The 62,618-nt window shown below is 42.2% G+C and overlaps 1 protein-coding gene across 2 annotated transcripts; it reads left to right on the top strand.

Moving 5' to 3' along the window:
• Window positions 1–8,740: 8,740 nt before the first annotated feature.
• On the top strand, window positions 8,741–60,472 carry DHTKD1 (dehydrogenase E1 and transketolase domain containing 1). Of its 2 annotated transcripts, XM_030836949.2 has the most exons (17): window positions 8,741–8,979; window positions 23,802–23,957; window positions 25,561–25,772; window positions 26,541–26,735; window positions 30,886–31,155; window positions 35,771–35,942; window positions 37,147–37,345; window positions 39,476–39,788; window positions 40,839–40,923; window positions 41,621–41,760; window positions 47,270–47,420; window positions 47,801–47,907; window positions 53,249–53,413; window positions 56,514–56,596; window positions 56,942–57,111; window positions 58,769–58,854; window positions 59,671–60,472. In XM_030836949.2, the coding sequence occupies exons 1-17, from the start codon at window positions 8,823–8,825 to the stop codon at window positions 59,773–59,775; spliced, it is 2,766 nt and encodes a 921-aa protein (XP_030692809.1). In that variant the 5' UTR covers window positions 8,741–8,822; the 3' UTR covers window positions 59,776–60,472. The 2 variants fall into 2 exon arrangements, with proteins under 2 accessions (XP_030692809.1, XP_030692811.1); XM_030836951.2 differs by lacking the exons at window positions 58,769–58,854; window positions 59,671–60,472 and having other exon boundaries at window positions 56,514–56,643; window positions 56,942–57,081.
• The last annotated feature ends 2,146 nt before the right edge of the window (window positions 60,473–62,618 follow it).

The raw sequence follows: 62,618 nt of genomic DNA, 5'->3' as shown, positions 1-62,618 counted from the left end.
CATCCGGATTGTGTACAAGTTTAGCAGTTATGAACAAAGCTGCTATAAACATCCACGTGCTGGTGTTTGAGTAGGCCTAAAGTTTCAACTCATTTGGGAAAATACCAAGGTGTATGATTTCTGGATCATATGTAAGAGTATCTTTAGTTTTGTAAGAAACTTCCAAACTGACTTTCAAAGTGGTTGTACCATCTTGCGTCCCCACCAACAATGTATGAGAGTTCCTGATGCTCCAAATCCTTGTCAGCATTTGGTATTGTCAGTATTTTACGTTTTGGCCATTCTTATAGGTGTGTAGTGGTGTCTCATTTTTTTTTCTTACTATATCACTGGTTTGTTATAAAAGGATATAACTCAGGAACAGCCAGATGGAAGAGATGCCTAGGGCAGGGTACCGTAAAGGACCAGGAGCTTCCGTGATCTCCATCTTCCCCCACATCTCCATGTGGTCACCAACTTCTCATTGTTGTTTTAATTTGTATTTCTCAAATGACATATGATATGGAGTATTTTTTCATGTGTTTATTTGCCATCTGTATATCTTCTTTGGTGAGGTAACTGTTAGGGTCTTTGGCCCATTTTACAAATCAGGTTGTTTGTTTTCTTATTGTTAAGTTTAAGAGTTCTTTGTATATTTTGGATACCAATCCTTTATCAGATACGTCTCTTTTTTTGAAAGACAAATGCCATATGATATCACTTATATGTGGAATCTAAAATGTGACACAAATGAATTTATTTACAAAACAGAAAAAGACTCACAGACAAAGAGAACAGACTTGTGGTTGCCAAGGGGGAGGGGTGGGGGAGGGATGGATTGGGAGTTTGAGATTAGCAGATGCAAACTATTATATACAGAATGGGTAAACAACAAGGTCTTACTGTCCAGCACAGGGAATTATATTCAATATCTTGTGATAAACTATAATGGAAAAGAATGTGAAAAAGAATATATATATATATATATGTATAACTGAATCACTTTGCTGTATGGTAGAAATTAACACAACATTGTAAATCAACTATACTTCAATAAAATAAATTTAAAAAAAGGTATGTCTCTTTTTTAAGACTTTATATTTTTAGAGCAGTTTAAGGTTCACAGCAAAATTGAGGGGAAGGTACAGAATTTCCTAATGTACTCCATGGCCCTACACGTGCACAGCAGCCTCCCCCATTATCAACATCCCCCACCTGAGTTAGACATTTGCTATGGCTGATGAGCCTACATTGACACATCATAATCACCCGAAGTCCATAGTTTACATTAAAGCTAACCTGTGGTGCTGTACATTCTGTGGGTTTGAACAGATGTATAATGACATTTATCCATCATTATGGTCAGATACATCTTTTGCAAATATTTCCTTCCATCTGTGTCTTGTCTTCTCATTCTCTGGACAGTGTCATGCATCCAATTTTGAAAGTGTTACTATGTATCAATCACTGTTTTGGAAATAAAGTAGAAAAATGAATAAAGCACTATTTCTGGCCTCAAGAAAGACAGGCAGAAACTGATAATGACAAAATTGCATGAAAGCCCCACTATTATTCTAGGCCATTTCATTGTCCATGTAGAAGACTCTATCCTGTATCCTAACCTCATTGGACCTTAACTTTAGCTCTGACAATTTTAACTTCCACCTCACTTCAGCATTATATATAACTCTATCTTCTCAATCACTTTCTTACTCTAATAATAATAATAATAATAATAGTGGTAGCTACCACTTATTGATCATCTACTATGTTCTAGTCATGGACTTTATGTGTTTTACACAAATACTTAAATATTTTACAGGTAAGTATATGGATTAAGAGTTAAAGGAATCTGCCTAAGGCTTATGTAGTAAAGGGGATCAGGGCATGCCACCCCAAATATGCCACTTTGGCATATTAATTATTTTAAGCTGAAGGGAATTGAGAAACAAATTTCCCTTTGTAAAGATGACATAGAGTTCCATTTGTAAAGATGACATAAACTTCCCGACTCCCATACCAGTAAGAGGAGAATGATTCTTACCACCAGAGAGGAATTGAATCTGGTACAAACCGTACCAAATATCCCTTATCTACCACACTTTTCGTAGTCACCCTTCACAACGTACCATTCCTAGGAGCACAAATCCCTTTTCCTTTGCCTAGTCACTTCTCCATAATATATCGCTCTTTGTTAAAATGGTATATGAGGCCCCAAGTCTAGTCACTCCTCTGGGTTTTCATTCTTTTCTGTGAAGCCCCCATGTACAAAAAGTATTAACACCAATAAGGAAATATATGCCTTTTCTCATGTTATTATATCTTTTCTCAGTTTAATTCACAGTCCCCCAGAAGCAGATCATGAGTAGATAGAGAATAAGTTTTCTCCTCTCCTACAGTAGTAAGTGGCAGGGCCTGGATTCAAATCCAGATCTCTCTGGCCCAGAGCTCGTATTTTTTTCTGCTAGGCCACACTGTTCTTTATCCTTTGACAAGACATTCTGGCAGGAAAGCATTATACAATTTTATACTGGCACCCAAGCCTAAGGGTGAGTTATTGTCCGCAGTTTAAGAACTGATGAGTAGAAATTGAAGATTGTAATTTAAAATATGTTATTTTAGGGGCTTCCCTGGTGGAGCAGTGGTTAAGAATCCGTCTGCCAATGCAAGGGACATGGGTTCGAGCCCTGGTCCGGGAAGATCCCACATGCCGTGGAACAACTAAGCCCCTGTGCCACAACTACTGAGCCTGCACTCTAGAGCCCACAAACCACAACTACTGAGCCCACGCTCCTAGAACCTGTGGTCCGCAACAGAGAAGCCACCGCAATGAGAATCCCGCGCACCGCAACTAGAGAAAGCCCGTGAGCAGCAACAAAGACCCAACGCAGCCAAAAATAAATAAATAAATATTTAAAAATAAATAAAATAAAATGTTATTTTATTATAAGCTCTGTTAAGAATGAATATTTTAGAAGGACAGGTCTCTAAAATGAATAGTGTTCTTTATAATACAACAAGTGTCATAGCAATAAGGAAGAGAATGGATAGTATTAAACCTTAGGCCTGAAAAATTGGTTAGTATTAATCTCAGGCCTAACAAACAGGATTTAGGTCCTATCTCTGCTGCTTATTAGTTGTGTGTGCCTGGGGTCTGTCTGACCTCAACTCTGCAAAATAAAGATACTATCCACTTTAAAGAGTTTTCGGAGTTCTAGACACATGTGTTTAATTATGTGCCAGATACCTGTACTCAGGAGTCTCATAAACATCCAATGTCCAAAACGGAATTAATCCTGCCTCACAGGCTTCTGCTTGTCCAGTGCACCTTTATCCGTTAATGGCACCACCAACCATACAGTGGCTCAACTCAGAATCCAGGAGGTCTTCATCTCCCCACCTCCCCTTAGTTTTCATATCCAATCCCTTTATCCTATATTCTTCTTCTTTCATTAATTCATGTACTCAACATTTTTTACTCAGTACCTACTATTAAATTACTGGGTGTTCAACAGTAAATTAGGTGCTGGGGATAGAACAACGCTGTAGACAGACAAAATCCCACACTCTAGTCATTTACAATTTAGTGGGAGGGCCACCCACAAAGGAGTCATATCATACGTTTAAGTTACACAAATTTAATCAATTATTTAATTACGTTTGAGAGGGTAGAGAAAGAGTCATTGAAATACGCTAAGTGGGCAAAAATTTAGATAACTATAATTATGACATATCTGGTACTCAGGAAACACTTAACAAAATTGTACTAATATAATAAGGAAATTTGTGGAGTACTATGAGGGCATAGAGTAGAACTAAATAAGCCAAGGAGGCCAGGAACACTTTCTTTTTTTTTCAGGAAGTAATTCCAAGCCCAGTGGAGAAGGAGGGTAGGAATCATCCAGGTATATGTGTTGTTGTGGGACGGGAGGAAGAAGAGTCTTCCTGGAAGAGAGCATAGCTTGTGTGAAAATCCTCAAGTAGGAAAAGTATGGATGTTTGAGGAACTGAAAATAGTATCGCTGGTGCACATTGAGAACCACAGGAAGTGTGGATCTAATTAAGGGTGGAAGAAGAGGCAGGCAGACACACCATAGCAGACTAGGGGTTGCAAACACAAGTGGCTATAGGTCCCAGCAAGCAGACCACATAAAGGTAAGAGTGATGGTGTCTGAAAACTGGCACCCATACGCCCCATCTAGAGAGGCCAGCCACCGCTCAGCTCATGCTGATCCCTATGGAGGACAGTGGGTGCAGTGTGGCCAAATCTTTCCGCTTTCTAAGAAAAACCACGAATCTGGACTTGAATATGCAATCTTCCACGTTTTTAATAAAAGCATCCAATTAAAAAAAATTAAGACACTCTGATGGCAAACAAAGCATATATCAGCCATTTATTTATTTTATTTTTGGCGGTGCCACACAGCTTGTGTGATCTTATTTCCCCAACCAGGGACTGAATCCTCTCCCTCGGCGGTGAAAGCACCGAGTCCTGACCACTGCACCGACAAGGAATTCCCCATATCATCAGTTTAGATGGGACTTGTGGGTCACCAGTTTGCAAAATGATCATATTTTAATATATCATGGAGTTTAGTATATCATGAGTTCATAATGACACACAAGAGGGAAAATGTCGGGTAAGCAGTATTCCACATATGTGGATCCTGGGTCCAGAAGAGAGATTATGATGGTGATTTGTATTTGGTGTCATTTCTTTTTTATTGCTAATTAAAGTCCTGAGTGTGAATGAGACTACAAAGGAAAAAGGGTTTGTGTGTGAAAGTCTGGCACATTGAAGTTTCTGGCTGGAAAATGGGAAGATGAGAGTTTTAAAAAATGAGTCTAGGGATTTCTCTGGTGGTCCAGTGGGTAAGACTCCATGCTCCCAATGCAGGGGGCCCAGGTTCGATCCCTGGTCCGGGGAACTAGATACCACATGCCGTCATAACTAAAAGATCCTGCAGGCCGCAACTAAGACCCAGCGCAGCCAAAATATGTACATAAATATTTCTAAAATAAATAAATGAATAAAAAATGAGTCAAGGTTTGTGATCTATAAAGAACTCTTTAGTCGTAATAAGACATTCAGACTTTATCCAAAGAAGAACAGAGGACTTCTCTGGTGGCACAGTGGTTAAGAATCCACCTGCCAATGCAGGGAACAAGGGTTCAATCCCTGGTCTGGGAAGATCTCACATGCCGTGGAGCAACTAAGCTCCTGAGCCACAACTACTGAGCCTGTGCTCTAGAGCCCATGAGCCACAATTACTGAGCCCATGCTCCACAACAAGAGAAGCCACCACAATGAGAAGCCCACACAACAACAACAAAGAGTAGCCCCTGCTCGCGGCAACTAGAGAAAGTCCACGCACAGCAACAAAGACCCAACACAGCCAAAAATAAATAAATAAATATATTTAAAAAAAAAAAAGAAACAAAGAAGAACAGAGAGTCATGAAAAGGTTTCAGGCAATAGTGATGTGAATCTGTTATTAATTTATAAAAATAACTCTGACTCAGTGTGAGAGGAGCACAGCAAAGCAAGGAAAGACCCAAGACAAGAAGACAATTTAGGAAGCTACTGTGGAACTCCTGGAGAGGGGTGCTGATGGCCCAGACAGGCAACAGGTGGAGAGTGAACATATTTGAGAACGATTTTGCATGTATTTAAGATCCAGAGCTGGGATCTGTATCATCTTTATTCCCAGTTGCTTCCAACTTTTGTGCAAATTTCCCTGCTGATTTGAATCCATGCATTAGGGATGTGCCACACCTTCTGCCCCTTCTCTGCATCATCTGTCAACTTCCTAGTCACTTCTCTTAATTCACTGAAAACTTTAACCTACGACTAGGAGTCTTCCTCTACTCCGAGTCCTGCCATTTCCACGGAGATATTAATGTCCTTATGGCAACTCGTCTAAAAACCTGTTGTCCCAGTTCCTTGATCTTCTCACCTCTGATGACACTCTTCCCCACCTCCACTTTAGCCAACAAGCTGGTCATTATCAAAATTTACATCACTGCTACAATGATCACTTCAAACATTCTGTTTTCTGTCTACAACCTTCTGTTCCAGATGTGATTCTCAAGCACCCCCAGTTTACCTAGTCTTCAACCTCATTGGAACTGCCAACCCACTGGCACCTTTCTTTTGTCAACAGCCCATTCTTATACTTGATAGCATTTTTAAAATGGTAGCCTAGAGCCCATGTTTTATTATTTCAATCGTCCACTAACCAATATCTTAAATGTCTTTGCCTCTTGACCTTTCTATCACATCTGCCTGGAAAAACTTCAGCCCTGAATGAATCCAGTTATCATCCTTCTGAATTTCTCAGTACCAAGGCAGGAGAAAAATTACAAAACAGCAGAAACTGGTATCTCTGTATATTCATGGCCACCAACCTCAACCGGGTGAACTTCAAAACTTTAAAGATACGGGCTTCCCTCGTGGCGCAGTGGTTGAGAGTCTGCCGGTGCAGGGGACGTGGGTTCGTGTCCCGGTCCGGGAAGATCCCACGTGCCGGGGAGCAGGCTGGGCCCGTGAGCCATGGCCGCTGAGCCTGCGCGTCCGGAGCCTGTGCTCTGCAACGGGAGAGGCCACAACAGTGAGAGGCCCGTGTACCACAAAAAACAAACAAACAAACAAACAAAAAATATATATATATCTTAGGAATTGTTCCAATTCAAGGCATAATGAGCTGCTTCATTCTTTTTTATGACTCTATAGTAGTCTGTTGTAAGGAAGTAGTATAACTTATTTAATCTCTTATTTTTTGATATTTAGGATACTCACAATCTTTTAAAATTTAAGTTATAGACAATACAACAGTGAATATTCTTGTACACACATAATTGTGTTCGAGTGTGTGTATGAAAGTTTATCTTAGACTTTCAAATTCCTAGAAGCGGAATCACTGGGTTAAATGAAATGTGCATTTCTAATTTTGTAAGATATTGACAGTTTTCCCTCTATAGAGTTTGTACCATTTTACATTTCCACTAGCAATATATGAGTGCCTATTTCTCATATATTTACCAAAACAGAAAACTTTTGAAACATTATGAACTTTGCCAATCCACATCGAGAATTCTTATCCAAGGTCCACAGGCCCCAAGAAATTTATTCCAGAGACTTCCCTGGCAGTCCAGTGGTTAGGACTCTGTGCTTCCACTGCAGGGGGCACGGGTTGGATCCCTGGTAGGGGAACTAAGATCCTGCATGTCGCGCGGCCAAAAAAAAGAAAGAAAAGGAAAGAAACTGATTCCAATTTTTGCCTTCCACTCAAAGTCCCAACTTCAAATGTCAGTCAGTGAGACCACCAGTTCACCTACATGAGAATCCCCACTCCAACTATGCACGCTTTTACCCCTGGTACATTCAGTCCCCTGATCCAATCAACTTTTCAACATAAGCCTCCCTTCAACTTCTCCAGCCTGGACTGCATGGCTCAGTGCTATGAATTCTTCCTTGCCCCATCTCTCCATCATACCTGCCTGGCAAAAATCCATCCTTAGTTAAATACAACTCCTGCCTACCCTGCACCTGCAAAAGGAGCTGAACATATCTGGAGAAAAACTCACAATCACTCTGTCTTGTCTGAGTCAAGTCCGTAACCACAAGCCTCAGTGGGCTCTTGGCAACCCCCAAATCATGACATTTCTGGGTCTGTTCACTTTCCCATCCCACTGCTTCATACCTTTTTATCCCTTTCAGTCCTCCCATGTCTTTTCACTCCCACTTTCTGCTGTTCATCTTGCTTAATATTTCACCAAAAAAAGTTGAAGCAGAAAAGAACTTCATCATCGTTCCATGATTAAATCTATCAGCCTACCGAAACAGATAACGCTTATGCTCTGCCTTTCCTCCCTTTTATATTCTATGAAGTGCCCTTGCTCCTGTCCAAGGCTAACCTTGTCACTGTGGGAGATTGGAGATTCCCTTCTCTGGGATATAAAGGGACACTGATCTCGTAATTACTTCCTTCTTTTTTATTGAAAGCTCTTTTAATCACGCAGTTATCCTGTATCTACCTTTCCACTCCCATCTCTCAATACACACCCAATTCGCCGGCCTCTTGGAATCACTTGCAACGCCTTGCAGCCTCTCCCAGGCTTCTGTGCTCATGCTTGCCCCTCTCCTTGGTGTGCCCCTCACCTTGCACATTTACCTTACTCCACATGAAATCTTCCACGTCCACTTTCTCTTCACTCCTATTCTATCGCTTTCGTACAGGCTCCTTCTCCCCTATTTTATTCTTTCTCCCTCAGTGTTTCTTACAAAAATGCAAATGGAGGGGGGATGTTGATTTTCTGGTTACTTCCTATGACCTTTCCTTCAAACCAAGTCCCTTGGTTTGAGTCCCAGCCACTTTTCATGCACCCTGTCCCTAATTTTTCCTTTCTGTAGGAGACTGCGTCGTGTGTGTGAGGATGTGCTCTGGGGCTTCCAGGAGAGTGGTGGTGGGTGATCACTCCTGGTGGGAGACCGCAGCATATATAGGTATATCAAGGTTTATACCAGAAAGCCGGTAACGCTCTACTCAACACTCCCCATTTTCCCAAATCCAGGGCTACCCTCAGCCTCTAGGACCGCGCGAGTCCCAGCGGATCCCGGGGCGCGGCTTCGCTTTGAAGGCCGCTGATCTAGATTGGCTCCGAGGGCCGGTCCTGGCCATTCAGGACTGGGGGCGTTGTCTCGAAGGCGGGGCTTCCCCTCGCCTACCCCCCCTCCCTCCTCTCGCCTCCCACGCGGTGGGTTCCAGGAGCTACCTCCCTGTGAACGCGACCCCTAGATCTCCCGCAGAAGTCTCTGGGCCCGGGGGGGGGCCTGGCGGGACATGGCCTTGGCCACTGTGGCAGCAACAAGACTGGGCCTCGGCCGGGCCCCTCCGCTCCTCCTCCGGCGCGGCTACCAGACAGAGAGGGGTGTCTACGGCTACCCGCCGAGGAAGCCCGAGAGCCGGGAGCCCCAGGGCGGCCTGGCGCGCCCCCCAGGTCAGGGGTTGGGCCCGGGCGGTGGGCGTGGGGCCTGGGGAGGCAGGGGGCCTTCCTGCCTGGCCTGGGGTGGGGTGCTTTTGATAGTTGGGGCTTCTAGGGGCCTCAGTGTGCGAGTAGGAGGGTGGGGAGGAACGTGAGGCGAGGGAGCAGAGGCGGACAGGCGTGCCTACAGTCAGGGTCGGGGTCACAGAATGGTTTTGTGAGCTCTTGTCTTTTCCATTCCTTGGTCGTAAAACGTATAAGAACTTAGCTCTTTGCGGAGTCGGGGCTGCAGGAAAAGAAAAGTTCTAAGATATCCCAGCTCCTGGAGATCACCCAAGGATACATTTCCAGGTCCGTCTCCAAAGCTGGTGTGAGCCGGGATGTGTGGGGATCGCGACTGTGGCAGGGTGAAGAGGGCAGTTAGTAGATGGTCTTGGACCACAGCATGATATTTATTATCCATTTGTCTCCTCTGTGTAGCCTCTTTAATTTCAGAGTTTAGAACTCTTTGCTGAATTTAGAAACGTGTTACTCAGGTTTTAATGTATTACGAGACACGAATATCAGTTTTTGGAAGCTCTGTTGCATTCTCATATGCTAGAGACTAATTTTGAGCATTTGGTTTATGCTCCAAAGTTATTGTATCTTTATTCATCTTCACAGAATAGAAGATGAACACAGATCGATTATTAGAGGAAGGTCATTTGGCATCTTTGATCCAGCTATTGGATTAACAATTAGGAGCCCCTTCATCGTCTAAGCACCTGACCTTTGAGCAGTACATCACACACTGGAACCTCAATATTTTGCTTTTGATCCCAGGGAACATTTAGAATAAAACTGATTCTCCTTCTTGAGTCTAGCGGGTTTCTTTAGGGACAGGATTTTGGCCAGCTAGATTGCTAATCCCTTGAAAGTAAGACTATAGGTATCTTATTTCACTTGGCAAATTGAATGCCCAGAATTTTACGTGCCAACCGTCCTCAAACTGAAGCGCGCATTCAGATCACTCTGCATGATGTTAAAATGCTAGCTTCCAGGCCAGCCTCCCTCTCCCCTCCCCCAAACCCCACCCTAGTTCTCATTCAGTGGCCTGAGATGAGGTTCAGGAATTTGTATTTTTATGTCACTCTAAGTGATTCTCTAGCAGGATGTCCGTGGCCACCGTGGCCAAACACTGTTATAGTCATAAGGGATGTATGTGTAAGATGTATTTGACAATCTCTTCTTCAATTAAGAACTTACTAGTGTGTGCTCAGTGTGCAATTATTGTGATCTTATTTGAGGTTTTCCCTCACTGCTGGGTCTCTGTTTGATTCCTATTAACAGCCTGGCAGTCGAGAATTAATCTTTGCTGGGAAAAGTCTGGGCTGGTGGTTCTCAATGGCAAGACTGTATCCAAATCATCCAGGGAGCTTTGGGCTGGTGTGGTTTGAAAAAATATCTCTGGAGTTGATTTTATCTGTATATAATCTTCTCTCTTCCCTCATCACCAACTTGTGCCTCCCCACCCCTCCTAGCAATGAACTTGCTGTATTGTGGGATCCTTGGTGAACTTTGAAAGTTCAGTATTGAGTTAGAACTGCAGGCTAAGGGTACAATATTGTGTTGTACTGAGAGGATAGAGTAAAATCAATACTGAGAAATAGTTGTTTGTTGCAGTTATGGGATCTGACTTAAGGAATTTTTTCCTTATATCTTTTTTTAATACTCTGAATAAAACTTAAAGGCAAGTGGGCCGTTTTGTAACTTTCTCCAAAATTATCATTCCATGTAGATCTGTGACAGTTCTTTCTGTTTAAGAACTTATCACGTCATTTTGTAAAAACTCTTTTTATAGATACTACTCCTACTAGGCTGTGTGGGAGAATGGGGAAGGAGATTACATATAGCTCACGTCCAAAGAGCTTGGTCACACTTCTATACATACCTGCAAGGGAGACTGGAAACCATAGTCTTTACTCAGGGTGGCTACCTTCCAATTAAAAATTATTTTGAGAGAGAAGAGGAAAATAGATGTTGGAAAATAATTAGTAATTACCACGCTCGGCCCCTTTGGCCATTCAAATATCCTAAGCTTTTCTTCCCACACATAGAATGTACTCACCTCCTCCCTCCTCCATTAAATTCCTTAATTCAGCTCAAAGTCCATTTTCTCTGGAGAATGTGCAGTCCTCTCCAGCAGGTGTGGCTGTGGCTCCTTGGAGTCTGGAATTTTATGAACTGCCATCCATCCTGAATATATACACATTCGATGTACAAAGGAAACTCCCATCCACAAAAGGAAAGAATGAGGAATTTATAGCAGCCACTGGTTCAGACCAGTTATCAAGTCCTGTTGGGTAGGAATGGTAAAGCCCCTTTATGTGGCTTAGTGGTAAATTCACTAGATTATCTGGCCCCTCAACTCTGCCCCTGTCCCTTCCCCTGGTCTTGCCTTATGGGTTCTTCTTCTTCTTCTTTTTTTTTTTTTAAATTTGCCCATTTTAAGGATGTAGTTTTTTTGTGTTTTTTTTTTTAGATGTTGGGGGTAGGAGTTTATTTATTTACTTTTTGGCTGTGTTGGGTCTTCGTTTCTGTGTAAGGGCTTTCTCTAGTTGCGGCAAGCGGGGGCCACTCCTCATCGCGGTGTGCGGGCCTCCCACCATCACGGCCCCTCCCGTCGCGGAGCACAGGCTCCAGACCCGCAGGCTCAGCAGTTGTGGCTCACGGGCCCAGCCACTCCACGGCACGTGGGATCCTCCCAGACCAGGGCCCGAACCCGTTTCCCCTGCATTAGCAGGCAGACTCTCAACCACTGCGCCACCAGGGAAGCCCACGGGTTCTTCTTTAACCTGTATCTTCTGAGGGCATTGGGGAGTGTGCCCTCCTTGGGGGCTGCACACCTTTCATGGTCCACTTTATTTTGATAAAGTTAGGAGCCTGAGAGTTACTTTAGGTAGTCATCAATTACAGATTTTTTTTTTCTGGCCAGAGTTGGGATTTCTTTGGCAGTTCAGTTTTTAATTTTATTTATTTTTATTTCTTATTTTTTAAATTAGTTTTTATTGGAGTGTAGTTGATGTACAATGTTGTGTTACTTTCTGCTGTACAGCAAAGTGCATCAGTTATACATATACACATATCCGCTCTTTTTTAGATTCTTTTCCCATATAGGTCACTACAGAGTATTGAGTAGAGTTCCCTGTGCTGTACAGCAGGTTCTTATTAGTGATCTATTTTATATATAGTAGTGTATATATGTCAATCCCAATCTCCCAATTTATCCTCCCCTGCCCCATTTCCCCCTTGGTAACCCTAGGTTTGTTTTCTACATCTGTGACTCTATTTCTGTTTTGTAAGTAACCTCATTTGTACCATTTTTTGAGATTTGGAGTTGGGATTTCTTTGGCAGTTCAGGTTTTTAAAATATTTATTTATTTATTTTTGGTTGCATTGGGTCTTCATTGCTGCACGCGGACTTTCTCTAGTTGCGGTGAGCGGGGGCTACCCTTTGTTGTGGTACGTGGTCTTCTCATTGCGGTGGCTTCTCTTGTTGTGGAGCACGGGCTCTAGGTGCATGGGCTTCAGTAGTTGTGGCTCACGGGCTCTAGAGCGCAGGCTCAGTAGTTGTGGCGCACGGGCTTAGTTGCTCCACGGCATGTGGGATCTTCCTGGACCAGGGCTTGAACCAGTGTCCCCTGCATTGGCAGGCGGATTCTTAACCACTGTGCCACCAGGGAAACCCGGCAGTTCAGTTTCTTAAATAAAATTCCTAGGACTGCAGTCTTTTTGCTTTTTGCTTTTTGGCTTTTTGCTTCTAGTCATTCCATGAGCAAGTTGCCCACAGTCAAAGAGCTCATCCGGGCCTAGTTTTTAAGCCTGCAAACCCTGGTCTTTTATTTACTGCTTCTACGCACTCGACTCCCTAAATTTAATGGTGTTTATTTTGAGACCATCTCAACTAATATGCTGTAGTGGGAAGGCAAAACCCTTTGTGTGATATTGAAGGCTCAGCTGGCTTTCATCATCTAACAGATAATGCTTACTAGAAGGTACTTAAAAAGGGGTTTCATCTTTTCTCCTATATCCGGCCAAGACAGCCTCTTCAGAACTACCTTAACTAATTGCTTCTACTCTTCCAACCTTGGCTGGGTCTGCCCTCTAGGTACTGAGGCCACAGATGGAGAAAACCTCCCAGTAGTGGAGTGAATTTCCCTCCATCTCTTCTTAATGATGAACTAGCTCCTCCTTGACCTCACCTTTCTTCTGGGGCTTTCCTGAAGATGACAAGAAACGATGAACACAGACTACTGAGCTACAGGCTCCATGGGCACGCAGCCTGCCTTTCAAGATACCGCAAGTGACAGTTTTACCGAATGTCAGATAACATAACACTGCTTCAGCTTTCTAGTCTGAAATACCTGGGTCCTCAGTACCCACCACCTGACTACTAAGCCAGTGTCATATACATTTTAGGTTCTGTTATGGCAGCAACCCACCTCCAGTAGCAAATTCAGTATTGGATAGGATGTGTTCAGGGGCTGTGCCAGAGACCTGGAATAACAGTGGGTTGAATAAAGTAAGTAGAAGTCTGAGCTGGTATGACAGCTCTGCTCTGCAAAGCTGTAGGGGTTCAAGTTTCTTCTATGTTGTTTCTTTGCCACCCTGTGGGTGTTGCTTTCAACTCTGGTCAAGGATAGTTCACCACTATAGCCACATACTGGCCAGCAAGAGGGAGGAAAAGGGGGAGGGGAAGAGAACACCATCTCTTTAAGGGTAAGACCCAGAAGTTGAAACATCACTTCTACTATCCTCTCATTGGCCAGAACATAGTCATATGGCCACCCTGGCTGCAGGGAAGGCTGGAAAGGGTATCCTTATTCTGGGTGGTCATATACTCAACTATCTGTTACCATAAAAGAGAAGGGAAAATGGATGTTGGGAGTTATAATAGTCTCTGCTACAGATGTACTTTAAAAATCTGGGGCAAGCAACTTTTTCACCTTGTACTTCCTGTCACATTTTGAGCACTCTGTTTCTCAAAGCCTTGCTTTCTTCATATTTTCACTAACTAGGATCCTAGTCTAGGTGTTTAATTCTGGCCTGCTACCAAAAAAAAAAGTTGAATTCAAGGGTTCTTAACCTGGGCTCATGGATCCCTATGAGAAGGTTTCAGGGGGTCTGTGTACTTTGCACAACTCTGTGTGTGTGTCTGTTTGTAGGCCGAGGGCCCGTAGCTTTCATCACATTCTCAAAGAGATCCATGACTTCAAAGAGGTAAAACTGCTAGCCTAGCTGGTATTATAATTTATAGCCTAGTTCCCTTCCAGCTTAGTCCAGTCTTTCTAAAACGTTCGTTTAACTGAGTCACTTTCTTACTCAGGTCTCCAAAGGCTCTACTTTGCCTCTCAAAATAAAATGCAGGTTCTTTAGGTTGCTACTCAATGCCCTTCATGTTTCTTGACCTGTTCTAATTCTTTCTTACCTCTTTCCACATAAATTCCCCCACTTTCCAAATCTCTTCTTCACTTTGTGCCTTTCCACTTCTTACTCTCCACAGTCCAGCTCCATTCCCAAGTTCTCCGTGACATCTTTCCAGACAACTCCAGGCTATCCTAATCTGAATTCCCTTAACTCTCAGTATGGGGCCCAACCCCTTGGACTGTATTAAACTTTTTCTAATTGTGTGCAGTTTTGTGCGGGGATCATCTTCTCATTTACATTGTAAGATCCTGCCTAGTAAAGACCTTGTCTTATATTCCTTTCAGCTCTACACTTAATTAAATACTTATTAAATGATTGATTCCTACTAAGAAGTGGAAATAGGGTTCTGTATATGCAATTTCTTTGTGACATTTAATACATTTGAATTTTGCACGTACAACCGTAACACCAAGAACTAAGAAACACTTTATATATAGGGTAATATACTGTATTACCATGTTCTAGAAGAAGGAATAACTTTTTTTTTTGCTGATGAAGACAATTAAGATTCATTGGGTTTTTCCTTAAATTCTGTTTAACTTGTGCTTATGGTCTGTTCTATTAATTATAGGAGGCTGATGAGGCCAAGGACACAGTTTAATTGGCTTTAGTCTTTCTTTTTTTCGGCCTTGCTGTGCAGCATGCAGGATCTTAGTTCCCCGACCAAGGATCAAACCCATGCCCCCTGCATTGGGAGGTGCCCCCTGCATTGGGAGCACAGAGTCTGAAGCACTGGACTGCCAGCTAAGTCCCAGCTTTAGTCTTTTTCATAATGCCTACCAGTTGTCCTAAAAGGTACCATCTTTGTTGAGAGGAATGACTGAGTTAGTGGGTTGGATCATGTACATTAACTTTTGGTACTGGCAAAATGAATCAAAGGACAAACCCTACTGAAAATGGACACAAGGCATCCTCCCACATCCAAGGTGACACAGAGAAATGGGAGGAGGTGTGATCAAAGTTATGGTGCCTCCCTCCTCCTCTTTGACCTTCATCAGCCTTCTTTCTTAATATGTTTATCTTGGCCAAATATCAATGCCTGCATAGGATGACTACTTCATTTACTAAGATTTTCACTGTAGTAAGACTTTGGAGAGATATTGGATTTGCTTGTAGTAACCTTTTTGGGTGGCAGCGGTTTCACTAGTTAAAATTTGACCTGTGATGAGTGTCCTTTGTAGCTGACTATTAGTAAAACAGCTTGTACTTTAACCTCTGTATACCTCAACTTCCAAGTAAACTTGAATTTATTTATCAACAATCCTAATTTAAAATGGAGGTGGGTTTCCATATACATTTTAGAAGTATTTGTTCTAATTCTGTGAAAAAAGCCATTGGTATTTTGATAGGAATTGCACTGAATCTGTAGATTGTCTTGGGAAGTATGGTCATTTTAACAATATTAATTCTTCCAGTCCAAGGCCATGGTATATCTTTCCATCTGTTTGTGTCATCTTCCATTTCTTTCATCAGTGTCTTATACTTTTCCGAGTATATGTCTTTTACCTCCTTAGGTAGATTTATTCCTAGGTATTTTATTCTTTTTGGTATGACACTAAATGGGGTTGTTTCCTTAATTGCTCTTTCTGATAGTTCGTTGTTAGTATATAGAAGGGCAACAGCTTAGGACCAGTGATTCATAGGCATAAATTTCATTATGAAGGATTTGGGTTATTAAAAAATGGCAGAATTTAGAGACCATTAGGAGATGAGAGCTGTAAGATTCCAAACAGCGTTTAGTGGTTACTGATCTTGGAGATCAGCTTTAGTAGTTGAAGTGAGGTTGCAGGTATGTTGCATATTAGAAATAATAGGAGCCTTGGGAATTCCCTGGCAGTCCAGTTGTTAGGACTCGGCACTTTCACTGCTGGGGCCTGGGTTTTGTCCCGGGTCGGGGAACTAAGATCTCACAAGCAGCGTGACGCGGACCAAAAAAAAAAAAAAAAGAAGAGAAAAGAAATAATAGGAGCCTTTACTGGAGGTATAGGAAAAACAGTTCGGGAAAATCTTATTGCATTAGAGATTTTCAAAAATATTTAGATGATTTTTTAAATGTTTCAATGACTTCTAGTTGTCTCATCCTGTTGGCTGTAGGCCCTGGACTTTCCTTTTCACTTTTTGTTATGGTATAGTAGGTAAAACACTGGATTAAAATCAAGCACACCTGAGTACAAATAGTTCAAATTCCAGCTTCTTCATTACCAGTGTCGCCTTCTGCAAGTCACTTAACGTGTTTGGGCCTCAGTTAACTCTTCTGCAGATAAGGGTGCCTATTTCAGGGCTGTTACAGGATTAGATAAAATGACGTATCTGAAAAATGTAACACAATGTGCAGCACAAGTTAGTACTCAATAAATGGTCACTACCATTTATTATCAATCTGTGACTGTTGCTCACCTATTTCGGCAATGATTTAAGAAAGGAATCTCAAAAAAAAAGGGAAGGACCAGAACAAGGTTTCTATTTAAAGTTTGGTTTTTTGCAAGAAAGAACTATCTGGCAAAATAAATTTAGCTTATAAAGATATCAGGTTTGAGATGGGAAGAGAAGATAGGATGTAAAATGAACTCAGCTGTGCAGCCTAGGTATGAGTTTGTTGTACAGAATTCATAATAATAGTATTCTGGTACCAAGTCTTGCCTTTTGATATGGTTATCTATGAACTTCCTAAGTTGAAGCTGGTGGAAGCTGTCTCACTTCTTTTTTTCTATAAATTTCTGTTGTTTATTTATGTATTTGGCTGCATTGGGTCTTCGTTGCTGTGCGCGGGCTTTCTCTAGTTGCGGTGTGTGGGCTTCTCATTGCAGTGGTTTCTCTTGTTGCGGAGCACGGGCTCTAGGGCGTGCAGGCTTCAGTAGCTGTGGTGTGCAGGCTCAGTAGTTGTGGCTCGTGGGCTCTAGAGCGCAGGCGCAGTAATTGGGGAGCACAGGCTTAGTTGTTCCTCGGCATGTGGGATCTTCCAGGACCAGGGATCGAACCCGTGTCCCCTGCATTGGCAGGCGGATTCTTAACCACTGTGCCACCAGGGAAGTCCCCGTCTCATTTTAATAGGGCCTAAGAGGGGACTTCCCTGGCGGTCCAGTAGTTAAGACTCCACGCTTCCATTGAAAGGGACGTGGTTTCGATCCCTGGTCAGGGAACTAAGATCCCACATGCCGCAAGGTGTGGCCAAAAAAAAAAAAAAAAAAATAGGGCCTATGGGACTCCAATTATGGAGTTCTCTTTCTTGGAGTCTTCAGTATTTTTATAGATAGCCAATGTTCCCGCTTGCTCTAAGCATATGCTGACTTGAATGCAAAGAGACTGTGGATTGGATCTAGATATTTTGGGGGGAGGCTGTTTATGACCAGATGATGAAAGAGAACTGTATTGACTTCCAGTTGAAGTACTAAGTTTAGTTTAGGTTATCTGTCAGTGTACTTTATGTTGGTTAATATGAACACATTTCTTTCTGAAAATAAAATGCTATTCAGTACTATCCAGTGCCCCCACTGTGTTTGCTTACAGCAGAGAATAAAGTGAAGTAGATATCCCTATCATAATGTTTTTTATTTGTTTGTTTGTTTTGGGTGCACGGCACGTGGGACCTTAGTTCCCTGACCAGGGATTGAACCCGCACCCCCTACATTGTAAGCACAGAGTCTTAACCACTGGACCACCAGGGAAGTCCCTCATAATGTTTTTTTACTCTTGTTTTAGCTAAGGTTCTTTTGGTCACAGCAGCAGAAACCAACTCTGGCTATCTTAAGCAAAGAGGGGACTTTATTTGAAGGGTACAAGGGTATCTTCTAGAGCTGAAAAACGTTTCAAGTAATCAAGAAGGGAGTGAATCAAAGCTAACTCTGGGAATATTGGCAGAGGCTGTGTGTGGCCCGATAAGGCACAGCTGTTAAGGTACTTAGCTCCTGTGTCACCCATAATGTGTGTTGGGTGTTCACAAGACCACCCCACATTTAGAGATTCTCCAGAAGGGACTCATGGCACTCAGTCTATAGTTGTACTCATGGCTAAGGTTTATGGCAGTGATGTGATAAGGACACACAGCTGGACCATAATGGAAAAGGCACAGGAAGAGTCTGGAGTACCTTTGTGCAGGCTTCCTTCTGCGTTCTCCCATGAGGCATCACACGGAATGCACTCCTCTTCAAGAAACACAGCAACATGTGTGCAATGTTCCTGCGCAGGGAATCCTATTAGAGTCTCAGCACCCAGGGTTTTGTTTTCTTTTTTCTTTTTAACATCTTTATTGGGGTATAATTGCTTTTCAATGGTGTGTTAGTTTCTGCTTTATAACAAAGTGAATCAGTTATACATATACATATGTTCCCATATCTCCTCCCTCTGCGTCTCCCTCCCTCCCTCCCACCCTCCCTATCCCACCCGTCCAGGTGGTCACAAAGCACCGAGCCGATATCCCTGCAGGGTTTTTATTGGGAGAGGTTCGTATAAGCACCCTCTGCATGTGCCAAAATCCCAGACTCCCAGAAGGAAAGCAGGTGTTCAGCCTAAACTACCTTGTTCTCCCAAACAGTCGAGGCACAGTGGATCACCCTTACCAATTAGGGACAGGTGAGGCCATTCCTGAAATTCAAATTCCCAGGCAGCAACCAAGAGCATAAACCTTGCAAGCAGGCTTTTCTAAGGATAGCAGTCTCACGCTCACTCTTCTCATATCTCTTAATTCCAAGTCTCAAATTCTGGGAAGATTGAATCTGACCCACCTTGACTCAGGTGTCTTTGGAATCCATTGACTCTTTGGGAGGCAAAGTGGAGCAATAGAGACATGGCCCTGGAACCCACCCTCTGGGATGGGAAGGTACAGTTCTCAGAAGAGAAGGACTCAAAGTGATCAGGAGGGATCCACTGCAGCCCTCATACGGCATGTTTGAGGGCTCTGGAAACCTTTGATCGGGAGGGTTCTGTGATGCCATTACAATACAGTGAATTTCAGGACTTCATTCATTCAAGTAATAACAAATATCTCTTGAACATCTACTATGTGCCATTCTCCTGAGCCAGAAGCACGCCTCCAGTATTTTCCATTTTATTTGGAAGAAGAGCGTATATATCTGCTACTGTGGTTTGCCCTATTCTCTCTGGCTTCTTAGGAATTTAAACATCCAATTAAATTCCTCTGAACTTTCACAGATATCGTGAGCACTGAGTCATTTGGTCAGTATTATGCCTCAGGTGAAGGGATTCATTTTTCTCTTACAGTAATCCTTTGATTTATACAGTAACAGGGAGTTTTTTTGTGAAGAAGATATGTATTCTATTGCTGTGATCCAATCCATTTAAATCTTTTAATTTCATTATTTGCTACCAAAGTAATCCAGCTGAAGCAATTTTATCCAATGCATTTGACACTGAAACTTGGTCAGTTAATTTAACAAAAAATCATTAAATCAAGGATTATCATAATGAAATGAGAGACACTTTACGTATTTTAACTCAAGTATGTTTATTTTTGGTTTTGTATATGCAAATCTTTAAAGTGAAGAGCACTTATGAAAGCAATCTGAGTGCGGAATCTCCTAGATTTTTATAATGTCTCCCCTAATGTTTACTTTTCCCCATAGCAACAGCCTTAGGAACAAATATAATTTATTCTTACAAGCATATAGTCAACTGGTGAGGGCAGTGGAGAGAATCTGATCATCAGAAGCTTTCAGGGTGTATTTAAGTCAGTTAAATGGATACAATTTAAAGAGCTCTGGGAATTTCCTGGAGGTCCAGAGATTAGGACTCAAGTGCTTTCACTGCCTTGGGCCTGGGTTTGATTCCTGGTCGGGGAACTAAGATCCCATAAGCCTCATGGTGTGGCCAAAATAAATAAAGAGCTCTACTGGACATGTTCATTACAGAAAACTTAGAAACTATGGTAAGCAAGAAAATTTTTTTTTTTTTTGGCTGCGTTGGGTCTGCATTGCTGTGCGTGGACTTTCTCTCTAGCTGCGGCGAGCTGGGGCTACTCTTTGTTGTGGTGCACGGGCTTCTCCTTGTGGTGGCTTCTCTTGCTGCGGAGTATGGGCTCTAGGCTCAAGGGCTTCAGTAGTTGTGGCTTGAGGGCTCTAGAGCACAGGCTCAGTAGTTGTGGCGCACGGGCTTAGTTGCTCCACGGCATGTGGGATCTTCCCGGACCAGGGCTCGAACCCATGTCCCCTGCATTGGCAGGCGGATTCTTAACCACTGCGCCACCAGGGAAGTCCCAAAATTAAGAACTTTGTTTGTTTGTTTGTTTGTTGTTGTTGTTTTTGCGGTATGCGGGCCTCTCACTGCTGTGGGATCCTCCTGGACCGGGGCACGAACCCGTGTCCCCTGTATTGGCAGGCAGACTCTCAACCACTGCGCCACCAGGGAAGCCCCAAAATTAGGAATTTTGACATAGGATCATCACTAAGTTTTTGGTCTATTTCCTTTATATATGTGGAATATATACATGCAAGTGCAGAGACATATATGAAGTATATAGATACTAATATGCTAGATATACTATATAATGAAATATATATTATACACCAATTTTAACAAAAATCAGGCTTATGCTATATATAGTGTCTTTTAGTCTTTTTCCATCTAAACAAACTGATGCTTTTCCAGTAAGCATTCTCCTACAGCATTATCTTGTGATGACTTTTGGCCAGTGGGGATTAGTTATCAACACTGTGGCATGTCCCTAAGAGGACTGGGGGTTTGTAGGGAGTTAGAGGACTAACTACAGGGGAATGTCAGTGAGGAATGAGGAGGCATTGACTCCACCTTCAGTACCGGAGGGACGTGTGTGTGGGTGATGAGTAACTTCACCTTCCACTGGTGTCCTCAGGGGAAAGCAGATTCCCGTGATGACAGGAGTATAAGCAATTGTTTAGGGAAGAGGTGAAGAGGGTAGGGAGACCTGTTAAGCATGGAACAGAATTCCAGAGGTCATAATGGAAGGATCTGGGAGACAGAAAGGGAAGAGATGTGGGACTGGGTCTGGTGGAAGATACCAGAGCAGTGAAATGAGGGTCTGAGAGAAAACAGATGGTCAGGATGGATGGAGGATGTGCCCCAAGGTGGGAGGGGAATAGTCCTCTCTCTCTGGCTCTTTCAGAATAGTAGGTGCCACATGTTTTTCAGGGTGAGCAGCATCCTTTTGTGCCAACTCCCCCGTCAGTGTTCTAGAGTATCATTAAAAACTGGCTTTTCAGTTAGCAATTTCAGTTAGAAATTGAAGCAGTGATCCCTGAGCTGATGTGGTTCAGTAAAGAGAATGTTTTCAAAAGAGGGCTAGTAGAAGACTTCCCTGGTGGTCCAGCGGTTAAGACTCCGTGCTTCCAATGCAGGGTGCGTAGGTTCAATCCCTGGTCAGGGAACTAAGATCCCACGTGCTGTGTGGCATGGCCAAAAGTTTAAAAAAAATAAAAATAAAGCATTAAAAAAAAGAGGGCTAGTAGATTGTGGTGAGAATGGTGATGATAACCCTATATATTTACCACTGGACTTACCCCACTAAGGATGTAGTTTTGCAGATGATATTGGAAGTCGTGGATGAGATCACCTAGAGAGAAAGTAGATTGAGAAGAAGACCCTGGGCAGACCTGGGGAGAACCAATATTTTAGAGGTGGACAAAGAGGAGGATCCCCTAACCCACTTCTCGCCCAGCAAAAGTGATTGAGGTTGAGTAGCCAGCGAGTTAGGAGGAAACCCAGGATCTTGCAATGCCAGAGAGCCCAGGGAAGCAACTGTTTTTAAGGAGGAGAGGCCAACAGGGACAATGCTTTAGACAGATATATCTGTCTGTATTTTAGCCAGAAATATGAAGGTGTCCTACTTCATAACCAGAATAGAGACTATAGCAAAATTATATATGACTCCTCCAGCTTGAAATCTGTTCATTTACTGGGATTGTTTGATGAGTTTATTAGACATAGTGTGGATCCTCTTAACTGCCGGATTTGTGCCAACAGATCCTACATATTCGTATGAATATTGAATGCATGTTCAACACACCTCAGTTCTTTCCTCTAAGCCTGTGACAAGAGATACACTGCAGAACCCTGAATACAAACCCCAGCACATAAACATGTAGCTCTGAAATCATTGTGTGGCAACACATGTTCATAAAATGGTCAGTAAGTATTTCAAAATATGCTAACAATTTTCTTTGGGTTCTGAAAATAAAAATGCAAATTTTTGTAATGTTCAGAAAATGTGTGCCCTTCATGGTGGACTTGCTCATCTTCAGAGATTTGTGCTTGATTTGTATAAGACCACCTTGATGAACTGAAGGTTAATCGATTGTGGGCTTGAAGGATTTTCTTCCAAATTTTAGAAGGGCTTTCCTGTGGGAAAGGGAAGAAAAGCAGCTTCTGGCTCAATATAAAATCATCTAAGATAGAATTGGATTCATTGAAAGATAATGATTCCCCCTTGAGTAGAGACTGGGGAATTACTCATTTAAGGCTGTACAAACGGGATTTAAAAATTTTTTTCATTATGTGAGTAACAAGATAATTTCTAAGGTCTTTTCCTACTGTACAATTTCATGAGTGTATGTACCTGGGGTCTTTAAGAAATAAGGAAGGCTGGGACTTCCCTGGTAGTGCAGTGGTTAAGAATCCGCCTGCCAGTATAGGGGACACGGGTTCTAGCCCTGGTCTGGGAAGTTCCCGCATGCCGCAGAGCAACTAAGCCCGTGCGCCACAACTACTGAGCCTGCGCCTTAGAACATGTGAGCCACAACTACTGAGCCCACCTGCCACAACTACTGAAGACTGCGCACCTAGAGCCCATGCTCTGCAACAAGAGAAGCCACTGCAATGAGAAGCCCACGCAGCCCAACGAAGAGTAGCCCCCACTCCCCGCAACTAGAGAAAACCCGCGCACAGCAACGCAGACCCAACACAGCCAAAAGTAAAATAAATAAATTTATAAAAAAAGAAATAAAATAAGGAAGGAAATGTAACATTGATTTTGTAGTTCAAATTGTCTGTATTTCTAATGTACGATATAAAAAATCTCAAATAATAATTAAGAGGACTATAATTATCCATAATCTCAGCATTTTAACAGTTATTTTCAATTTGGGGTGTTTCCTTTTAATATCTATCCTCGTGCATAATTAGTTTCACAAATGTGCACTTATAGTTCTGTTTCCTTTCTGTATTTTTCAGTGACTTTCGCTCTCAGGAGATAAATTTAAGGAAATAAGTGTGTTTTCCTGGAGTCTGTTAGTCTTTAATCCTGAAAACCACTGGCAGCTGTGGTGGGTAGGAGCCGTGTGTTTAAAACTGTCCAAGGCCACAGAGGCTTCTTTGAAAAACTGATTTTGCAGCTTGTGGGCATTTCCTAAACTATATTGTTCTGTTGTTTTTTCCCCCTGAATTAGTGGATCATGGCCTTGCCAGGTTGGTGACGGTGTATTGTGAGCATGGCCATAAAGCTGCCAAAATCAACCCCCTCTTCACTGGCCAAGCCCTGCAGGAGAACGTGCCTGAAATCCAAGCCCTCGTGCAGACGCTGCAGGGACCCTTTAATACCGCAGGTAAAGCCCATCAACAATGGACTATCCACGTGACAGTTAACTGCCAGTGAGGTGGGGCTCCTTTCTCTGTTCTTGAAGGACCCACATGCCCGCTGGAGCTGAGGCTTCCACGGGTGTGAGGAGACAGTGAGGGGGCACATTCGAACACTGTCTGGGAGGAGCAGTGTTGGGGTTCTAGAAGGGTCTTCTGATAGGGCCTGTTTCTTCTCTATTCAAATCATATGTACAATGGCCAGAGGGTACATGAAAAGGTGCTCAGCATCACTAAGCATCAGGGAAATGCAAATCAAAACCACAATGAGGGGCTTCCCTGGTGGCGCAGTGGTTGAGAGTCTGCCTGCCAATGCAGGGGACACGGGTTCGTGCCCCGGTCTGGGAAGATCCCACGTGCCGCAGAGCAGCTGGGCCCGTGAGCCATGGCCGCTGAGCCTGCGCGTCCGGAGCCTGTGCTCCATAACAGGAGAGGCCACAACAGTGAAAGGCACACGTACCGCAAAAAAAAAAAAAAACCACAATGAGCTATCACCTCACACCTGTTACAATGGCTATTGTCAAAAAAACCCCCAAAGATGGATAAACAACACAGTCCTACTGTCAAGCACAGGAAACTATATTTAATATCCTGTGATAAACCATAATGGAAAAGAAAATGAAGAAAAATGTATATATATATGTATAACTGAATCACTTTGCTGTACAGCAGAAATGAACACAACATTGTAAATCAACTATACCTCAATTAAAAAAAAAAAAAACCCAAAGATACAAGTGTTGGCGAGGATGTAGAGAAAAGGGAACTCTTGTGCACTGTTGGTAGGAATGTAAGTTGGTGCAGCCACTATGGAAAACAGTATGGAGGATCCTCAAAAAATTAAAAATAGAACTACCATATGATCCAGCAATTCCATGTCTGGGTATAAATCTAAAGGAATCGAAATCACTATCTTAAAGAGATATCTGCACTCCCATGATCATCACAGCTGTGCTCAATCAGTATCAAAGATCTAACGTTTATTGTAAGCAACTATACACGATATAAAGAAAATGTTGGTTTGTTAAATTCATATTGTAGGCTTAGGCAAATGACTGATAAGTGATTTGGTGCTGGGCCAATCACGTACTACAAACCTTTCTTTTCTCTGGCTGAGATTCAGGGAGATTTCCTTTTACCTTAGAATATTGCATTGCTATCAATATTAATTCACATTAAGACCAACTGTGCAATGATAGGCATTGCTTTATAGATATTAATAAGACTTGAACGTTTTGGTAGATAGATGTTTCAGATAAAGGTATACATATGATTTGTAGCTATAAAGCAGATGAAAGGTAGGTTCACAATTTAGTTCAAAATGACTATAGAATCAAAATTTGGCATAATGCATCATGGCTCTGTTCGAGAGATGGAAGCTTTTTATTCCCTCTCCTTTTAGTACCTGTATGGCCTTTGATCATATTTTTAGTTTTGCCTTTAGAAAAATCTAGATAACCCAAGTTACTTGGAATGAAATGCTCTGAATTCAAATAAGGATCTTGGTATGTTCTATAATTAGTTACATGGTTGATTATTCTTTAAAACGATCCCTTTGATTCCATTTCGTAGGATTACTGAACATGGGGAAGGAGGAGGCCTCTCTTGAGGAAGTGGTAGCCTATCTCAACCAGATCTACTGTGGGCAGATTTCTATTGAAACCTCCCAACTTCAGAGCCAGGAGGAGAAAGAATGGTTTGCCAAGCGGTTTGAGGAACTGAAAAAGGAGACATTTACCACAGAAGAGCGAAAACATCTGTCAAAACTAATGCTAGAATCTCAGGTATAAAAGTAGCAGCTAATATCAAAGAAACAGGTCGATTCATTTTCTACAAAGACATATAAATATTGAAGAGAGGGAGTTAAGACATGAACTCTCTGAATGTAGCCCCATTTACCCCATGGCCTCAACACAAGGGGCAGGGTAGCACATACCACTTTATTCTAAGTAGAAGAAAGTAGATCACCAAACAACAGAACTATTGGTGCTTCTCAGAGTCAATATGTTTTATGTATTTGTCTATTCCCTCTATAGAAGCCTGCAAAATCCTTAAGATCTTATTTCTCTTTTTCTTACCTGAAGTGATAGAAAAAAAGGAACTGTATGTGGAAGAGGCTCTCAATACAGATTAATGGGATTGAATGTCTGTCAGGGCTGTGATCAGGACTCGGGCATATCAAGATGACAAGAAACCTGTTCCCAGTAATGTGGGTGGTTGGCTAATTTGCAGCCCAGATGAAATGCTATTGTAGAGCCCTGTACTGAAACTCAAGTCATGGGAAGGGCCCGGCATTCTGAGGGGATTCCTGCTGGGGTGAGTTCTTCTACCTACCACTCAGGTTGTTTTCTCTGCATCCCTGCTGCTGTCTGGTGTCCTCGGCAGGGCTTTCCTGCCTGGCTCTGGGTGACTTCTGTGCATCTCTGCGGTCGGTAGTGAAGGAACCCTGTTGCAGCTGCTTGACGTAGTGTGGGGTCTTCTTAAACGTGTTTGACTTTGACCCAAGTAGTTAGCTGTCCTGTAACTGATGCGTCTGACGTGGTGTTCCATAGGAGCTTGACCACTTTTTGGCCACCAAGTTTGCCACGGTGAAGCGATACGGAGGCGAAGGAGCTGAAAGCATGATGGGCTTTTTCTATGAGCTGCTGAAAACGGCGGCCTACAGCGGGGTAACCGATGTCATTATTGGGATGCCACATAGAGGGAGGCTGAACTTATTGACAGGCCTTCTGCAGTTCCCTCCAGAGGTAAAAGACATTCTATGTTTTCCGCTATTCATGTACAATTGACTGTAAAAGAATAAAACCAATGGTAATAACTGCTTTTAGAAAACCAGCCAAGCATATGAGCCATTTGTCCAGGAGACAGCTTAGTTAATTTGTTTTTTGATCTGAATTTTATTTTATTTGTTTATTTTTATACAGCAGGTTCTTATCAGTTATCTATTTTATACATATTAGTGTATATATGTCAATCCCAGTATTTCAATTCATTCCCCCACGCCCGATGCCACTTTCCCCCCTTGGTGTCCATACGTTTGTTCTCTACATCTGTGTCTCTATTTCTGCCTTGCAAACTGGTTCATCTGTACTGTTTTTCTAGATTCCACATATATGTGTTAATATATAATATTTGTTTTTCTCTTTCTGACTTACTTTAGCTTAGTTAATTGATGAAACCTGTTGCTGTTGGATGGCCCTCTTCTTTTTCCTTTTGTTTGTTTATTCTTTTGGCCGTGCCACGTGGAATGTGGGATCTTAGGTCCCCAACCAGGGATCGAACCCGCGTCCCCTGCTGTGGAAGCACGGAGTCTCAACCACTGGACCACCAGTGAAGTCCCTGGACCTGGCATTTAGGTTGATTTTCTGTATCAACTTACAGAGATTCTTCACTCAGGGAAGTTAAAAGTTAGTTTGGGGCTTCCCTGGTGGCGCAGTGGTTGAGAGTCCGCCTGCCGATGCAGGGGACACGGGTTCATGCCCCGGTCCGGGAAAATCCCACATGCCGCGGAGCGGCTGGGCCCGTGAGCCATGGCCGCTGGGCCTGTGCGTCCGGAGCCTGTGCTCCGCAACGGGAGAGGCCACAGCAGTAAGAGTCCCATGTACCAAAAAAGAAAAGAAAGTTAGTTTGTTTCCTACGGATGATGCAAACAGATAAATTCTGTTTTTCGAAGCATGCTTTCCCTATTTCATAAAAATCATTCAAACAAACACAAAGATCTGTACAATTTGATACAATTTTACCTTACAAAAAAGTCATTTTTACCTTCCACTTATTTGCAGTTTCTAGTTAATAGATTGTATGAAACTAGTAACACATTGTTATCTCAAGAGACCCCTCTAAGTGAGTGGTTTTATGGGTTATTGGATCTTGGTGTTCCTGTTCTGTCCAACTCAGCTGCTCTGTAAGTCTCGAAAGACTTGAGGGTCAGGATGGAAGATTCGATGTCAGGGAGCATCAGAGGGACTCAATGTCTGATAAGGTTGTAGCCATTACGCGTGGATAAACCTCATTACTGTTCTTGGCCCGGAGATTAAAAATAATTATAAATGTTAAAGGACCTTTCAAAGTTAGATGGAGTTAATGGAGCCTATGGAAGGATGTGTTATCCTTGAGAATATTAGAAGAAACACATGGGAACCCTAGTACGCTGTTGGTGGGAATGTAAATTGGTGCAGCCACTGTGGAAAACAGTATGGAGGATCCTCAAAAAACTAGAAATAGAACCACCATATGACCCAGAAATTCCATTTTTGGGTATATATCTGAAGAACATGAAAACACTAATTTGAAAAGATATATGCACCTCAATGTTCATAGCAGTATTATTTACAATAGCCAAGATACAGAAGCAGCCTAAGTGTCCATCAACAGATGAATGGATAAAGAAAATGTGATACACACACACACACACACACACACACACACACACACACACAGGAATACTACTCAGCCATAAAAAAGAATGAAAATTTGCCATTTGAAACAACATGGATGGACTTGCAGGGTATTGTGCTTAGTGAAATAAGCCACACAAAGATAAATACTGTATGTTGTCACTTATATGTGGAATCTCAAAAATAAAACAAACTAATGACTATAACAAAAAAGAAACAGACTCACTAAGAGAACAAACTAGTGGTTACCAGTGGGGAGAGGGAAGGGCGGTATAGCAGTAGGGGATGGAGAGATACAAACTACTTTGTAAAAAATAAATAAGCTACAAGGATATATTGTACAACACAGAGAATATAGCCAATATTTTATAATAACTATAAACAGTATAATCTCTAAAAATTTTGAATCACTACGTTGTACACCTGAAATTTATATAATATTGTAAATCAACTATACCTCAATTCTAAAAAAATTTTTTTAATGAAAAAAATATATGTGATGTTATGTCTAGGGGCCAAGCTTTACCTTTAATATTCATACCTCAGTGTTTCTGATGCTAAGAGACTGGTAACCAGCTTTGAAAAGACACCTTAGTAAAGGTAGAATATGACAGAATAAAGTAATGGACAGATGGAGACATGTGCTTAGATACCTGCAGAAATTTTCTCTCTCTTTCTTTTTTTTTTTGGCCTGCTCCATGCGGCTTGCGGCTTGTGGGATCTTAGTTCCCTGGCCAGGGATGGAATCTGCGCCCTCGGCAGTGAAAGCGCAGAGTCCTAACCACTGGACGGCCAGGGAATTCCCCTGCAGAAGTTCTTAAACCAAAAATTGCATTCCTAAAATATCCCAGACAAGACAGTTACTGAAAGACACAGAAGTGATTATCAATGATCATATTTGCGAGAAACACACCCATCCCTATACTGTGTGAGTTTGTATGCTCCTATTTGCAGATAGGGAAATAAGAAGCTTTTGTGAACTGGAGAAGCTTTTGGGTCATTCAAACCATTTGGCCAGTAGAGAATAGCATGCTGTTTTTGGTAAATACCTTGGTTTGAGACCCAGATTTTTAGCCGAGGACCTTTAAACCATCTAGTTAATTTCTCTTGCTCATTCTTTTTTTTTTTTTTTTAAATCTCAAACTCCTAATTTATCCCTCCCCTTCCCCTTCGGTAACCATAAGATTGTTTTCTATGTCTGTGAGTCTGTTTCTGTTTTGTAAATAAGTTCATTTGTATCATTTCTTTTTCCTATTCTTTTTTTATTTTTGGCCGTGCCGCGTGGCTTGCAGGATCTTAGTTCACAGGGACTGAACCTGGGCCCTTGGCAGTGAAAGAGCAGAGTCCTAATGACTGGACTGCCAGGGAATTCCTGTATCATTTTTTTAGATTCCACACATAAATGATATCGTATGATATTTGTCTTTTTCTGTCTGACTTATTTCACTTAGTATGATAATCTCTAGGTCCATCCATGTTGCTGCAAATGGCATTATTTTGTTCTTTTTTATGACTGAGTAATATTCCAGTGTGTGTGTGTGCACACACACCATATGTTCTTTATCCATTCATCTGTCAATGGACGCTTAGGTTGCTTCTGTATATTGGCTATTGTAAATAGGGCTGCGATGAACGTTGGGGTGCATGTACCTTTTCGAATTAGAGTTTTCTCTGGATATATGGCAACTCTAGCAACTCTGTTTTTAGTTTTTTAGCTTGTTCATTTTTAAAATGGGTAGTAACATCTATGTCATAGAAGACTGTGAAGATGAGGTGACAGAATGTATGCAGAGAAGTCCTTTGAGAATTGGACAATATAGTTTTTAAGATGCCACTTGCACTAAGCAGTGTATGTTATCCCCTGACTAAATGGGATTAACTTCTTATTTGCCTCTCTACCTTTAACAAGAATAATACAGATTCTTTTGGAAAATACATAATAACAGGTGCATTTAAGAAAAAATATTTTGCTTATTGCAAGGCAGAAGTATCTTACCATCTGCATCAGGCTAGACTCTTCTGAAAGTGTTGGAACTTCATATGACTGAACATCTCCAAATAGTTCTGTGCATTCGAGCAGTTACAAGTGTGTGCTTATCTTTATTTATTTAATTTTTGGCTGTGTTGGGTCTTCATTGCTGCCTATGGGCTTTCTCTAGCTGCGGCGAGTGGGGGTTATTCTTCATTGTGGTGTGTGGGCTTCTCATTGCAGTGGCTTCTCTTGTTGCGGAGCACGGGCTCTAGGTGCATGGGCTTCAGTAGTTGTGGCACACAGGCTCAGTAATTGTGGCTTACGGGCTCTAGAGTGCAGGCTCAGTAGTTGTGACACACAGGCTTAGTTGCTCTGTGGCATGTGGGATCTTCCCGGACCAGGGCTCGAACCCGTGTGCCCTGCATTGGCAGGAGGATTCTTAACCACTGTGCCACCAGGGAAGTCCCTATTGTGTGATTTAAATGAACCACCTCTTACCATTTTTTCTTGTACGTTTATTCGGCATAGCTGATGTTCCGTAAAATGCGAGGCTTAAGTGAATTTCCGGAAAATGTCTCAGCCGCTGGCGATGTCCTGTCTCACCTGACGTCCTCGGTTGACCTGGACTTTGGCGCGCACCATCCCCTCCACGTGACAATGCTGCCGAACCCCTCACACCTGGAAGCCGTTAACCCTGTGGCTGTTGGGAAGACTCGTGGGAGACAGCAGTCCAGGCGGGATGGGGACTACTCTCCAGACGGTTCGGCTCAGCCTGGGGACAAGGTCATTTGCTTACAGGTACTAGTAGCTTCAGGAAGTGAGGCCTGAGGTTGGAAAGACCAGGAAGTAAGAATGTCCAGGATGGTAGTTACGACAGGAGATGGCAGATGTTCCAGATGAAATTGAGATGAACTTTTGGGAAAAGAAGATTTTTGGGGTTCTTTAAAAAATTAATAGCAGATGTGAGGTGGTGTAGTCTCAAGGCAACTGACTTTTATTTTTGACTGATGTTTTAAAAAATTCTTCAATTAATTTTTTTATTGGAGTATAGTTGATTTACAGTGTTGTGTTAGTTTCAGGTGTACAGCAAAGTGAGTCAGTTATACATATACATATATCCACTCTTTTTAGATTCTATTCCCATATAGGTCATTACAATATAGTAGGCTCTTATTAGTTAACTATTTTATGTATAGTAGTGTGTATATGTCAATCCCAATCTCCCAATTTATCCCTCCCCGCTCAAGGCAACTGATGGAGGTCTTCACTGTGTTTTTCCTTTCTTGAGTTATGAATTAATTAAGGGGATATAGACCGGCATACCTGCTACTGTTAAGAGGACAGATGTCATTACTTCTCTGAAATTATAACTCTCTTGGAAACGACGTGGTATCCGTCTGTCTAACAAGACTGCAAGAGTCTGGATTTATTTTATTTGCTTGTTTGTTTGTTTTCCAATGAAGGTCTTTGGCATTAAGGCAAACAATACAAATTATATAATGTATTGCTTCCTCTGCCCCCCACTTTTTGGTAGCCCAACAGGTATACTTTAGAGGTTTAGATTGTGGGTCACATTTTTCTTCTGCAAGTATTCATTTAAATATGAACGTTTAGGGACTTCCTTGGTGGTCCAGTGGTTAAGACTCTGCACTTCCACTGCAAGCCGCGAGGGTTTGGTCCCTGGTCGGGGAACTAAGATCCCACATACCACGCCACAAAAGTAAAAACATAAATATGAACCTTTAACTACTGGATAACTACTAATTAATCCTGGATATCAGTAACTGAGTCTTCAACCCCAAAGGAAATTAAGTAAATCTACAAGGCAGTAGAATATTTGGCTACATATACAAATAACCACATTATCTTACTGTTAATTTTCCATGGGCCAGAAACTTGTAGTAAATAAATCGGGGGTAAGCAGGATTGGATTTGATTATGTTATAGTATTTCTAAATAGAAATCTTCAAATCATTAGCCAGACATTCTCTTCACCTTTCACTTGAATTCATGAGACTAAAATATTTCAGTCACTCACATTTCCCCAGTACATTGAGCTGATCTTAAGGCTGATTCCTGAAGGAAGAGGTGAAAGTGCCATTTTCTTTGAAGTGAAAAGAAACCGCCCTCTTCTCTCTACTTTGTGTTCCCAAGACATTTTGCCCTGCTGTGTCTGCCTGGGTCTTGCCTCACTCAAGTTCAAAATTCTAATTTATTGTGGGAACTTGAAATTCGGAGTCTATAAAATCATGGTGGGTGAGACTCCGGATACTACTTTTGCCGTCTGTCTTCTGTTCATCTTGGTCCTGAATGTGGTGGAAGTGGATCGTCACATGTGATCCTCTGTGTGTGTCCAAGCCCCCTGCTGTGTTTGGCTGAGCAGTTTCCACCGCCCACAGCATTCCTTGGGGCTTATGGACCCGACTCCTGCAGAGCTTTATGGGCATCATGGAGTGTTTTCTCTTCTAAGACAGGAAATAAAATTAGCAGATGACACATGGCTTTAGTGCCAAGAACCCTAAGACTATGATAAAATGACGCAAGTTATGAACAGATGTTATGTTCTCAGCAATGCCTCTCCTGTAAACGCTTTTGTAAAGGAGTGGAAGAGACACCCAGCTCTCTTCCTTGCTTTACTGGTCTCCTTTTACATCATTACTCCACAGGAAGTCCCATCAGCAAGGAGGCCAAAGGGTGTGGAGTGTTCAGATGCTAGGAACCCCTTGACCCTGTGTGGACTGCCGTGCAGCTGAGGGTTGGACTTGACAGTGTAGCCCGGTGTAGAAAAGACAAGGATTCTGGAACCAAGAAGCACTGAGTTCAGATCCTGGCTTTGCTGCCTTCTAGCTTGGCGTGCTTGGTTCTGTTCCTCAGGTTCTCTGAATCTCAGAGGTCAATGGGAGTAGGTTACATTCCTTATAGTGTTCTGAGGATTAAATGAGAACATAGTAAGTTCGTTAACCCAGGCGAAAGGCTTGGAGGGGTGGGGAAATAAGTCCAAAAAATGGAGGCATCAGGACTTTCCTGGCAGTCCAGTGGTTAAGACTCCACGCTTCCAATGCAGGGGGCACAGGTTCCATCCCTGGTTTGGGAAATAAGATCCCGTGTGCCATGCAGCGTGGCCAAAAAAAAATGGAGGCATCACAGAAGGTCTAGTCCTTGGCACGTGAAATACGTACTCTTTCTGAACCTTGGTTTTCTCATCTGTGAAAAGAACAGTGGCGATTCCCTTACCTGGCCCCTACACCTGATTGTTGAATGGATCAATGGAGATAATGTACATAGCGTTGTGGAGGTGACGTAAGGGTATGTTATCACTACGTCTGGATATTCCAAAACGCCAGTCATCCCTGTAGGCCCTAGCAATGGGAAGGTGTGGGCTGGAGATTTCGCTAAGCAAAACAGTGCTTCCTTTCTTAGCCAAAATGTTTTACCTATATACAAATTACTCTTTTAGGACGTCTTCACTGTCATTAAAAAAATCTGCTTCCAAGGATTCCTTCTTTTTATTTATTTATTTATTTATTTTTGGCTGTGTTGCGTCTTTGTTGCCGCACGCGGACTTTCTCTAGTTGTGGTGAGCGGGGGCTACTCTTCGTTGCGGTGCACGGGCTTCTCATTGTGGTGGCTTCTCTTGCTGCGGAGCAGGGGCTCTAGGCACTCGGGCTTCAGTAGTTGTGGCTCGAGGGCTCTAGAGCTCAAGCTCAGTAGCTGTGGTGCACAGGCTTAGTTGCTCCGCGGCATGTGGGATCTTCCCGGACCAGGGCTCGAACCCGTGTCCCCCCCTGCATTGGCAGGTGGATTCTTAACCGCTGCGCCACCAGGGAAGCCCAAGGATTCTTTCTTCATTCATATTTAGGTCTTTTATTTCTGCTATTATTAGAGCCACAATGGTTACCATATCAGGTCATTTTAATTAATTAATTAATTAATTAATTTGGCCGCGCTGTGCAGCCTTCAGGATCTTAGTTCCCCGGTCAGGGATTGAACCCGGGCCATAGCAGTGAAAGCGCCGAGTCCTAACCACTGGACCACCAGGGAATTCCCCATATCAGATCATTCTATTCTCTAGCTGAGCATTTTGGCTGTTTATGATAGTAGCCTTTTATTTAATAGCTTTTTAATTAAAATGCATTTGTCATATAACATCATGTAAATTTAAGGTGTACAACATATACCTTATTGATATAACAGCCTTTTATACAGCATGAAGTCAGTGGAGCTCATACTTTCTCCTAAGGTCTGCAATTCCCTCATTATTTACTTTCAAGTTTTCTAAAAAAAATTTACCCCCTTTTCTACCACTTTCCGTTTACCAGTTTTTTTGTTTCTTTGTTTTTTGCGGTACGCGGGCCTCTCACTGTTGTGGCACGTGGGCCTTTCACTGTTGTGGCCTCTCCCGTTGCGGAGCACAGGCTCCGGATGCGCAGGCTCAGCGGCCATGGCTCACGGGCCCAGCCGCTCTGTGGCGTGTGGGATCTTCCCAGACCGGGGCACAGACCCGTGTCCCCTGCATCGGCAGGTGGACTGTCAACCACTGTGCCACCAGGGAAGCCCATACCAGTTGTTTTTCTTAATTAATTTTTTATTGAAGTATAGTTGATTTACAATGTTGTGTTAATTTCTGCTGTAAGCAAAGTGATTCACTTATACACATATGTATACATTCTTTTAAAAATGCTTTTCCATATGGTTTATCACAGGATATTGAATATAGTTCCCTGTGCTATACAGTAGGACCTTGTTGTCAGGTTTTGTGCTATTATGATCTAGCAGACTTCACAAGTTCTGGAAGAATAGCACATTTCAGAGATTCTCTTACAATAGTATTTTGCTCTTTCCCCAAAGCCTCCTTTCACTTGTGTATGATATACTTACACCCCCATGCTCCTGTCTTTGCTGTCACATCATTCTCATTTATGTTCACAGTGGTGGCTAATACACCCAGTGGGAATGAGGTGATGTGAGCTACACGCAGTCTCGTTTTGGGGGGGAAATGATTGGGGAAGAGTGAGAGTTCGAAGCTGTGCATTGGTCTTAGTGTCTTGCAGGCTGTTTTCATGATTGCTTTACTAGAGTTGATTTTCCTTCTACACCTCCAATCACCCTTCTGTGGTGCTGCTGTGAACACTAGCATGTTGATGGGGATGTGAGAAGTGATGGGTGTAGGTGATGATGTGGGGCGGAAGGAATAGGTCAACTGGTGGTGGCTGCAGGAGGAAAAGGGCTGATTTAGCATCTTTGAAAGCTGCTTGAGATCAGCCTAACCATTCTAGGAAATCCTATAACTGGCAGATTTTTAGGAGGGCAGGGGAGCAGTGAGAGCATGGTTGTTTTTATTCCTGTTACTATTGAAAACCTAAATTTCTCCATCCCTTACGTTCATTTTCTTTTCTTCTCCCCCATGATCTAGGTTCACGGTGATGCTTCTTTCTGTGGTCAAGGAATTGTTCCTGAAACATTTACACTCTCTAATATCCCGCATTTCAGAATTGGTGGGAGTGTCCATTTGATTGTCAATAACCAGCTGGGTTACACCACTCCTGCAGAAAGAGGAAGGTCTTCCTTATACTGTAGTGACATTGGTATGTAACACAGGGAAGAGTTGATGCTCTGGAGTCCGACAAGGAATTCCTGGAGAAACTTCTAGTTCACTCAGAACAGTGAGCCTCACTGCTGGTCCCATTTTAAATTTTGGATCAGATATGGCCAGTGGTCACCAACAGTGTTGTTAATATTCCTTTTAAAGTCTGAGTGTGATCTTAAAATCCAAGGAAATAAAACAAGAGTAGAATTTAGAGGGTGCAATCTCAAAATGCTGAAGTATCTAGTTGAATGATCTGCTGGAATCCAGAGATAACACAATTAGTACAGCTAGAGCAATTGTCTTTAGGATAATCAGATTTGGAGTACCCAAGATCACAGTCAAAGAGGATATGTTCAACCGGTAAACTTGGCCAAGTGGTCTGGTTGGAAATCAGATGTGAAGAAGCAAAGTCAGCTTGTTTTAACCTGTGGAAACTAGTAGTATTCAAAGAAACACAGGGCTTTTTATTATTCATTCCCTATTTCACAGAATTTCCAGAACTGTTAGATGGTAAGAACTGCTCTGTTTTTATATCCAGAGCCTGGCCTGGATGCCTTTTGGGGCTACCTATATGAATTTTTTGTAATTAGTTAGGTAGAGATTTGAAAATTCATTCTCAATCTTCTCTTTGGAGAAAATCAATTTTTTTCTTGGATACATCCTTTAATGACCCTTTTATCTCAGGAAGAAAGATAATAGTCATGATGATAATAACAAATAAGTATCAGTTATGATGTACCAGGCTCTGTTAAGCACTTTATATGCATTAACTCATTGCCTCTTTAGGACATCACTAAGAGGTAAGAGCTATTATCCCAGTGTTACAGACAAGGAGACTGAGATTCATAACTTTACCAGGATCACACAGAGCTGGGACTTGAACTCATGCTTGTCACCTGGCCTCTAAAGTGCAGGTTCTTTTTTTTTTTTTTTCATAAAGTGCGGGTTCTTTTTGTTTTTTTGGCCTCACCGTGTGGCTTACAGGATCTCAGTTCCCTGGCCTGGGATTGAACCCAGGCCACGGAAGTGAAAGCCCAGAATCCTAACCATTAGGCCACCAGGGAACTCCCAAAGTGCAGTTTCTTAACACCCAAGCCAAACTACCCCTAAGGACAAGGGCTGTCTCCCCATGCGGGCAACAGGACTTGGGGGTAGGTTCATGGGTTGACTAGCCGGTCTCATCTCCAGCTCCTCTGCCTCAGGGAAGCTTGTGGGCTGCGCCATCATCCACGTCAATGGAGACAGCCCAGAGGAAGTGGTCCGGGCCACGCGACTGGCATTTGAATACCAGCGCCAATTCCGGAAGGATGTGATTGTTGACTTGTTGTGCTACAGGCAGTGGGGCCACAACGAACTGGACGAGCCCTTCTTCACCAACCCGGTCATGTACCAGATCATCAGGTACAAGGATGAACCGTCATGCGATGTGCCCTTTCCCCCACAGTGCTCACATTATTATTTGTGTTAGACACTCTCCGGTAGGGTGACCAGCTTTCCCAGTGTGTCTGGGACATGAAACTTTCAATGCTCAAACTGGGACAGACCTGGGCACACTGGGATGGTCATCCTATGGGTCGCAGGAAAGCGCCCCATGTTCTTCCAACTCTACATATTTCCTCAATGAATAGACAAAGGGCAACTTCACCCCCTCACTTAGCAGAGGGAGGACTGAACAGAAGACGTAGGCAGAACCTTGCCCGAAGCTGCTCAGTGCGACATTGACAGGAGCAGAAACAGAACCTCCGCGATTCACTTCTGCGAACTATAGACGTGGACCTGCTTTGTGCCTTGGCAAGAGGTTACGTGATGGATTTTAACGAAGTTCTGAACTACACTGTCCAAAGTGGAAGCCTCGAGCCATAAATGGCTGTTGGACACTTGAAATGTGCCAACTCCTGAAGGAGATGTGCTGGGAGTGTAAGATATACACCAGATTTCAAAGACTTAGTGTGAAAAAAAGAGTGTAAATGATCTTGATAATAATTTTTATATTGATTAGGTATTGAAGGGACAATATTTTGGGTATATTGAGTTAAATCAATATATGATTAAAATGAATTCCACCTCTTGCACCTTTTCTAATGTGACCACAGGGAAATTTTAAATTACACATTGTTTGCGTTACATTTCTGTGGGACAGTGCCGAGTCAGAAGGTTCACGTGATGGCGAGGAGTGTGTTCCTTCGGAATTTCCTATTTATGTATTTATTTATTTGGCTGCACCGGGTCTTGATTGTGGCACGCAGGATCTAGTTCCTGGACCAGGGATCGAACCTGGGCCCCCTGCATTGGGAACACGGAGTCTTAGCCACTGGACCACCAGGGAAGTACCAGGATTTCCTTTTCAGATGCTAGGAAGTAAAGTAGATCCCTCTTTCCTGCTTTATTTCCTCATAGACATAAATTAAAGCAGAGGAATAAACTTGGTGATATTTTATGGGCCTTTCTGGTCGTGGGTAGCAGACTGCCCTTGGAAGAACAAATCTGGTTTCTCCATTTAGCTTTGAACTTAGCACCTGAATGACTTGATGTGACTCAGGACCCTGCTTTTAAAAATATATCCTGTCTACCTCTCACTTTTTTCAGGATTAAATATAATGATCAATGTGACCAGACTTGCAAGTTTAACGTATTAAGCGAATGCAGGGTAGCATCATCGTTATTTCTATTGTTGTAAAACCCGGATGCTGAATAGTTACAGGCTTCTTCAAGCAACCTGAAACAGATGTCGGCAACTTATAGGTCCAATCCTTTTTGAAATAAAGGGATGCAGAACAGGTAGACAATATAAGTCAGCCTTGTAAATAACTGTCCAGAATTAACAGTTTGTAAGAAAACTCTACTACTCATTACTTCTGCCTGACTGTAGACAAAAGCTTATAAAGGTAAATTTGTGGGCTTCCCTGGTGGCGCAGTGGTTAAGAATCCACGTGCCAGTGCAGGAGACACGGGTTCGAGCCCTGGTCCAGGAAGATCACACACGCAGTGGAGCAACTAAGTCCGTGTGCCACAACTACTGAGCCTGTGCTCTAGAGCCACAACTACTGAAGCCCGTGTGCCACAACTACTCAAGCCCATGCTCCTAGAGCCCGTGCTCCGCAACAAGAGAAGCCACCAGGATGAGAAGCCCACGCTCCGCAACGAAGAGTAGCCCCTGCTCACTGCAACTAGAGAAAGCCCACAGGCAGCAATGAAGACCCAACACAGCCAAAAACAAATAAATAAATAAATTTAAAAAAAGAAAAAAGATAAGTTTGTTTTCACTTGCTTGCCTGAAAGAGGTGGATACTCACCACTGCCTTTAAAAAACAAATTTATTGGAGTAAAAGTCACATGACATAAAATGGACCTTTTATTTTTTGGCTACACCACAGGGTGCGTGAGATCTTAGCTCCCCGACCAGGGATTGAACCCGTGCCCCCTGCAGTGGAAGTGTGGAGTCTTAACCACTGGACCGCCAGGGAATTCCTGTATCTGTCTCTTTGATTTTTACAAATCATACTGATTTTTGTTTCCCTTTTCCTTGGACAGAGCCCGGAAGAGCATCCCCGACACGTATGCAGAGTACCTTGTGGCCAATGGACTCATGACCCAGGAGGAGGTGTCGGAAATCAAAACCTCCTACTACGCGAAGTTAAATGGCCATTTAACTAACATGGCGCACTACAGCCCCCCTGCCACGAACCTGCAGGCCCACTGGCAGGGCCTGGTTCAGCCAGAAGCTTGCATCACCACCTGGAACACAGGTGTGCCCCTTGACCTCCTGCGGTTTATTGGCAGGAAGTCTGTGGAGGTGCCGGAGGAGCTCCAAATACACAGTCACCTTCTGAAGATGCACGTGCAGGTAGGGAGCCCGGGAATCTCTGGGTATTGTTTGTCCATCTCTCACAGCAAGGAATTGCTGTTGGTCTGGTCTTGTTCCTTGGCTAATGCACTCGGCAAGTATTTATTGTGAACCACTCCTAGCGGTGTTTTGGTACTGCTCGTCAATTAACTCAAATTTTGTCTACTTTTTTTTTTTCTTTCTTTTTTTTTTTAACCTACTTCTATTTTTCCTCCACTTATTCTTTCAGTCATTCATTAATACATTATATGTACAGGTACTGCGTGCACATTATTAGAAACACAGCCGTACAGGAATGCCCTTTGTGGTTTTTCTGAGCAGTGAGCAGAAGACACTTCCATTTTGAGGAAGGTGGTCGGGGTTTGGCTTAAATAAAATAAATAAAAATCAGCACACACACTCCCGAAAGGCAACCATTTACACCCTTAAGCATGTCGAGGTTTTACATGTTGTCTCATGTTAAGGATGGATTGACAAACTGTCATGGTTTGCCTGTGGTTTCCTAGAACGTGGGACTTTCAGCACTAAAAGCAGGAGGAGAGCAAGGAGATACAGGTCTTCATCATTCTTGAACTTGGATGAAGACACGATGAACTCTGGATTATTTTTAAAACACTAACTTCGTTTATAAGTTTCTATTATAGGTATAGAGACTATTAAAACAATCTGTGTACTCACCATCAGGCTGAAGACGTAGAATATTACCAATACCGTTCCTCTCTCCCCTCCCTGATAGAATATTACCAATACCGTTCCTCTCTCCCCTCCCTGATAGAATATTACCAATACCGTTCCTCTCTCCCCTCCCTGACCTCTCCTCCTCCCATCCATCTGCCCGGTTAACTGCTCACCAGAGTGCCGGTTTGTTTCGCCTGCTTTCATATGTCATGTACTTGCTGTCATACTCCGATGTTTCCTTCTGCACTATCTGTCATATTTAATGTTATGTTTTTGATTCTTAACCATTGTTGCCTTACATTTTTTGAACTCAATGTGAAAAAGGATGGGAACTCTTAAAATTTTCTTTTCCCCTCCCATTCAATTTTACAGTCCAGAGTGGAGAAAGTGATGGATGGAACAAAGTTAGACTGGGCCACAGCAGAAGCTCTTGCCCTAGGCTCATTACTTGCTGAAGGTAAGACGTTTCTGTGTAGCTGCACAGAGGGTACGGGGTGCTTTATATAACATTTCTTAGATGTGACGCCTGCAGTTTTGAGTTACAACTACCTTGTATTGTTTTTATTGACTAGAGAGGTTCTCAAACGTGTTAACGTTTCTTACCTGAAAACATTATTTAATCTTGGTATGTCATGTTGACAATCTTCATCAGCGAACAGACTATGGAAACAAAGGACTCAGTGCTGGATGTATTGGAAAGACATTTTCCTTTAAAAATTGTAGGATGAATGATGACTCTTCATTCTTAATTAGACTATGGAGTGTTGAATATAGGACAGGTTTTTTGTTTTGTTTTGTTTTTTTTCTGTGGTACATGGGCCTCTCACTGTTGCGGCCTCTCCCATTGTGGAGCACAGGCTCCGGACGCGCAGGCTCAGCGGCCATGGCTCACGGGCCCAGCTGCTCCACGGCATGTGGGATCTTCCCGGACCGGGGCACGAACCCACGTCCCCTGCATCGGCAGGCGGACTCTCAACCACTGTGCCACCAGGGAAGCCCAGGACAGGTGTATTTTAAGAAGGATAATCTATTGTCCTAAGGACAGTTCTCAGGATGAGCCGATATATAAGAATTCAGGGTCACCAGGCCTTATTATTACTTAGGTTATTCATGGGAATCTGGATTTTTTTCTTTTCCTTCTTGCTTGCTTTAAGGTTTTAACGTCCGTCTGAGTGGCCAAGATGTTGGCCGTGGAACTTTTAGCCAGAGGCACGCAATGGTTGTTTGCCAGAAGACCGATGACACCTATATCCCCCTGAACCATATGGACCCTAATCAAAAGGGCTTTCTAGAGGTAGGCTGTTTTATTATCTAGTATAAACCTCAGGTGCTGGTGATTATAGCTACAGGCTTCTTAGACCAACTAGAAACAGATGTCGGAAACTTTGGGTTCAGTCCTTTTTGAGATAAAGGGATGCCGACCGGGTAGACAATGCCCGTCTATGTACTTGGAATGGAAGTAACAGACTAGCGAGTAGACTAGAGCTGTTTTACTGTGGCTACTTATCTGTAATCATGTAAATGTCAAATGGGTGTTCATTTTGTGAATCCAAAATTGATTATGTAACCTGCTCATTGCTGAATTCATCAAAGTGAGTCGAAGATGTGGATAATAAGCCAACATTTCTTGCCGACTTAAAAAAAAAACCCACCGACTTAAGGTTACTTTATTCCCTAGAGTTTAGCGGGCTTGATGAATGTATCCATTGCCATGTCTTTCTCTGTGCCAGTTGCTGAGTTAGATTCATTAGAGTCAAGAGCAGGGCCTGGGTCTTTTCATTTTTGTTTCTCCAACAACTAGCATAGTGCCTGGCACATGGAGTTTATGAAATTATCCTTTAAGGTACAATTAGTGGTGTGTCATCTTTTTTCCTACTCTAGCCATTTGAGAGTATTGGGTTCACTGATACTCGATTTTTTTTTTCAATAAATTATTTTATTTATTTATTTTTGGCTGTGTTGGGTCTTTGTTGCTGCGTGCAGGGTTTCTCTAGTTGTGGTGAGTGGGGGCTACTCTTCGTTGTGGTATGCGGGCTTCTCTTTGCGGTGGCTTCTCTTGTTGCGGAGCACGGGCTCTAGGCGCGCAGGCTTCAGTAGTTGTGGCACATGGGCTCAGTAGTTGTGGCTCACAGGCTCTAGAGCGCAGGCTCAGTAGTTGTGGCCCACAGGCTTTGTTGCTCCGCTGCATGTGGGATCTTCCCGGACCAGGGCTCGAACCCGTGTCCCCTGCATTGGCAGGCGGATTCTTAACTGCTGTGCCACCAGGGAAGCCAAATACTGAATATTTTTTTTAAAAATTCACTTTGTGAAAAGCAAGCTTGCAGGACAATTACTTAAAGGACATGCAACTCATCTTTTCTTTAAGTTAGTCTAAAATCCCCTCCTTGATCAGTATCAGATTGGTGACCTAGATACTGAAACATTTCGTATTTTCTCCACCCGATGTCTTTTATTGATTTGTGATTTGATATATAGTATCAGTTAATTTTGAATATCGCTATTTAGAAAGCCCCAAGTAAACGTCTCACATCTGTTATGGGGATACTGTCAAAGATTTCATTTATTACCCAACACTTTGTCCTTTATATGAAGACCCTAGGGGGGACTCCTGCTTGATCTTGGTATTGAGAGTAGTTGTAGTTCCCTGAGCAGTGGCTCGTCTTTATTGTGTGTACATCGAAAATTCTGCAACCGATCAACCTCCCCTTATCAATAATGGCTTCTGGGAAGGGGTAGAGGCCATGGCAGCCTCAAGAAAGTAGGTTACCAGGTTGTATGTTTTCCCCAACGCTGTTGGGTGTGTCAATCTATTTATTTTCTTTCTGCCCACCTACTTTTTTTTTTGGCTGCACAGCGCAGCATGTGGGATCTTAGTTCCCTGACCAGGGATTGAACCCATGCCCCCTGCAAAAGAAGCATGGTGTCCTAACCACAGGACCACCAGGGACTTTCCTGTCCACTTACATTTAAACTATCATTTTGTGTATTATCTATATTTACAGGCCATCTTAAATAATTTTTGGAATAAATGAAAGCATTAATAGATTCAACAAATTAATGTAGATAAGGGTATACAAGTATATGAAGTACAATAGATGCATAGGAGAAGGGGCAGCTAGGTTACTTGGGAATTAAAAGGAAGAGCTTTAGCGAGGAGGCCAGATTTGCGCTGGGACTTGAGGGACATTTGGAACTGCCTGGTCTAGTAAATGTAGGGAGAACGTTCTAGGTGGACACAGTAGTGCATACATAAGCTGTGAAGTAAGAGGCCCTGACCTCATGCTCAGGGAACTACCTATAGCTTCATGTGACTGGAGTTTATGCTGCAAAGTGGATACAGAAGTAAAGGAAGAGACGGGCCAGTCAGGACTACCCACGTTGTGAAAGACTTTGAGTGTTACGTAGAAGAGAAACCATGGAGGAATTTTGAACAGGCGATCAGATTTCCATGTTAGAAACAGCACTCCTGATGATACTTTGGAAGCCTGAGCTGAAGAAGGGTGAGACTTCGGACAATTTCTAAGGAGCCTTCTCAGTCATCTAGGCAGGAAATCCTGGAGCTGTGAATTAGGGCAATAGCAGTGCAGAGGGGAGATGGGGCCAAGATTTGAGAACTAGTCAGAAAACAACAGCTATCAGACTCAGTGGTAGGTGTAGGGAGTGAAGAAGACCAGTACTGGTACCTCCTAGCTCCCTGACTAGGACAGCTTGCATAAGATGATGGCATTTACCCAAATAAAGAGTAAGGGAGAGGAACAGGTGTGGTAAGGAAAGGTGATGGACTAACTTTTGGGCGTTAAACTTTGACATAGATATTTCAGGTAATTAGATATGTATGTCTGGAGTTAATGAAGGAATCTGGTCTTGGATGTCTATTTGGAAGTCATCAGGGTGCAGGAGTGTTTGAAACCACAGGGGTGGAGAATCTCTCTGAGAGAGCAGAATGAGAACAGATAGGGTCCTGGGAAAAACAACTTTTAAAGGGCTGGCAGAGAAAGCATTTTCCCAAAAGAGCATCCAGAAAGGCAGGAGGAGAACTTAGAGTCCCCGTGTCATTGAACTTAAGGAGGGAGGAATCTGAAAAGAGGAAGAATAACATGGCCATTCAATTTAGCAACTGGAAGGTCAAGGTTGACCTCCTCTAGAGCTATTTCTGTGGAGTGGGGAGAGCAGAAGCTAGATTTTACTAGTTGAAGGGTAGATAGGGGTTCAGGAGGTAGAGACAACTAGATTAGATAATTCTTTCTAGAAGCCTGACTGTTACAGGAAGCAGGAGCTAGAGAGCACTGGCCAGGGGAATATTCTTTGTTTTTTGTTTTTATTTTTTTGGCCGCACTGCGTGGCATGCGGTATCTTAGTTCCCAGACCAGGGATCAAACCCGTGCCCCCTGCATTGGGAGCACAGAGTCTTAACCACTGGACCCCCAGGGAAGTCCGTCCTTGTTTTATTTTTAAGCTTTTGATTGTTCATTTGCCAAGAGGAGAAAGCCAGTGAGGAGAGGTTCAGAAAAAAGGAGTTTGGTGATGAGCCGAGTGAAGAAGCAGAAAAAAGGTATGGATTAGAATATGAGTGGGTGTGTCAGCCTTGGGTAGGAAGGGAGATGGGGAATGAGGTGAAGACGCAGAGGTGCAAGTAAAGCACTCAGTTCAAATCCCGTTGACCACAGACTCATGGATCTGAGAAATACAGTGTCTCTTTTCAAGTTAATGTCTTATAAAGATCATAATTGAAATCAAATAGAAATCAGGAAAGGTAACATGCATAATCCCGCCATACTAATACATTATCTGTTTTCATTTTTTGTTGTTGTCATTGAGTGCTTATCCATATAAATCATGCATTTTTATGGTTGTAATCATAGTAGAGATGAAATTTTTTTCCAGAGTTTTTTTTTATTAAAAGCTTTATTGAGATAAAACTCATAGAATTCAATGTTTCAATGTGTACAGTTAAGTGGTTTTCAGTGTATGCAGTGGTGCAGCCATCACCACTATCTAATTTTAGAACATTTTCATCACCCCTAAAAGAAACCCATACTTATTAGCAGTCACACTCCATTCCTTCCTTCCCTCAGCCCCTGAAAACCACGAATCTACTTTCTGTTTACATTGATTTATCTATTTTGGCCTTTTTATATAAACAGACTCATAAATATGTGGCTTCTTATGGCTGGCTTCTTTCACTTAGCATTGTGTTTTCAAGGTCCATCGTTGTTGTAGCATGTGTCAGTATTTTATCCCTTTTTGCTGCCAAGTACTATTCTATAAATATGTAACTTAAGGACTTCCCTGGTGGTCCAGTGGTTAGGACTCCGCGCTGCCACTGCAGGGGACGTGGGTTTGATCCCTGGTTGGGGAAGATCCCATATGCCTCGCAGCATGGCCAAAAAAAAAAAAAAAGTAACTTAAAAAAATTTTTTTAGAAAAATGTTGAAACAAACACAAAATTACAAAAAAGTTGGATGTATAATGCAAAAGGAACTTTTTCTCATTCTGAGACATTTGAGCCATCCAGATGGAAACATCACGTTGCCAGCCTGATGCTCTACATGTGTATTTCCTGCAAACTAGGTCATTCTCCTACATTACCCCAATGCAACCATCCAAGTCAGGAAGTTAACACTGAGACATGAAGACATCTGGTCCACAAACCCAGTTCAGAGTTGTGCTGCCTTGAACTGTCACATCTCTTTAGCCTCTTCAGAGATGTAATTTTATGTTCTGCTTTTTAAATCTTAACATGTGGTGATGATTCTTTTGCTTTATCATGCAAACAGGATATTAGAATAATGGATTCCGAAAGGTAGGCCTTTTTCAAGTAACTTTCCCCCCCTTTGTTTGTCTGTTTGTTTGTTTTCAATTAATTTTTATCGGAGTATGGTTGCTTTACAATGTTGTGTTAGCCTCCACTGCACAAGAAATGAATCAGCCATACACATACAGATATCTCCCCGCTTTGGGACTTCCTTCCCATTTAGGTTACCACAGTGCATTAGGTAGAGTTCCCTGTGCTATGCAGTATGTTCTCATTAGTTGTCTATTTTATACATAGTATCAATAATGTATATGTGTCAATCCCAGTCTCCCAATTCCTCCCTCTCCACCTCTTTCCCCCTTGGTATCCGTACATTTGTTCTCTATGTCTATGTCTCTATTTCTACTTTGCAAATAAGATCATCCATACCATTTTTCTAGATTTTTAAAAATTTATTTATTTATTTTTGACTGCGTCAGGTCTTAGTTGCAGCACATGGGCTCTTCGTTACAGCGCGTGGACTTCTCTCTAGTTGTGGAGCGTGGGCCCTGGAGCGCAGGCTCAGTAGTTGCGGCACGAGGGCTTAGTTGCCCCATGGCATGTGGGATCTTAGTTCTCCGACTAGGGATCGAACCCACGTCCCCTGCATTGGAAGGCAGATTTTTAACCACTGGACCACCAGGGAAGTCCCTCCCCCCACTTTGTTTTGTGACATTTTTTAAAAAGCTCTTACGACACCATTTTACTCTCAGCTTCAAAGGTGGAGCATCTGAGAAGTTAATTTTGCTTCTCCTTCAAGAAAATCTTTAATGTCCATATTCCAACCTTTTGTATGTCTTCCTCTGTTTGCCCCAACTTTTCCCATACACATCATTCATGGAGAGCAGGAGATGTCCTCTCTCAAAGGGATGCGGGGATGAACGAAAGCACAGCTGCCCTCACGGCCCTCCTCCCTTTTGAGCAGTTGGTACTAATATGATGCTTTACTTTAACTGATTCACATCCCATCTTCCCTGCACGACGGTTCTGTTCTCCTCCTTTGCCCTAGGTCAGCAACAGCCCACTGTCGGAAGAGGCCGTCTTGGGATTTGAGTATGGGATGAGCATCGAAAGCCCTAACCTACTGCCCATCTGGGAGGCTCAGTTTGGCGATTTCTTCAACGGTGCCCAGATCATCTTTGACACGTTCATCTCTGGAGGTTGGTGTTGGCCTATGGGTGTGTAGTGGACGTGTGGCACCAGCCTCACGGGGACAAATGACAGAAAAGGGGCCATAACTGCTTATGAGACTCCTGTGTACCACGGCATCCCCCCACTCCGAGAGTTGGGAGCCTGTTCTGTCATCCACTGGGGCATGGCAGCTATCAGGCAGTTAAGTAAGCTGCTAGGAAGAGCACGTAAGTCCTCTGTCAGCAGGAGGGCCTGTGTCTCCTGGGGAATGTGCTTGGCTGTAGTGATGAATGGTGCAATGAAAATGGTTTTGGGAGTCCAGCAACAAACTAACGTGTCTCACCGCCCAGTCGCCCGGGCTGTCCTGCACCTGCGTCGTAGCGTTCTTACTCCCGCTGCTGCTTTGCAGGTGAGGCCAAGTGGCTCCTCCAGAGCGGCATCGTGGTCCTCCTTCCTCACGGGTATGATGGGGCTGGACCAGAGCACTCATCTTGTCGAATAGAGCGTTTCTTGCAGGTATGTCCACTGCCTTCTGGATTCCACGAAATGTTTCCCTGCTTTCTAGGTGCTTTGAAATAGAACTGCCTCCTGCAAATACCTAATGTGAACCTTGGACTTTAAGACATTGTAGTATTTGAATGAAACAGATTTAATGCAATGTCAATCAATATTCCTTGGAAACGTGATGCCTCAAGCATGTTAGTATCACGGTTTTACAGCAATGAAAGTGCTTCTTCTTTTTTTTTTTTTTTTTTTAGTATTTATTTATTTAGCCTGTGCCGGGAGTTAGTTGCAGCATGCGGGATTTTTAGTTGCAGCATGCGGGATCTTTAGTTGCGGCACGCGGGCTCAATTGCGGCATGCGTGCGGGATCTAGTTCCCCTACGAGGGATGGAACCTGGGCCCCCTGAATTGGAAGTGTGGAGTCTTACCCACTGGACCACTCAGGGAAGTCCCTGAAAGTGCTTCTTATGCGGCAAATATCAGTAGTTTCTGAGTCAAGCTGATCATCGGAGTCATCTAGGGGCTTTTTATAAACAGAGATACAGTGACCAACCCCAGATCTAAGTAGTGATAGTATTTTTATAAAATGATTCGTGACCATTAAAAAATGTTAAACAACAACCGAGAAATTACCATTGTTATCTTTTGGTAAGAATCATTACCAATGCCTCTTTACGCATATTTCTAATATTTTATTATGAAAAATTTCGAACATACAGAAAAGTTGAAAAAACTTTACAGAGAGTATTCATATGCCCACTTGCTACATTCTACCGTTAATATTTTATTATATTTGTTTTACCATGTATCTATTCATCTGCCATCCCTCTATCCATAAATCCATATAATTTTTGGATGCATTTGAAAGTAAATGGAGACATCAGTACACATCACCCTAAGTACATGAATATCATTAATTATCTTAGCATACAGGCAGATAAAATATATAGAAAGGTGATAGATTAGTAGATAGGTAGATAGAACAGTAGCTAGATAAATGAATATAACTGGTTGGTTGGTAGATAATGACAGAGAAATCATTTCATAAAAATTAGATTACAGAAATAAATTGGAGGTAAATTAAAGAACTAGCTGTGAAATACAAAACTACAGTTTTTCAAAGAAATATATGAATGAGCATGCAAGAGATACAGTTTGGGAGTCATCAGTTTCCAGATGATATTTAAAGTCATGAGACTGGATGAAATTATCAAAAGAATGAGTAGTTAGAGAAGAGCAGCTGCCCCCAAACTGAGCCCTGGGATAGACCAGCAGTTAGAGGCTGCAGGGAAGGAGAACACAGGAGGCTGAGAAGGAGCAACCAGTGAGGCTGGAGGAAGGTCCTAGAAAGCAAGTGAAGGATACGTGTTAAGAAGGAGGACGTATCAAGGCCAGTCAGGATAGGACTGAGAATTAGCCGTTGGATTTAGCAATAAAGGGTTCATTTGGTGGTTGGTAACTGCAGTTTGTTTAGGTAGAGTGGTATTAGGAGTATATGGAAGGAGGAAAGTTTAACTCTTTTGAAAAGTTTTGCTGCAAATAGAACAAGGAAGGGGGAAATTTGCACCAAGAGAGGTTCTTTTTGCTTTTTTTTTTTTGCGGTATGCGGGCCTCTCACTGTTGTGGCCTCTCCCGTTGTGGAGCACAGGCTCCGGACGCCAGCGGCCATGGCTCACGAGCCCAGCCGCTCCGCGGCATGTGGGATCCTCCCAGACCGGGGCACGAACCCGTGTCCCCTGCATCGGCAGGCGGACTCTCAACCACTGCGCCACCAGGGAAGCCCTTGCTTTTGTTTTAAAGATAGGAGAAATAACAGCATGTTTGTATGCTGATAGGAATGATCCAGTAGAGAAGAAAATATTGATGTAGGAGAGAGAGTAGAATGACTGGAGTGATGGCCTTGAGAAAGCAGGATGGGCTGGTGTCCACTGCACAAGGGATTGGATCAGCTCTAGACAGCAGCATGGCAGGTTCCTCTATGGTGATAACCAGAAGGCAGAGAATACGATGCCAGATGATAGAACATGGGAGATGTTGTGGTGAAGGTCTGAGGAGATACTCTTGGGTCGTTACCCGAGAGTGATGATGCAGGAGGAGATCCTGGGTTAAAGCTGTGAAATAGTCATCTGGAAGAGGAGGAGAATGAGTGAATTAGGGAAATAGAAGATAATAGTCTAAGAGCACTGAGGGCCCACTTAAGATTCTTGGTCAAGATTTTAAAGTGAGATCCATCAGTGTGATTGTGTGTTTTCTCCAGCTTCATTCCCTGCATAGGTGCAGAAATGGGACAGATGGAAAGTTGAGATTAACTCGGCTTGTGGTTTGGAGTGAAAAAATGTCAAGGGAGTCAAGGGTGTATGCAAAAGAATGATTATAATGATTGACTATGGAATTTAGCTTAAGTAAGGAGGAGGGAGGAGATGTGAAGGGTGAAGTCCCGTGAAAAGGTGATAGGATCAATATGTTGGTGGTATTGATGAGGCTGAAGGATTGATGGAGTCAAAGTGTTAAAGGGAATTGAGCTAGAAAGGTAGGAAGTGGTGGTCAGAGTGGAATGGATAAAGTAGAGCTTATGGAGAGATCCCTGTCATTGAAACCAGGATGTAGCCATGGAAATGGGTTGTTGAGGTAGGATGGAGGACAGAGTGATTGGAGGACAGGAGTTCAAGGAACCAAGTTGCCAGGGTTTTGAAAGGACCATCTACATATGCATTAAAATTACCAAGTCCGTGTTAATAATTTTCTCAAACCTACTTCATAGGATTACTGTGAGGCATAAAGGGTCAATATATGTAAATGCTTAGAACAGTAATCGACATTTATATGTTTGCTGTTTATTATTTTTATTATTATCGTTTCCTGTGCTTGCACTGGGATTACCTCAAGCTCTTTGTTTACACTACTAATTTTATTTTTAGCCCTGCAAAAGAATTAATATATCGATATGTAAAGTGAAGAGTGTTTGCTGTGTATATAAGCACTTGCTTACTTCATCTTCTTTCACTGTGATTATCTCAAGCTCTTTGTTCATGCCATTTCTCTCTTTTTTTCTTTTTTCTGGTACGCGGGCCTCCCACTGCTGTGGCCTCCCCCGCCGTGGAGCACAGGCTCCTGACGCGCAGGCCCAGCGGCCACGGCCCACGGGCCCAGCCACTCCGCGGCACGCGGGATCCCCCCAGACTGGGGCACGAACCCGCGTCCCCTGCATCGGCAGGCGGACTCTCAACCACTGCGCCACCAGGGAAGCCCCATGCCATTTCTTTTTCGTCCTGTCTGTTCTGCTTCTTGATGTTTCTTATTTATTTATTAGGTTTGTAATGGTTGAGTTTGGTTCTCACTTGGTTTTCTTGGCATTGCACTCACCTTTCTTATCTAATTCTACTGTGTTATCTTTAAGACTATCTGCCCTTTAAAACACTGTTGTTCTTTAAAATTGTGGTAAGAACACTTAACATGAGACCTACCCTCTTAACAGATTGTTAAGTGTGCATTGCAATACTGTTGACTGTAGCTACTATGTTGTACAGCAGATCTCTAGAACTTATTCATCTTACATAACTGAAACCTTGTACCCCTTGACTAGCAACTCTCCATTTCCCCTTCCCCGCCCCTGGCAACCACTGCTCTGCTTTCTGCTTCTCTGAGTTTGACTATTTTAGATTGCTCATATAACTGGAATTGTGCAGTATCTGTATGTCACTTAGCATAATGTCCTCAGAGCTCATCTGTGTTACTGCAAAGTGCAGGATTTCCTTCCTTGAATAGGCCGAGTAATATTACATATATAGATAAAAATACCTGTATACCACATAGCACATTTCCTTTATCCATTCATCCATAGATGACCATTTAGGTTGTTTGCACATCTTGGCTATCATGAGTAGTGTTGCAATGAACATGGGAGTGCTAATACCTCTTTGAGATCCTGATTTCAGTTCTTTTGGTTAAATACTCAGAAGTGAGATTTCTGGATCATACAGTAATTCCGTTATTAGTTTTTTGAGGAGCCTCCAAGCTGTTTTCCGTAGTGACTATACCAATTGACTTTCCTACCAACAGGGTACAAGGGCTCCCTTTTCTCCACATCCTTGCCAATACTTATGTCTTTTGTTAAAATTGGCTGCCTTTTGCCTGCTATGTTCCTTTCTTTTTGTCCCCCCCCCTTATAAAAAGTTATAAGGGGCTGTATAATATTTACATTGTTGCTATATCATTTTATTTCATCTTGTCTTTGATTATTTAGGGCAATTCTTCAAAACCATATAGTTTCCCTGAGAGGGTGTGGGTGAATTCCCCTTAATTTTCCTTCCCATTTGGTACCAATTTACCTTCTTAGAACAGCAGTTGAGAATAGTCTCCAGTACATGAAGCCTGAGGACATGGCGTGGGAGGACATAGCTCTGCTGGACAGAGGGTTTTTCTTGCTAAATTCCGGTGTCCCTTCTGAGATTCAATAGCTAAGCCCATACAAGGGTCCACTCCCTGGTCAGGGCTGTGTATCACTTCCGTGGGCTTCTCTTTCCTTGGCATGTCCTGGCCCTGGAAGTGGCAAGCCTGGCAGCCCCATCTGCCTCCACTGAATTCTGCAGGGGCTTCAGCCCTAGATTTTGCCTTTTTTTACCCAGGGTGCCACTCACACCCTGTCACCAAATTGGAGGAGCCCAGTAAAAATCTCAGGATTTTGTCAACTCACTTACTTTCCTCTGTACTGCTTCTTGATCAGGTTAGGAGACATGCCTCAAGTTTCTGTCCCAGCAGGATCTTCTGAGATTTCATTCCTTGCCCTCAATTTTTCAACCTCATTAGCTGCTCTTTCTTGTCTCTAAGACAAACTACACTTACATTTACTCCATCAGGAGAGTGAGATTCAGATAGTGCATCCTTCCAACATCTTCACTCCACAGTCATCAGCATCTGTACTTTTCAAAAAGTCTCCTCCAGATGCTTCTTTTTTTTAATTTTTAATTTTAGCTTTTTTTGGTCATGCCACACGGCTTGTGGGATCTTAGTTCCCTGACCAGGGATAGAACTCGGGCCCTTGGCAGTGAAAGCTCCAAGTCCCAACCACTGGACCACCAGGGAAGTCCCCACCTCCACATGCTTCCTGCAGTCAGCTGTGTTTGGAAAGAACCACGTTAAAACACACAGACTCGGCCAATGGGGAGCCATCAGGCTTCTCCTCTGGTGAATTCTTCACAGGTCATAAATTTACCTTCTGGTCTTTTTCTATAATGAAGAGACACATCTCTTCTCCTGCTCATTGAGAGCCCCGTGTCCCCCTTAGGATAGCCTGTGCCCTTAGGATGGAGTGAGATGACCCGACTGTCTGCCCTGCCTCTCACTTCCCTCCCAGATGTGTGACAGCGTGGAGGAGGGCGTGGACGGGGATACCGTGAACATGTGCATGGCTCACCCCTCCACGCCCGCCCAGTACTTTCACCTGCTACGGAGACAGATGGTCCGGAACTTCAGGAAGCCCCTCATCCTTGCTTCTCCGAAGATGTTGCTCAGACTCCCTGTAAGTAGAAAAAGCTGGTTATTAGTCTTTTTTCTCCTGTCATTTTTTTTCCCCTGCATTTTCGTCTCTTGTCTGTATCTGATTGTAGACGCAAATGACAGAAGCATCTCTTTGGTTTTAGTTGGCCATGCTGCTTTGTCTCTCCCTTTTTCTCTTTTTTTAACCTTTCAAGAATAACTAGAAATCTAAGTCGCTCTCAGTTTCATTGTCATGAAGGACAGACATAGCAATTATTATAACCCTGGCATCCCAGTCTGAGCAGAAATAATCTTTCAGGAAAAGTTTCAAAGTCCAAATGGTCTCAGCACTGCTATGTTGATAGTTGCAAGTTGGGAATTGAAAGTACTTCGATGAAAATGAGTGGTTTTAGTCATTGACTTTTATTTAGACTTTTTCTGTTAAATGATTTATCACCGGTAGCCTCCATTTCAAACATTGGAACAATATAGCTTATCACTACCTGGCTTTACAAGAGTATATTTTCTCTTGGTTTACCAGAACTAAGTGTTAAGCGCACATGTTTTTTTTAAATCACACAAATATGCTAGTTTTCAAGTGGCAGAGTTCAAGATAAGAAACACTGCTAAGCATATATTTATCCCACCTGCTATAATTTTTGTCAGTTTTGTATGAGAGTCTGAATTAGGATTAACATTCAAAAAACCTCTGCATTTATTTGGTTGCCACTGCTGAGGTGAGCTAAGTCGTTTAGGACTTGGCTGTTTGAGATGATCTTGTGCTTCTCACAAAGCTTATAGAATGTGTATTTGGAAGTGAGGGGTGTTGAGGGAAGCTGCCAGTGATTTGCCTTCACCGGTTGCCTTTTTTGGCGCTTCTAGCATTTGGAGGGGAGTAAGGTGACCCTTGTTCTCACAGTCGGTCAAGGGTACTTGAGTGATCCCAGAGTGAGCGCCCCCTTAAATTTTGCTCTCCAGGCCCCTCACCTGTCTCACCCCAGCCTCAGGGGTCAACAATGAGGAAATGCACTTCAAGTTCTTTCACCAATGGCTGAAAGTTCATTTGTTTGGTCTGCTTATTCTCTCTGTGAACAACCTTCTGAATTTTGAGATGGTTTCATGAGCATCATGGGACATTCAAGACAAACAAATTCAGTCCCTTTACACCATCTTTCTGATGGGGCTGCCTTGACACCGATATTTTGAAACAGCAATGTGAAAGGAGCCAAGTCAAAATGTAAAGTTACTATAATTTTGCTCTGGGTCTTAGTAGCGGCATGTGGGATCTAGTTCCCTGACCAGGGATCGAGCCCGCACCCCCGGCATTGGAAGGCAGAGTCTTAACCACTGGAACACCAGGGAAGTCCTGATCTGGGATTCTTGAACCCAACTTTCATTGTATCCCTAACATTGTCACCTGCTCTCTCAATCATAACTAAAAGGAGTGTAATGATATTAAATATAATGCATGTATATTATTAGGTATTGAGTGAACTATTAGAAGTTTTGTTGAGAATTTCTTTTGCTGTTTGAAACTGAAAATGAGTTCATTTTCTGGCCCTAATGCTCCACCCCTCTCCCCAAGTCTAATATACAACTTATTAAATAAGTGAAGCCTTCCTTGGGGAGCTTAAAAAATATCAACAGCTATCTTATAGACTTTCAAGTGAAGAACTACTCTTATTAAGTAGTCAAATATTTTCATTAAACATGTACGTCCTTTTGTTAATGGAAAGTCAGTACAACCAGTATTGAATTCTGATTTCTTCCTGAAAATTGGATTATTGGTACAAGTGATCTAGCAGAATATAATAGCCAGCCTTCTCTATCCATGGCCCACTCAGAGATGACTTGCCATGTAGCAAACATGACTCAGGGGTACAGGGAGTTTGTCTGTCAAGTGGTACCAAAATCCCACCCCAGTTTCCCACCTAACTCTGAACTCTGAACTCTGAACCTTTTGATTCCTGCTGTAGGAAGTGGGAACTGACAAAAGGCTCTGTTCAGAAGGGAGAAAGATTGCCTCTATCACACATTATTTACTAATATGCATAGCTGAATAGCTAATATTAATTTTTTAGGTTATATACAATATCCCAGCATCAGTATGGCTGCCCTCAATGGCCTAGTCTAAATGTCATATACCCATTTGAGACTAGACTATAGGGAAACTAACTAGATGATAGCAAAAGGGATCAAATCCCTCACCTTGGCTTCATCAGTTTTCTACTTTAAGTTCTTTGCAACAAGTGTTTTTTTGCCGCACCACGCAGCTTGTAGGATCTTTGTTCCCTGACCAGGGATTGAACCTGGGCCCTTGGCAGTGAAAGCACTGAGTCCTCACCACTGGACTGCCAGGGAATTCCCAAGTATTTCTTTAAATTGGGCTCAGTAATAACATTTCTTTTCATCGTGGAAATAGTCATATGTTGTTCCTACTTGTTCTGTTTCGTTTATAAATTATAGTCAAAATCCTAAAGACAGAAATAATTGCCCAACTCAGCTATTCCGGTTCACAATATAAATTCTATAAAAGGTTGTTTCTGATTCCAATTCCAAAAAGTTAAGGTGTAGTTTTTATTGATAATAAAGTTGAGTCATCACACTGCAATTTTTTTTTTTTTGGCTGCGTTGGGTCTTCGTTGTGGTGCACGGGCTTCTCATTGCGGTGGCTTCTCTTGTTGCGGAGCACAGGCTCTAGGCGCGTGGGCTCAGTAGTTGTGGCTCTTGGGCTCTAGAGCTCAGGCTCAGTAGTTGTGGTGCACAGGCTTAGTTGCTCCGCAGCATGTGGGATCTTCACGGACTAGGGCTTGAACCCGTGTCCCTTGCACTGGCAGGCAGATTCTCAACCACTGTGCCACCAGGGAAGTCCTCCACACTGAAATTTTGACTGTTAAAATTTATTGTGGCACCAAACAAAAGGCGATCTTATTTAACCTCAGAAAAATATTTTATTCTGAAGTAACAGAACAGATACTTTTGGGAAAGATATTTTGTTTAATAGTACATATGTTTACTTATAGCCCCAGGAGAGAATTTTGATACTAGATTTTGGGAAAGATCCCTGATAAATAAAAGCATCTTCAGGTCCTTGCCCTTGGTTGATAGATTTGTGGCTTTTTTCTCCCCCTCCCCTTCCTTAGGCAGCTGTGTCAACTCTTCAAGAAATGGCACCAGGAACAGCATTCAAACCAGTCATTGGTGATTCATCTGTGGATCCGAAAAAGTAATCTGACGTGGAGCTCTGTTTTCATACTCTGCAGTAGATTTGTAGTGAGTGGGAAAACTAGTTCACGTTAAGTGAACCAAGCGACCCAAATCTTCTCTATCCTTATATAAGTCCTTTAAGTTCATGGGGTAGGAGTTAGAATATGCACAAAAGAGTGAATTTTGGAGGCATATGTTGCTCAAGAAGGTTGGCCAGGGCACAGCATGAGTGAAGCCCACTACAACGCCCCTGCTGCTTCAGTGGTGAAGCATTGAAATCTCTGTGGTCTCCCCCTTTCTTCTGCTACAGTTCTTACTTTAAGATATTTCTCCCCCGCCTCGCTGTCCCTTTTCTACCCAACAGGGTTAAGAGTTTAGTGTTCTGCTGCGGCAAACATTTCTATGCCCTGCTGAAGCAAAGAGAATCTTTGGAGGCCAGGAAGCATGACTTTGCTATCATCCGAATGGAAGAACTCTGCCCTTTCCCACTGGATTCGCTGCAGGAAGAGATGAGCAAATACAAACATGTTAGAGGTAAAGGGTCCTTCTTATTAGACTTTTTTGGTTTTAAGTTACCTGAAACCGATTTGAACTATCTCAAATAAAAAGATGGTACGGGAGCAGTGAGAGTTATTAGAAAGTTGAATCTCATGGAATCTGGAGATATGAAAGTAATACAACTGAAGCCAATGTCTCTATGTCTTTTTTGGTGTCCCTTTGGGTGTCCCTTTCGTTCTCCCCCGCTTTCATATAAGACATCGAATTTCTTGAGTTTGGAGGGAATCAGTGCTATACAATCGTTTATGATACATCTGGTATAATTGTAAAAGATAAGCCTTTTCAACAGATGGGGCTGGAATGATTAGATATCTATGTGCACCTTATATAGAAATTAACTCAAAGTTGATCATAGACCTCAATGTAAAACTATAAAACTTCTAGAAGGAAGTGGATGAAAATCTTCCTGACCTTGGGTTAGGCAAGAAGTTCTTAGACATAACACCAAAAGCACGTTCCAGAAAAGAAAAAGTAGATTTTACCAAAATGAAAAACTTTTGCACTGCAAAGAATATAAAAAAGACAAGCCACAAACTGGGAGAAAATATTTGTAAAAACATATCTGACAAAGGACTCTCCAGAATGTTGAAAGAGCTCTGAAAACTCAACAGTGAGAAAACGTATAATCCAGTTTTTTAAAAGGTGCAAAAGAATTGAACAGTCATTTTACCAAAGAACCAGATGGCAAATACCCATATGAGAAGATCATCAACATGATTAGTGATAGGGAAATGCAAATTAAGCCAAAATGAGATATGGCTACATACCTATTAGAATGGCTAAAATGAAAACAAAACAAAGTCAAGGACTGATCAGGATGCAGAGCAACTGGGACCTTCATTCACTGCTGGTGGGAATGCAAACTCGTACAGCCACTCTGGAAAACAGTTTTGTCAGTTTCTCATGCAGTTACACACAGAGTTTCCTTACCACGCAGCAGTCCCACTCCTAGGTATTTACTCAAGAGAAAGGAAAAATCCATATGTGATTATTTATAGTGGCTGTATTCATAATTGCCCCAAGCTGGAAGCAACCAAAACATCCCTCAACTGGTAAATGAAGAAACAATCTCATTGTGCATCCCTACAGTATCATGCTCCTTAAGAGTAAAAGAGAGTGAACTATTGCTAGCGGCAAAATGACCAACAGATTTTGCTAATTCACAGAAGCCCAAACCAAAAGGCTGTATACTGTGTGATTCCACTTACCTGATGCTCTGGAAAAGGCAAAACTTCGGGGATAGAGGAAAGATCGGTGGTTGCCAGAGGTTGGGGGTGGGAGGAAGAGCTGAGCACAAAGGGTCAGGATGAGGGAATATTTGGGGTTTAGAGAATTGTTCTGTATCATGATTGTGGTGATGGATACATGACTATGCATTTCTCAAAAAAAAAAAAAGACAACACTGTGCCATATTGGAAAGGTAATAATATATTTACTTGAGGATATATGTGTATGTGTGTGTGTATGTATATATATGTAACTATGTGTGTATATGTGTCTATATACATATATAACATGTATAGTATGCGTATGTGTATGTATGTGCACACACATGCACATATAGTGTGTCTGTGTGTGTAGTATGTTGTATATATTTACTTGAGGTACTGAGATGAACTTTCTTCTTTCATAGATTTTATTTGGAGTCAGGAGGAGCCTCAGAACATGGGTCCTTGGTTTTTTGTTTCTCCAAGGTTTGAAAAGCAACTGGCCTGCAAGGTGATAGCTCTTTCTCCTTTGCAGTGTTTTGTGTGTGTCCCTTTTCTCCTGTTGGAGTGCCACCAAATAGGTTTATCCCCTATTATCAGTCCAAAGCTTCTAAAGATAAACTAAAATATAAAACCTAGTTTTAGGCTCCTTTTTCAGACTAAACTTCTGAGTGTTTAGCAAGATGTATATGTGTAGCTACTAGTATCATGTTAAAAAACAAAACAAAAACAATGATTATACTCGAAAAGGTAGAACACCTACCTGTCGTCTACCGTTCCCATTAGCCTACTCAGCATTCTTGTCCCAAAGGTCAGTATCCAAGCCCCGGGAGAGGAGAGCGATGAGCTCGCTTGTTTTACAGTAACACTTATTCCAGGCCCACCTGCAAAGCTGGTAGACATCGGAGGCCAAATTCTTTGTTATGTTTTAGGAAGAGGAAAACAAGGAGAAGAACAGTTGTGCTTCTGTTTATCTTTCTATTCTGCTTTGATTAAAACTCAGGTCACTTGATACCAGTTTAAGGCACTCAAATCATTTTCACCTGTAAATAGTTCTAATTTAGGAAACTCTACAGCTAAAACCAACTAACAGTTACCTAAGAATAGGACAGATTCCAGAATATGTCTCACCTTATCACGCCTGGAATTTAGTTTTCAGTTGTGACATAGATCTCCCTGCAATCTATTTTATGTAACACATTATTTTTCAAAAAGGTGATTTATAGTTAAACAACTTCAGAGAAATACATGCACATCCCTGGACGAGCTAAGCAGAGCTCTGGTCTAGTCCAAATGTCATTGTATTTCTTTTCTGCTCCAACGCTAGCTCCGTCTGGTGAGCCGACCCGCGTTGCCGGTACCTGCTGTAGGAATCGGCAGCGTTCATCTAGAGCAGCACGAAGAAGTCCTCGCCAAGACCTTCACCCAATGATGTCCTAAAAAGAAACACTACTTACTTGTAAGAAAACTGCCATAAAAAGAAAGGCTCGCCTCCTCCACTCTCTCCTCCTTCCATTAGGTGCCACAAAAAGAATGTATTCCTCGAAGATGTTGGGATTGATGAGGACAGAGGAGAGGTTAATCTGGAAGAATACATGGAACAGCCAAAGGAATTGTTCATCAAGACGTGAATCCTACAAGTCACTTTCGTCCTTAAAAGTACCATAGTGTTATATTCTGTTAGACCTGCGTGGGTTGTAGAGCTAGGTCCTTATCCGGATGTTTCCAGACTCGACTCTTTCTAATTAACTGGCTGTACCCAGGAAAAGTTCTTGAGTCTGAATTTATAGTTGCATAGGGATTACCTCAACATTACCTCCCTATTTTCTTGACGCATGTGACTTTCATGAATTTTCCCTTTTTTATTCAAAGTCCCTGACTACCTGTATTTTCAATTTATGTCATCTCTGGTACTGCTTTCCAGCCACTGTGAAAAATGTTTCACCAAATCATTTTCACCTGTAAATAGTTCTAATTTAGGAAACTCTACAGCTAAAACCAACTAACAGTTACCTAAGAATAGGGCAGATTCCAGAATATGTCTCACCTTATCATGCCTGGAATTTAGTTTTCAGTTGTGGCATAGATCTCCCTGCAATCTATTTTATGTAACACATTATGTAACACTATAGCAAAACTGTATTATTCCTGATTTGTGTTCTTCAAGATCACTATTTTACCCATTATCCTTAAATATAGGTCTTATTAAATATAAACCTCCGGGTGTATGATCCTTTAGCACAGTATTATCAAGCTGAGTTATAGTTACGATGAAATTGATTAGTGGTCTACTTTGCCGTAGTATCTTTTTTCTTTTTACTTAAATTGTTCTTGCCGCGATACCTTAATATTTTTAATTACCTCTGGGTGTCTGATATGGGGATTTCAGCCCCTGGTTGATCATCAGCCTTGCCTCTAAAAGTCCCTGCTGTCATATGATGTTAATTTGTGATACTTAAGGGTCACTTTAACTTTGATAGCAGGAACTTCCCAACATCAGGCACTTTCTGGATTTCTAGAGGTCACCAACCCACTCCCTTATTCTGAAATTACGCTTATAACTGGAAGTATAACTAAATATCAGCAAACTGTGTACACTTACCTGGCTTGGTGCTGCAGAGCACTGCCATGTACCATGCTTGTGCTGGGACACTGTTTTTCTCAGAAATGGGGGAAGTACCGGGGCCCTGTAACACCCTCTCCACTTTTACTGGCAACTTTTAATGTCTTTCAGAATCAATGTATAGGTTGTTCTGGCCACAGCAGTAGATTCGTGATTCATATCTTAAACGTGTACATTAGTGTACTGATTTACCGTTTCTGTAATATTCACATCCCTTTTATTCCTATACACGTGAATGCTTTCTTCCTTCGCCAAGCCTTATAAATCATGTAACTTAGTGCAAGCCTTATAAATCATGTAACTTAGTGTCATACATGTCAACCAGTAAAATTACAAAGGTCTGCTTAATGAGAATGGTTATCAATGTTGTATATTGAACTAGAAAAAAAATAAAAGCACAGTGCCTTTTTTTTTCAGATCTCGGTTTCTTGAGTTAAAACATTTCAAAAGTCTGAGCACAAAATGAGATGGAAAACCAGATTTTTTTTTTTAGTTGAGATCTCTCCAGATTTCTAACTTTACACCTCACGAGTCTGTTTCCTGTTACATCTCCAACCTGAGCCGTGAAATGTCTTCTGTATCTTAACCTTACTCTCAATCACCAGTGCAACGTGGATTAGCATTTTGAATTACCTTGCAGGAAGAGGCCATTTGAGGAATTCCAGATCAAATACTCACATAATAAAGAATGGGATAAATATATCAATAATAAAGTAAAATATTTTAAAAATTGATAATGTGGTATTAATATCCCATTAATGTAAATCTATGCTAGAAGCACAGAGTCTGAACCACTGGACCACCAGGGAAGTCCCCCAAATTTTCTTTTTTATAAGAACAATTTTGCTCAGTTTTCCTATATTTTCCATACACATACTATAAGCAAAAATATTCTAAAGCATAGCCGTTTTGGGGCTGACTGTATTACCTTTGAAGTTTTATTATTTTAAAAAATTCCTCGGCTGGCAATAGAAACAGTATCACTTTTGCAAAATTGAAGAAATATGGTTTTAGCAATTAAGGGTTACACAGGAAGGAAGTCACAGATTAAGAATCAAGACTTTTGGTCAAAGAAAGACAAATACCATATGATATCACTCATATGTGGAATTAAAATATGATACAAATGAACTTATTTACAAAACAGAGACAGACTCACACACCTGGAAAACAAATTTATGGTTACCAAAGGGGAAAGGGGGTGGGGGAGAGATAAATTAGGAGCTTGGGATTAATGGATATCACTACTATATATAAAATAAATAAACAACAAGGTCCTGCTCTATAGCACAGGGAACTGTATTCAATATCCTATAATAAACCATAATGGAAACAAATCTGAAAAAGAATATATATATGTATGTATATATATATATACATATATATATGTATGTATATATATGAATATATATATTCATTCATATATATATGTGAAGAATATATATATGTATGTATATATATACATATATATGTATGTATATATATGAATATATATATTCATTCATATATATATATGAAGAATATATATATGTATGTATATATATATACATATATATGTATGTATATATGATATTGAATCACTTTGCTGTACACCTGAAACACTGTAAATCAACTATACTTAGATTTAAAGAAAGAAGGAAAGAAAGAAAGAA

Source organism: Globicephala melas, chromosome 2, assembly GCF_963455315.2.
Source record: "Globicephala melas chromosome 2, mGloMel1.2, whole genome shotgun sequence".
Taxonomy (NCBI): Eukaryota; Metazoa; Chordata; class Mammalia; order Artiodactyla; family Delphinidae; genus Globicephala; species Globicephala melas.
Note: the sequence above shows the minus strand (reverse complement) of the source record. Positions and strands in the feature narration are given on the sequence as shown.

Bases quoted from the DNA above. Each gene is read 5' to 3' on its own strand.
- DHTKD1 (XM_030836949.2), top strand. From the start codon at position 8,823: ATGGCCTTGGCCACTGTGGCAGCAACAAGACTGGGCCTCGGCCGGGCC. The intron at 23,958-25,560 runs GTAAAGCCCATC...TCCATTTCGTAG, and splicing joins GGGACCCTTTAATACCGCAG to GATTACTGAACATGGGGAAG. The intron at 41,761-47,269 runs GTAGGCTGTTTT...CCTTTGCCCTAG, and splicing joins ATCAAAAGGGCTTTCTAGAG to GTCAGCAACAGCCCACTGTC.